Here is a 61141-nt window from a genome sequence, read left to right as displayed (position 1 = left end):
CTACTTACATACGATTCTTTCAAAATAGTCTCTCTTTAGATGATCCTTAAAAATCTTATGTCAATAGAAGTTTAACATGTAATATCTATTAATTTTCTTATTTATTTGCGGAGGGAAATACGACCATGCTTCCCTTTTAACAATGTAATACAGTAAAAGATGATCAGGTTTATAAAATGTATACTGTAAGCCGATATATTTGAGTTTTTGTTTCTTTTGAATTCAAGATAATTTTTTTATTTCATAACTTGTGGCGAAAAGTTCTGTTGAAACTTGCAGATGATAGAGGCGATCAGTGAGACCATATGACATATACATATGTATTCACAGTTTATAAACCCCCCACCTACCCCTTCAACGGGTCTACGTATTTAGTAAGTGCAGATATGCATATGGTTGTTTTGAAACGTTCAACAGTTTGACACAAAAGTGGGTGACTTTATAGATGTCTGTATAAATTTTAATTCAGTTTATTTGAGTAGAGATTGTTTCAACTTAGAGTTGTTCCAATGGGAAATTAAATTAACTATTTCAAATAATAATATCCAGCTTGGAACTTAACGTGAAAGTACATTAAAGCCTTTTTTTTTGCTGGTTTCTTCGTAGAGGAACAAAGGAGTTATAGGTTGACTTAAGGTGGGAATACATAAAGCGCCTATCTGGCAGGCTTAAGTCATCGGCTGGCTTCTTCGGACATAAACAAAGAAGCCTAGGGCCAAAATCGAACTAAGTAAACCTAAAAATCTTTTGTTTATCTACGAAGAAGCCATCAGTTGACTTAAGCCAGCCAAATACGAGCTTTATGTATTTCTATCTTTAGTTCGATTTACGCCCTACGCTTCTTTCTTCGTTTCCGAAGAAGCCAGCCGATGACTTAAGCCTAAAATATCGTTTTATGTATTCTCACTTTAAATCCTCATATAAAAGGCTAAAAAAGCTCTAATGTAAACATACTATAAGTTGGAAGTTTTTAAACTTAATTGTATTTTTTTCACTTTTGTTCTGCACTGTATGTGGCCTGTGTTTCATTATTTTTAGATACACGACAAAGACGACATTTAATTCGAACTTGAATTTACTTAAAACACAGTCAACGTACGAAAATAATCGCATAAAATTTGTTGAAAACAAAATACACACACGCGCACACAGTCAAACAAAATTAAACAAAAAAGCGGGAAATCAACCGGCAGCCAAGCAGGCATATAATATTTGACCGGCATATGATAACTGGTGGCGGTAGCGGCCAAACAATCCGAGCAAAATGTTGCCGAGAAACATTGAAATTCACAAAACTTCAACAACTTATTTTAGTCACTGACAGTTGCCGTTCGATTTCAGTGGCACTCGGACGACATTCGTTCATCAGAAGTTAAGTTTCGGCATTGCGCGAGCAAATAAAGTGCAGGCTTATCAATTTTAAGCGGAATAATTGGAGTGTTGGCAAAATTTAAACGGAAGCCATCATAAAGTGTTGTGTGGTTTTTGAGAATTTTGGATTTAAATAAAGGTGATTTTCTTTAAAAGAAGTTATATTTTGAGTTCGATAAAAGTGTCATTAATAAAAGTGTCAAACAGAAATTTGGCAATTATAACTGAAGAAGATGACAATTCATTGGAGGGAAATGTGGAAATTTCCATTTCGAATAATGGAAATTCCCTTAAAAGTTTTATTTCTTCAAAGAAGAGAAGTGTTTCGAAATATACTTTATTAATTTTATTTTAAAGGTGAGGATACCTAAAACGTTTTTTGACTGGTTTAAGTCATCGACTGACTTCTTCGTAGAGGAACGAAAGAGTTTTAGGTTGACTTAGTTCGATTTTGGCCCTAGGCTTCTTTGTTCATTTCCAAAGAAGGCAGTCATAAAAGCGTTTTATGTATTCTCACCTTAAGTTTTTAAAAGTGCAGTGATTGGGAAAATATGGTATTATTTGATTTATCAAATGATCTGAGAAACACGAGTGATATACAGGGTGAGATAAAAAAAACTGCAACAAAATCAAACAACATAATTTTTACATTTTTTTTTAAATTTTATTGAATGAAAACAAAAAATGTCGGAAATAGCATCAAATTTTAGAATAAGTTTAGATTTGTTCGAATTGGTCACTTTTGGCACGAATTATGGCCTTCAAATGGCCAATAAAACCGCCACACGCTGCCCGAATGTTGCTCTGCGGTATTTTGACCTCTCTCTCTTCTTTTGAGCTCTTTTGAGTCTATTTTCTTTCTGTTGCGGTGTAAGTTCTTGCACTTTTTGGAATTTCAATGGCTTTACCCCGAGTTCATTTTTCACTTCTTGCCGAATGGAATATGAAGATATGATTAGCTCACGAGCCATTTTTCGGCCACTGCGATGCGGGTTTCGAACAGGCCGCTCCTTTATTTTTTGAACCATTTCTGCTAATGTTGCTGTTGGGCTAAGCTACCAGTATCACGGTACAGGCAATGATACGAGACACAAACGATTTATTCACATTTAAATGCAGGAGGGCTCTAACGATAGCCTGTGGATTTCCAGCCAAATGCTTTTGTACGCTTGTAAATAAAATAATGAGCTATCACTGGAATAATTTTAACAGCTGTCGGACGAGTGGCTTGGAAATGACAGCAGTCTGAATTTGGTTGCAGTTTTTTCATCTCAACCTGAAAGAAGACTTCCATGGTATGTACTTTACTTATGCATTTCACAGCTGAAATGTCGTTCATGTATCACACGATGTGGGCAACTTCTACATATGGAAAATTTGACATTACATATGTAAAAATCTATTTTTTCTCTTAAAGCCTCTACAGTAGTAATAAAAGAGAGCGCCATGCCGTGTGTGTGTTCTTTTCCTTTGGCCTGCAATTTTAACTACTGTTTCGAGAATCTTCCGAGGCCTTTCCGTTATACTTTTATTAGCAACTTCCCTTTCTCTCTCTCACTTTTCGTAGGAGTAGCTTCCTGATTGACCATTTTATTATATGCCCAACATGAGGTAAATTGAGGAACTTAAGGCGGGAACACATAAAACGCTTTTTTGACTGCCTTAATTTATAGGCCGGCTTCTTCGAAAAAAAAAAAAACAAAAGAGCGTAGGGACAAAATCGAACTACGTCAACCTAAAAGTCCTTTGCTCCTCTACAAAGAAGCCAGCCGATGACTTAAGCCAGTCAAAAAAGTCTTTTTTGTATTCTCACCTTTACCCTCAAATCACCTCCTCCGATTGCTTCTCGCTTCTTAAGGTGGGAATACATAAAGCGCTTATCTGGCTGGCTTAAGTCGTCGGCTGGCTTCTTCGGAAATGAACAAAGGAGCCTAGGGCCAAAATCGAACTAAGTCAACCTAAAACTCCTTTGTTCATCTACGAAGAAGCCAGCCGACGACTCAAGCCAGCCAAATATGCGCTTTATGTATTTCCGCCCTTAGATAGAAATTGAGTACTGAGCCTTCCTACCAACATCCGCTTATTGTTTTTTTACTTTTTATTAAAAAAAACTTAAAACAATCTTGTGGTAAGGTCGTGTCACAAACATTTTTGACACTTTCTGTCATGCATTTGTTTTGTGGATAATTTAACAGATTAGAGTTTTACTCCTAATCCTGTCTGGTAAATTCCCAATCAAAAACAAAACTTTTGTTTCTCTGAAAATTAAGATAAACACAAGTCTATAAAGCTCAGATTATTTCGCTCTGTTTGTGATTCATTGCTCTGTGGATATTTTGTTTGTTTCATGTGTTTCTCTTTTTGATAGTGGTTTCGATTGCAAATGTGTGATTCGAATAATAATGATCTTAATTAGTAAGAACAAAAATAATAACACTAAACACATATTTATCCATACAAATGTATGGAGCACACATGGTGTGATAGGTGTTTCCTCCTCCACCTACATCAACATTACATCAATGTCAAATAATATGACAGGAATCACAAGTTGATGTGGTGTAAAGCAAGGGCCATGGTAGAAGAATATAGGTAGACGCATCGACGCAGCTGCTGGGACAATGAACTGTTAAACCAATTTTGGAATTTAAAATGCTGAATAAAAAATTATTTAAATTTGTAAAAATTGTTGAAAAATGCATATTAAAATAACCTCAGAATAACGTCGTATAAGAAAACATATAAAAATCTACTTATATTATAAAAGAAATTTAATTATTTTTGACATATCAATGCTCCCAAGCGTTTATGCATCTACCTGTATTTTTCTACCATGGCAAGGGCTATCAATCAGCCAAGGTTGATACTTTTAACCAGAAAACAGCTTCTATTGTAGTATTCATGGTAAAATTAAGAAGGTAGAGTCATTCAAATAAACATATCCATCTCTGCATTTTCTGTAATTAACCTTGTCAAATTTCAATGCAAAGAAAACATGTTCCCATCTCTGATGTGTGTGTATACAATAAATTTGTAAATATAAATATTTACAATGAGATGTCAAACGGAAAATTTTGAAAAAAATTTTAAAAAATATAATTGCATGACTTCCTTCTTAATTCTACCATGGTAATATGATTACATATACAAATTGGCTCTTGTACATGTATTATTAATGTACCCTGCTTGCCGATCTACTGAAGTTGGTAAAGATGATCACATTTGACACTTGACGAAATGTCAAAAATTTTAAGTCGTTCTTGTGCTTGAAAAATATTTGACAGTGACAAAGTGATATGCAATTCTGATTCCAATTTGTTTTGTCTAAACGCAATTAATACCAAAGTAGCAGACCTAAAGGTGAGAATATACAAAACGCTTTTTTGACAGGCTTAAGTCATCGACTGACTTCTTAAAATAAGAAAGGAGCTTTAGGTAGACTTAAGGTGCAAGTACATAAAAAGATTGAAGTCATGGCCAGGCATATTATTGTCAATCATTATAATGGAAAACGACGGCAAGATTTTAGTGCGGCTCTGTAATCCTTTTATGAAATGTCACAAAATATGCCTAGCCATAACTTTAAGCTTCTTATGTGCTTAAGGTGAGAGTACATAAGCAACATGGCATCATGGGTAGGTATATAAATGTCAAATTGTAAAGGGAAACGACGGCAGAATTTGAATACGCCTCTGGCATTCCTTTATGATATGTCACAGAATATGCCTTGCGAAGACTTCAAGCTGTTTATGTACTTACACCTTTAGATAAATTTCGACCCGCAATCTATACTTCCTCATATATATGGGAGCTATATCCAAATCTTATTTGCGAGCTCTATAAGATATCTGGTACCAAATATCATTTTTGTGGAGTGCATATTACGAATCTGAGGCACTGAAAGCCCCCAATCGGATGGAATCTAAAGCTATATCTGAACCGTTTTTCACCAAATTTGATGTACCTGCTTCTAGACTGCATTCGGTCGGTTGTGCTAAGATTCAGGTCGTTTGAACTGATATTGGTCATTTGGTGAATAATTAACCCGAAATCGGTTGAAGATATATATTGGAGCTATATCCAGAAAACACAAGAATACATGGACAGACAGACAGATTGACTGACATGCACAAATTGATGATTCTATGAATATCCTCAAAAGTACCTATGGGTCTATCTCGCTTTCTTCTCTATGTTACGAACAAATGCACAATGACATAATACCCTTACCATTATTTGGTGGAGGGTATAAAATGCCTAATATATGTAAAATTAAAAAAGTCTGTTTGACACAACAAGACTTGAGTACAGATTTCATAGAAATTGCCAACGTTAATTACACACATGATTATGTGACGTGTGAACATGGTAATACAATGTTCAGCATGAAGTAAGAAGATGTAGGGTTGCCATCGCCAACAAGTGAGGGAATTCAACTACAGAGTTGTCATGGCAAGATATGATCGCGGTGAATGTGTAATTTGTCTACCATTTGCATATCATAATAAACTCCGATTGGCGTCGTATAAGAAAACATATTAAAATCTTCTTATTTTTTGAGAAAAAAATTAAAACTTAAGCATTGATGCATCTACCTGTATTATTCTACCATGGTGTATATGTTTGTAAATTCCAAACAAAATATTTTAAAAATCAATGATTGAAAAAAAACGTACATTGCGGGCGTGCATTAAAGCTTTTATCCAGTGTTACCATGGAATTGAAAGATTGAACAGTTCCGATTATATGTTTTAGAAAGCGCAATATAACTCATTTTAAATCTGAGAACCAATATCAAATAAATTAAGTCAGCGGCTGGCTTCTTCGTAGAGGAACAAAGGAGTTTTAGGTTGACTTAGTTCGATTTTGGCCCTAGGATCGTTTGTTCATTTTCGAAGAAGCCGGCCAAATAAGCGTTTTATGTATTCCCACCTTAACTTTGAATACTTTTGACAGGAAGCTGGTATGGCCGCAGGGCTTTATTTCTGTAGTTTTTCTTTTCCTACCTCTTTATTGTGCTATGCCTTCATGTACCCTTCGTTATTTTATTTGTATTACTTACCGTTTACTTTCACTAATTGATAGGATATATGCATGCAAGTGCATTATTCCCCAAATCCGCAAGCTTTGTATATCCGTTTATTAACAAGACAGCAATAATTATTTGATAAATTTTCCCTTCGTTTCAATTTTCTCAGAAAACTGTAATTGAGTAAATGTTGAACATGTCATAAGAAACAGTTGCAAATGTTAGCCACAACATTCGAAAACCTGCAATAAAAACACCCGCTGGTTAACCACATTACTTTGAAAAAAAATGAAAAATAGAAAAATTATATTTTTTATCTAATTTTGTTCTTAATTCTTTTCACAGCAGCTCATCTTAAATGCCTACCTAGATAACCGGATTGGAATATTAACCCATAAACATGCCGCTTAAAATCGCATTGTTAATTGTATTATTCACACAATTATTGGGGCTGTCAAGCTGTCTTCTCTCCAAAGATTATATCGGTAAGTTGATTGACTTTTTGCTTTAAATGTTACGGGGCAATTACACTCGAGGAAAAAATAGCAATTGCAGTTTCTTAAATAATACTATCACTGGGGGCATATCATGGTTTTAGAAAAGGGAAATAAGACTAAGTTTACGTTTTAGTTGGCAATATTAACCTGTTTTTTTTTCTTTAAATTCCTTTCTTTATTCTTTCTTATTATTAATTGTTTGTTACTTGTTACTAGTTAATATAGTATTTAAAATATGTATATTTTCCATACATAAAAATTGCACACATCGTGTAATACATGGACGACATTTCAGCTGTGAAATACATTATTAAAGTACATATGTACTTTTTCGATAGTAGCTAGCCCTATTTTCATTGAAGAAATATAACTTAATCAAAAGTGTTATTTGTGGTGTGAAAATCTATAAAATAAAATTTGCGGCAAAAATTCTTCCATAAATCATTATGAAGTCTTAGAAAATACAATATAAGCACAATATAACCAAAGGAAATAAAAAATACATATGTATGTGTGTGATAGCAAGAATTATGAGTTTTATGTAAAATATACATTTTGACATACACGTAGAAATACACATGTATAATAAAAGTGACAGCTCATACAGGATGAGATGAAAAAACTGCAACCAACTTCAGACTGCTGTTATTTCTAAGCCACTCGTCTGACAGCCGTTAAAATTATTCCAGTGACAGCTCATTATATTTTTTACAAGCGTACAAAAAAGTTATTCGTGATGGGATTCAAGCGCGTTAGTTTGATTTCTTTATATATGGCTGGAAAACCACAAGTGGCTGTCGTTAAAGCACTCCAGCATTTAAATGTGAATAAATCTTTTGGGTGTCGTACCATCACACGTTACCGTGGACGGAAGAAAACAGCAACTTCAGCAGAAATGGTTCGAAAAGTAAAGAAGCGACTTGATCGAAACCCGCGTTGCAGTGACCGAAAAGTGGCTCGTGAGATGACCATATCGCAATATTCCATTCGGCAAATATTGAAAAATAAGCTCGGTGTAAAGCCATTGAAATTCCAAAAAGTGCAAGAACTTAGGCTGGAAATACATAAAGAGCATATTTGGATGGCTTAAGTCATCAGCTGGCTTCTTCGTAGATGAACAAAGGAGGTTTAGGTTGACTTAGTTCGATTTTGGCCCTAGGCTCCTTTGTTCATTTCCGAAGAAGCCAGCCGATGACTTAAGCCAGCCAAATATGCTCTTTATGTATTTCCAGCCTTACACCCGCAACAGAAAGAAAATCGACTCAAAAGAGCTAAACAGTTTCTTCGTTTGTCCAGCAGTTCGTAAACAAACAAAATGATCGTGTTTATTTGCCAAAGAGGTCAACTGAAACTGTGCACCTTCGGTTGGCCACCAGAACTCAAGCGCCAGCCATGGTGATGGTGTGGGCCGCCATAACAGCCGATGGTCGCTCTCCGCTCGTATTAATCGACCGTGGCATCAGAATAAATGCCGAATGTTATCGCGAAAATATTCTGGAGGGCGTATTAATGTCAGGAAAACAATTGGCACCATGTGTTATCAATTCCAAATGAATGATATGTTAACTATCATAATGTAAACATTGTTTAAAAATATATATGCATGGTAGAAGAATACAGGTAGTCCCATCGACCAAGCTGCTGGAACAATGAACTGTCAAATTAATTTTGTAATTAAAAATTTTTAATGAAAAATTATTCATTTTTTTTAAATTGTTTAAAATTGCATATCATTACAGCCTCCGATTGGTGTCGTATAAGAAAACTTGTAATAATCTACTTATTTTTGAAAAAAAAAAAACATTTTAAAATTTTTGACATATCAATATTCCCAATTGTTGATGCATCAACCTGTATTTTTTTTACCATTGGTAAGACTTAACGGTAATTGGTAAGACTTAATGGTAGAGGGGTAAAATTAAGAAGGTAAAGTCTATTCACATATCTTTGCATTTTCTGTAATAACATTTCACTGCATGGAAAGCATGTCCCCATCTCTGATTTGTGTATGTACAATGGATTTATAAATAATTAAAAAAAAAAACTGAAAATATGATTACATGACTTTACCTTCTCAATTATACCATGTTTTGATCGTTAGCCGTAAAGCATTTAATTTTACCGATTTTTGTCGGTAAATAAAAAAATGAATTAGAGAATCGAGCTACTGGTCGTTTTAAATTTTATTGAATTTCATTTCATGTCAGAACTTGCAGATATATTTTTTAAGGTCCATTACTGGCCACATATAATTCTTGTTTGAAGATATCAAAACCATGATAGAATTAGAAAGAAAAAGTCATGCAATCCTATGTTTACAATTTTTTCAAAATTAGTCATTGTCAAAATTTATATTTACAAATTCTCACACAACACAAATCAGAGATGGGAACCTGTTTTCTATGCAGAGAAATCTAATAATGTAAGTTACAGATAATGCAAAGATGGGCATGCTTATTTGAAAAGACTTTACCTTGTTAATTTTACCATGATCAAAATCTTACAGACAATTTTCTTTGAGTGTACATTAAAAATTAATGTTATTAATATCCCATCTCAGTCAATTATAAAACAAAAAAACAATAGAATGACATTAAATGAACCAAAGATGATATTATTTTCTGTTGTTTTTTTATTAACTGCATTGTATAACTGTTTTGTTAATTATACTCTCTACGCTCTAACTCTCTTCTCCCAAAAAAAAACAATACTTTGTCATTAGATTTACTTGACTTGGCGGACAACGACGAATTCTATTGGGGACGGCAAGAGAACAATGCCGCTGCAGTTCGTGCATTACACACACATAGTGAACAATCTGAAAATGTAACTGATGCCAGTATACGTCATCATTATAGGAAACGACGTCAGGCTAATAATGATTTAATACAGGTAAGTTGGTGATAAGAAAGTGATGCTTTTATAAAGACGTACGGCTGAGTCGTAAATGGAAGTAACACGGTGTTTACACATGGTGGTAAACTTTGTGTCAGTGTGCATTTAAAAACATAAATTGGGCATTTTATGATAATTCCTCATCTATTTGACTATGAGGAAAGAAATTGACCGTCAAAACAACATGTTTCATAAAAACATGTTAGGTGTAAATAAAGTTGACTCTTTTGGTAGAAGAATACAGGTACTCATAGATGCATAAACGCTTGTGAACTTTGATATGTCAAAACTTTTAAAATGTTTTGACAAAAATAAGTAGATTTTTATACGACACAAATCAGGAGGCTGCTATATTATGCATTTTTCAACAATTTTTACAAATGTTAATAATTTTTTATTCAAAATCTTCAATTTCAAAATTGGTTTGACAGTTCATTGTCCCAGCATCTTTATCGATGCGACTAGAAGAATTCTTCTACCATACATTAAGGCGAGAATACATAAAACGTCTTTTGACTGACTTAAGTCATCGGCTGGCTGCTTCGTAGAGGAACAAAGGAGATTTAGGTTGACTTAGTTTGGTTTTTGACCAAAGCTACTTTGTTTTTTTTCGATGAAGCCAGCCAATGACCTATGCCAGTCAAAAAAGCCTTTTATGTATTCTCATACTATTCTCACCTTTACTCTTAAGCATTCGTTTGCCATTATGAATTAAATGTTTTTCTTGGTTTTTAGGAAAATCGTTCATTTGGATCTTGCCGTACTCCGTCGGGAGAAGAAGGCACCTGCCGTCATATTATCTACTGTCGCATGCCAGAATTGAAAGATGATGTTTGGCGTTTGGTATCACATTTATGTGTTATTCAGGGAAGGTAAGAATAAAAAGGGTAGGCCCATGGCAGAATGAAGAAGGTAAAGTCATGCAATCCTCTGTTGACAATTTTTTTTTTCACAATTATTCAAATGTCAAAATAAATGCTTGAAAATACATTAAGGTGTGAATACATAAAACGCCTTTTGACTGACTTAAGTCATTGGCTGGCTTCTTTGGAACGTGGGCCCAAAACCGAACTAAGTCAACCTAAAACTCCTTTTTTCCTCTAGGAAGAAGCCAGCCGAAGCGTTTTATCCATTCTCACCTTTATAAATACACAAATCAGAGATGGGAGATGTTTTTATGCAGTGAAATTTGAACAAGAAAAATTACAGAAAAAACGGAGATGGACATGTTTATTTGAAATGATTTTACCTTCCTAATTCAACCATGGGTAGGTCCTTAAGAGATGTTTTTAAGATAGACTACCTTTAAAAAAGTTTCCATAAAAATTTAAGTTTTAAAAAAAGCTTCTACAGGAGATCAATCCTTGTTCTATAAAAATGTTAATATGAAATGGAACATGTCCAATGCAAAATTCTATAAAGAAATTATTTTTGAATTTCAAGAAGATTTGTAGAGCTCCTTTCAATACTACCACTTAAAGGGGTATTCCTTGATTTTCTATTGGTCTTCCATAAATTGAGAATTAAGGTGAAAAGGCTTTTTGTACTGGCTTAAGTCTTCGGCTGGCTTCTTCGTCTAGGAACAAAGAGTTTTAGGTTGTTTTAGATCGATTTTGGCCCTAAGCTCCGAAAAATCCAGCCGATGACTGAAGCCAGTAAAAAAGTTTTTTTTTTGTATTCTCACCTTTATGCTTGAGTTCATCGAATTTAATTACCGTTTTAATGTTTCTCTTCTCCCTCCAGCACCATTGGCATGTGTTGTCCTATGCGTATTATTAATCGCTTGGGACCTCAAATACTAACGGATGAGGATGTGACCGAACCACGTGTTGTTAACAACCATCCAGAGCAGAGGGGTTGTGGTGTTACAACGAAACAATTCCCTCGTGTCTCACGTGGTCGACCCGCCGAACCCGACGAATGGCCATGGATGGCGGCTTTGCTTAGACCTGGTCTTCCGCATGTTTGGTGTGGTGGTGTTTTGGTAACAGATCGTCATGTCCTTACCGCCGCTCATTGTGTACATAAAATTCGAAAGGAAGAAATATTTGTACGCCTTGGTGAATATAATACCCTGTTGATGAATGAAACACGGGCACGTGATTTCCGCATCGCCAATATGGTCATCCATATCGATTATGATCCGCTGACCTATGAGAATGATATCGCTTTGATACGTATCGATAGGCCAACGATATTTAATACCTACATTTGGCCGGTGTGTATGCCACCGATTGGCGAGGATTGGAGCGGTAATATGGGTATTGTTACCGGTTGGGGTACACAGACATTTGGTGGACCACATTCGGATATTTTGATGGAGGTGAGTGAATGATATTCAGTCATGTTTTTAGAAGAACGATATAAATTAAAATAAAAAATTATGAATGAAAATTCTGAATTAAAGCTGTGCGTATATAAGCAGCATGAAGTCCTCGTATGGCATATTTTGTGCCATATTATAAGGGATTCCAGTGCCGAACTTGAATTCTTATGGTGGGAATACATATAGCGCTTATCTGGCTGGCTTCTTCGAAAATGAACAAAGAAGCCTAGGGCCAAAATCGAACTAAGTCAACCTAAAACTCCGTTCATTTACGAATAAGCCAACCTATGACTTAAGCCAACCAAATATGCGCTTTATGTATTTTCACCCTTAAGGTGCAAGTACATACAAAGCTTGAAGTCATGGCTAGGCATATTAATGTCAAATTATAATGGAAAACGACAACAGGATTTTAGTGCGTCTCTGTAATCCCTTTATGAAATATCACAAAATAAGCCTTAAAGTGGGAATATATAAAGCGCTTATTTGGCTGGCTTAAGTCATCGGCTGGCTTCTTCGGAAATGAACAAAGGAGCCTAGGGCCAAAATCAAACTAAGTCAACCTAAAACTCCTTTGTTCCTCTACGAAGAAGCCAGCCGATGACTTAAGCCAGCCAAATATGCTCTTTATATATTTCCAGCCTTACACCTTTATAATTTGGCATTAATATGCCTAGCCATGATGCCAAGCTGCTTATGTACCCTCACCTTAAGGTTGGCAGCACTGTTGCTTTCGGTAGTTGCTAACTTGCCACAAAATGTCTTTAATTATTGAAATTACATGGTATAATTATGCAAGGTAATCTCATGTTAACATATGATATACAATTTTTTTTTTCAAAATATTTCAAAGACGACATCCAACTTTCAAAATTAGTAATGAAAAATTCTCCCTTCGAGAATAGTATGGATTATAGAAAATTAAAAGATTGCTCTTACCGATAAAGTGATCCGATCAGATTTAAAACATCCAAAAATTGTTCCATTCAATCCATGGTAGAAGAATATCGGTAGACGCGTCGACACAGCTGCTGGGACAATGAACTGTCAAAGCAATTTTGGAATTGAAAATGTTTAATGAAAAATTATTTAAATTTGTAAAAATTGTTGAAAAACGCGAATTATAATAGCCCCCGAATGACGTAGTATAAGAAAACGTATAAAAATCTACTTATATTTGAAAAAATATTTAAATTTTTTTGACATATCAATGCTCCCAAGAGTTGATGCATCTACCTGTATTCTTCTGCCATGATTCAATCAAAACATCAGAAGGCATTATTATCTAATTTTACAAAAAAAGAAAAAAAAATAATATAAAATGCCACTCGTCTTACGTAAATATTTATGGAATAAAATATAAACCATAAATGAGTTCCAATCATGGTAGAAGAATACACATATTCTCAATGTTCAAATGCGTTGATATGCATGTCCAAATTTTTAAAATGTTTTGTCAAAAAACAAGTAGATGTTTATATGTTTTCTTATACGGCGCCAATCGAAGGTATTCATAATATGTATTTTTTCAACAATTTTTACAAATTTTAATAATTTTTCCTTCAAAATTTTCAATTCCTAAATTGGTTTGACAGTTTATTGTCCCAGCAGCTGCGTCGATGCGACTACCTTTATTCTTCTACCATGGTTCCAACATAAAAAAGGGTTGCCATTACCCAATTTGGCAAATGAGATTATCTCTTTCATTTTGCAATGCCGAAACTAATATTATTTTACCGATTTTTGCCGGTAAGGGGGGAGAGTACATAAAGGGCTTTTTGACTTACTTAAATCATCGGCTGGCTTCTTCGTAGAGGATCAAAGGAGTTTTAGGTTGACTTAGTTCGATTTTGGTCCTAGGCTTCTTTGTTCTTTCCGAAGAAGCCAGCCGATGACTAAAGCCAGTCAAAAAAGCGTTTTATGTACTCTCACCTTAACTCAAAAAATTAGTTAGATAATTCCACCACTGACTGAATATCATAGGATTTAATCTGATCACTTTTATCATTTTTTTACATTTAGGCTTCCTTACCCATTTGGAAAATACAAGATTGCCGTGATGCCATTGTGGAACGTGTACCCGATACTATGCTCTGTGCTGGTTACCCTGAAGGTGGTCAAGATTCGTGCCAAGGTGACAGTGGCGGTCCGCTGCTGGTTCAATTACCCAATAGACGTTGGGTAACCGTTGGTGTAGTTTCCTGGGGTATTCGTTGTGGTGAACCCAATCGTCCGGGCATGTATACCCGAGTCGATAAATATTTACATTGGATTATTGAAAATTCTGATGTATAAGTTGTGTAACAGTAAAGTGATATGCCGTATTTTATTATTGTCATATATATACATTAAAGAAATTAGATTAAGTTGCATAATTTGATTTAGAATAAGTACGATTTTGAATAAATAACAAAACTGTTATGACAAATATCCTTTATTGCGGTTCTAACATAACGTTTACACAAGACAAACTATCTTCAATGAGTGTGGCATTTAACTATCACAGGCACAGGTTTGGTTATTTTCGATACTATCAAATTCTAAACTTTTTTGGAGCCACGAACATATAGAAAAGAAGAAAAAATGAATATTGCTAGAAAACAATAGAACAAGGATGATAAAATTAAGAAGGGAAAGTTATTTCTGATAAGCATATCCATCTCTGCATTTTACTATAATTTACCTTGCCAGATTTCAATGCCTAGAAAACAGGTTGGCATCTATGATTTGTGTATGTACCATGGCAGAAAAATACAGGTAGATGCATCAACGCTTGGGAGCATTGATATGTGAAAATAATTTAAATGTTTTTTCAAATATAAGTAGATTTTTAAATGTTTTCTTATAAGATGTCATTCGGATGCTATTATAATTCGCGTTTTTCAACAATTTTTACAAATTTAAATAATTTTTCATTCAACATTTTCAATTAAAAAATTGATTTGACAGTTCATTGTCACAGCAGCTGTGTCGATGCGTCTACCTATATTCTTCTACCATGGTATGTACCAAGCATGGTAAAAGAATACAGGTAGATGCAACAACGCTTGGGAACATTGAAATGTCAAAAATTTTAAAATTTTTCCAAATTTCAATAAATTATCATTCAATATATTCAATTCCAAAATTCCAGTTTCACAGTTCATTGTCCAAGCAGCTGTGTTGATGCGACTACTTGTATTCTTCATCCATGAGATGGACTTACTTGCCGACCTTCAGGGTTACCGTTGTGCGACTAAAATTGCAATTTGTGACCTTTTTGACACCCTGTGTTTTTGTGTAAAACTTTTTAAAAGATTTTGTGACTTTTTGAAATTTGTGCGACTTCTCTCCCCTATTTTTATGTTTTTCATTTTTTGTAAAGGTTATAAGCAGAATATGTTTGACACGAGCTTATAAGGTTCAAGTCGATAGAAGGCTTTTTGCAGAGGTGAGAGTACAAGTCATCGGCTGGCTTCTTCGATTTGCTTCGTAGAAGAATGGAAATATACTTATTTTTGACTAAAAGTTTAAAAAATTTTGACATATTAATCAATGTTCCCAAGCGTTGACAAGTCAAAAATTTAAAAATATTTTTTTAAAAATAAGTAGATTTTTAAGTTTTCTTATAAGACACCAATCGGAGGGTGTTATGATGATATGCATCTTTCAACAACTTTAACGAATTTGAATAATTTTTCATTCAAAATTTTCTATTTCAAAATTGGTTTGACAGTTCATTGTCCCAGTATCTGCGTCGATGCGACTCCTAAATGACGAATATAGGAGACAAACTAGAGCTCGATAGTGTCCACATTTCACCTGTAAATCGCATCAGATATAGCCACCAGCCCATAATTGAACATATACTAAAGGAAGATTAAGAAGACAACCTGTGTAGCAGATGAAGTAAGCTCTACCATACAAATTAACTAACATTTATTTATGGGAAGAAAAACTATTCGTTTTGGGCTACATTGTCCTCTAATGTTCTAAGATTCTAAATAGATCTTCCATAAATGGAATAAATACTAATATCATTTTTTGAAGTATTAGATTTTTAGAATATTCCGTATTTATCAAGATGACTTCTTGAAGCCTTCTACAGTTATCACCCGACCCCAGGGTAGACTAAAAAAAGGTTCACATTAATTTCCACTGTGGCCACATGTGTTCTATATTTTTATTTATTATTATATAACTATTATTACCTTCGTATTTTTATATTATTAACAACATATACTCACTATAGTAAAGATTTGTTTTTTTTGGGGATTTCATTTTTTTTACAAGAAAATTGTAAAAAAATAAATGTAATAAAAACAGTTAAAGTATAACAGTTTCTTACAATATAATACAATTAAATAATGGTCGTGTCTGAGAAAGAAAGCAAAGTCAATAGAAAACGAAACAAAATCAAATTAAGTGTTTTTTTTTTTCATTTAAAAATATAAACTCGTATAATGCTTAGCATTAATAACGCAATGTATTCGTATTTAGTCTAATATTATTGTTGCTGCTGTTGTTGTTGCTGTTTCTGATCCTCTGCATGGCCAAAAGCAATTCGATAGACATCATCATAGACAGAGGCAAAATGAACTTCAAGACCATCTGTTATAAAGGCGGGTAGTTCATCGTAATCTTTGCGATTTTCTTCGGGTAGAATGATGCATGTGACGCCACTACGTTTAGCCTGAGATAGAGAGAGAGGAAAAGAAGGAGAATTAGTTGTGACAAACAAGGAATAGACGATGTATTGGGAATACTTACTGCAATTGTCTTCTCCTTAATGCCACCCACAGGTAATACTCTGCCTTTCAGTGAAACTTCACCAGTCATGGCAATATTTTGCCTTACCGGTTTATTCAAAGCCAAGGACATAAGGGCCGTAACTATGGTCACACCTGCACTGGGTCCATCTTTGGGTGTGGCACCTTCAGGAACGTGTAAATGAACATTGCTGAAAAAATTAATAAAATTCACAGCGGATAATAGCTTTGATTTCAAAATTAAATAAAGAGGAGATGTTTAAAGCCCTTTTTAGGCTATCAAGGACCATTCTATTCTTAGGCATAAAAACAGAGGGCTTCGAAACATTTTTAAAAAGGCTTCTATTTCAGATTGAAGATAGTTAAAGGAAGAGAAGACAGATGAAAGGCTACTGGAAGACCTTAAATTTTCAACCATAGATCGGTAAAGGACTTTTCCAATAACACCCCCGAAAAGCCGTTCCAGAGTTTGTATTTTCAATAGCAGACATTTTCAAAAGGAAGCCGTCCAAGAGCTTCTATTTTCCATAGTAGGCTGTTCAATGACTCATATTTTTAACAGAAACGGGCTATTTTCAAAGAAATGCCATTAAATGGCTCCTATTTTCTGAAGACCGCAGGTAATATGCATCTATTTTTAATAGAAGACCTTTGAAGGGCTTCTGCTTTAAATAGAAAACCGAAAGACGGGTTTTATTTTTTATGAAAGACCATCAAAGGGCTTCTACTTTTAATATAAGATCGATAAAAGGGCTTCCATTTTTTAAAATAGGGCCGATGAAGGTACTATTTCGTTCACAGATACCATTAAAGGTCTTATATTTCAAATAAAACGTCATAAAGGGACTTCTATACCCATTTAAGGACCTGCATATTTTAGAGAAGTGCTTAAGGACCTTCTTAAAAAATGTTTAAAAAATGATCTTTTTCCTTAAAAGATGACTATGAGAAATCGTCCTTATAAACCATGATTATAGCCATTAAAGTCCTTTTTCAAAAAATATCCCATAGCTAACATCTTCATACTTACGTGGTATCTAGGAAATTATTGCTGGCATCCACAGTGCTCATATAATTTCTGGCCACGGTTAAAGCTATTTGTGCTGACTCCTTCATGACATCACCCAAATTGCCGGTGACATTCACACTACCACTTGCACCTTCCGATTTCGAGGATTTGGCCAATGATCTCGGGGCCGTTTCAATATACAATGCTGAACCACCCATTGCTGTCCATGCCAAACCCATAACAACACCGGGTGGAGTTTGTTCATACATACGATCGGATGAGAAGACATGTTTACCCAAGAATGTGGTCAAATTGCTGGCATTCACTTCGAAATGTTCACCTTCTTTTTGTACCAATTTGAAGGCAACTTTTCGCACCACCTTCTCAACCTGTTTCTGGAGATTACGAACACCGGATTCACGGCAATAACTGCGAATTAGAGTATTCAAAGCATCATCGGTAATGGTGAGTTGTTTTTCATCTACACCACAATCACGCATGGCTTGTGGGATGAGATATTGTCGGGCAATGGCAACCTTTTCCTCAGCCACATAACCGGACATTTCAATTAGTTCCATACGATCACGCAACGGTTCGGGTATGGTGTGAATAACATTGGCGGTACAAATGAACAGAACACGAGACAAATCCACGGGAACATCGAGATAATGATCTAAGAAATTGGCATTTTGCTCAGGATCTAAAAGTTCCAACAAGGCTGAACTAGGATCTCCCTGGTAGCCCCTGAAAATGAAATTGAAATATAATTTATAAATTATTATTTAGTAAAGTGTGGGTAGCTCACCGTCCAATCTTATCCACCTCATCGATAAGTACCAAAGGATTTTCAGTCTTGGTCTTCTTCATGCATTGGATTACCTTGCCAGGCATGGCACCCACATAAGTACGGCGATGACCCTTGATTTCGGCCACATCGGTCATGCCGCCCACACTGAAACGGAAATATTCTCGGTTCAGGGCACGGGCAATGGAACGAGCTGTAATAACCCATAACGTTTAAATACTTTTTCTAAAGGAGTTCAAATGTATTTCCGCTTACCAATACTGGTTTTACCCACACCCGGTGGTCCATGGAAGCACAAAATTTTACCCTGTGTCGTGCCCTTTAGCTGTGACACGGCAATAAATTCCAAAATTCTCTTCTTAATATCATCCATGCCGTAGTGGTCATGATCCAGAATTTCTGTGGCTTGTTCCAGACTAAGATTTTCTTCGCTAGAAACACCCCATGGCAGGGTTGTCAACCAATCCAAATAGTTACGGGTAACATTAAATTCTGAACTATGTGATTCCAAGAAATTCAGCTTATTCAGTTCCTCATCGATGACGGCCATAACATTTTCGGGTACATTTTTATCTTTGAGTTTCTCACGATATTTTTCACCAATGGCATCTTTATCATCCTTTTCAATGCCCAATTCCTTTTTGATGGCTCGCAATTGTTCGTGTAGAATATATTTACGATGTTGCTGCTTGACTTTTTCTTCTACTTCGCGTCCAATTTTCTGTTGCAGTTTCGAGAGTTCCAATTCCTTTTTCAAAATGGCCAAAGCCAGATGGAGACGTTTGGTGATCTATGGGTAGGGGTAAAAAAAGAGGAAAGGGAATTAGAATGAAGAATCAATGAATGTGGTTCTGAAATATTCAAAAGAAGGTCTTTGTACGGCCTATAAGTTATTATATGGGCAAGAGAAAGGGGCAATTAAAAATCTGTCATGAACAGGTCTGGTCTTCAAAATGCTCCAATGTTTGATAGGAGAACTTAAAGAGGATGTAATTTTCCACAAGAGATCTATAAATTGATGTTATGTTCAACTGAAAACATATTTGAGAGACTGTTCTGCTTAATGGGAGACCATCAAGAGGGTGGTATGTTCAATAGGAAACATTCGAAGGATTCATGTTTTTTAATGAGAGACCTTTAAAGACCTAAAGGACTGAGAGACCTTTGAAGGAGTCCTTTAAAGTTATTTCATGGATAGGACGTCATTAAAAGGCAACTACGTCCACCAGATGACCTATTTGTGATGTTCCATGTGTTACTATTCCACAGGAGATATGCAGTTTTCAATTGGAGATTTTTAAAGGGACTTTTATTTCCTGCTGGAGATTTCATGAGTCCTACTGGCTTTTAAGGACAATATCAGGACTTTATAAACTTTTTTATAAATTTTATAACACCTTTCGGAGTCTTCTACAAACCCAAAGTATTTTAATGTTCTTCTTAAGGTAAGCATTTTAAAATCTATGTAAATTGTTCATACTTACATCCATTTCTTCCATAACTTTTTGCAGCTCTTCGGGATCAGCAGCCGACAAAGAGGCACCCAAATCGCAAAGATACACGGGGTTGTCAACCACACGTTGATTTTGGTGCAACATTTGTTGTAAACTCTCTCTGCAAAAGAAGGAAAAAATATTAACTCCAAAATACATATATTCCTTTTTTAAACATGCTTACCTATACAAAGGATTCATAATGACAATATCCCGTATGGTCTTTATGACCTCCTGAGTCAGGGCCTTAATCTCTTCGGTTTGTTTGAAATTATCATGTTTAACATTGACAACTTCAACCATTAAGACCGGCAGAGGATCTGAGGGGGTTTCAGCTTCAGTTTCAGTTGTGGTAGTCGTTGATTCAGCGGCCTCCTTTTCCTTGGGAGCAACATTTTCGGTGGAGCCTGCTTTAGCATCTTCTGGCGTTGTTGGTGTTTTCACAACATTGGCATCATACAATGTCTCCGTGGTTGAGGTAGTTTCTGGTGGAACTTCACGTTTCTGTAAACGACCTGTTCTGGCCTTTCGTGCCATTTTACGACGTTCAAGATCTGCGGATGATTTACTGCTGCCACTACCAGTCTGAGCTGTTTCATCAGCTGGTATTTGCATTTTAATATTAAATAGTGGATAATGTATTGTTGTTGTTTTTTCTGAATAAAAGAAATTCGTAGTAAGGAGACAGTAGAGATACATAAAATGTGTACTCCGATTATGGGGGGAGAATACATGGTGTGAGGTGATGGGGGGAAAGACAGATAATAAAGAGGAAAAAGGATTTTTAATAGACCTGTTATGGTTAATAGATGACATATGGCCAATAGAAAGACTTCAAAGAGTTTGTAAAATTAAGGGAAGGCACTGTTTATACAAGTCTTTTCTTGGACAATTGGAGGTCTTTAAAAGCTTCTATGGCCAAAGGAACATCTTGGAAGGGTTTATCCAGTCTCGATTAAATGTCTTCTAAGAGCGTATGTGATTTATAAGATTATAAGGACAAGAGAAAGCAATCAACTAACAATTAAAAATATTTAAATGACTTCCACATTTTTGTGGAAGACCTTAAATGTCTTCAATTTACTTCTATGCCTACGTTACCTGTAAAGCCTTTAAGGGGTTCTGTGGTCAATAGAAGGCATATGGTACATCGAAAATATCGAAAGGAATTATATTGTACCGTGAAGATGTTCAAATAACTTCATTGGGCTGTCGAGGCACTTTAATGGGATTCTATGTCCAATTGGCTTGCAAAGGGCTTTTCAGGAAAAAATATCTTAACAGGCTTCTGCATTCAAAAGAATATTTTTAAAAGAGTTCTATTGCCGCCAAGAGACTTCCTTCATAGAGCATCTATAATAAATAGGTGTTAGGGTGTAATGTCAATCTTCAAAAGAATTCCATAGGGAATAAAAAGTACTAACATTTCTTCTGCGATCAAAATAGGAGCTGAAGGCTTCTGGGTAAGTAGAGGTCCTTCAATGGAATTCTCTTTTCATTATGTCTCCAAAAGGGTTTCAAGGGGAGTACACAATTTTTAGGGAAATTCAACGGTTTAGAGTAGTCCTCTAAAGGATCTTCATTGCAAAGTAAAGAGATGCCAAGGACGTCTATGGTGAAATGGATTCTATAATCCACTAAAAGGACTGATATGATTAGAGGACCTTCTACAGATCTGCTATGAGGGAAACATTTTCCCCAGGTTTCAATTTGTCATTTATAATAAATTTTGGCAACCCTAGACAAAAAGAGTAATTTTGGTCGCTCTTTGCCGCCGATTTCTCTTAGAAATCTCCAAATGACAGCTGAGTTTTGAATGTTTTGGGGAAATATGAGAAGAACATGAATTATGATACGAAATGACTCGAGGAGTTACATCTAATTTGTCTTGTTTTGTTCTTTACCTTGTGGCAATAATTCTTCCAAAATTTGCCCTGTTATCTTTATCCGCCTGTGGGCCACCACAACCATTCTTAATTTATCGCCAAGATCTTGCAATTCCTGGATCTGGGCAAAGGTTCCCACCTTATAGACATCATCCAACTTTTGTACAACTTCCGCTTCATTTGTGCTATCTTTTTTGAGGAACACACCAACATACGGTTGATTTAAGGTCACTTTACGTCTAATTAAATCAATTAATTGGGGATTTGTGATCTAAATGAAACCAAAATAAACATGTTTAAACACCCCTCCCAAATTTTACATAAGCGATGGCAATACTCACTTCCATGATTTTCATGAAACGAGGAAAGACCGGATTACGATGTGTTGCCAGCAGTGGAACATGTGGCCATACCTCGGGCACTGCCACAGTGGCCGGCAACTTTTGATCTTTGTTGACAATGAAATCTTGTGAATCCAAAAGATCTTCATCTTCGCCCTGTTTATTATTGCTACTGCAATATGTTCTCGAACATACGGCCCCTATTGCCGTCCTCCATGGTTGTTGTTGTTGCTGCTGCCGTTGTAGATGAACATTGAATGGCCTTCTTGCTATCAGTGCCGTGTTACTCGGAGAAGCTACTCTGTATGCTGCCGCCGACGTCAACTGGCCAAAGTTGCGTACATGGAATAGCTGCCGCTGTTTTGTGACCAAACGAGCCAACATTTCACTGGAACTTTTAATTGATAAACACTCCGAGAAAGAATCAAAATGAAATCAATCAAGTTGCTGATGCAATGTTCTTGCTTTCTGGACAAAATTGCCGCCGCTTTTGCTTGAGACTTCTTAACACCGCTAATTTCTCTTACAATCTGAAAAATTTCCGATGATTATGTGATTGCCGAGGCAAGCAGTGTTGCCGTTAGAAATTTTTATTTCAGCCCAAATTTTTTATAAAAACCGCCCAAAATCGACCATATCCGCCCAAACTATAAAAAGTTGAAAAATTTTACAATATACATAAAGAAGGTACTCAAGTTTTATTACATTCAATGTATTAAATACATTAGAGAAAATAAAAATTTAGTATATATATATATATATATATATATATATATATATATATATATATATATATATATATATATATAAACTTGAAGTAAAACAACAATCAAATTATTATTTTCTCAATGTCGCAATTAATGTCCGATCTTCACGAAATTGGGGGGGGGGGGGGGGGGGGGCTCGGGTCAGAATAACCCTTATTTCTTTTGGAGATGATTGCATAATATTTAGGGGTTGAAATGGACCAAAAACTGAAAAAATTACTGATTTTGCAGTTGATCTACAGGTGGCAATTAAAGACCAATCGACACGAAAGTTAGCATGGGGCTAGAGCTTAGGGCTGGACAGAAGCCTTCCAATTTAGATGGTCATCGGGTAATATTTAGTGGTTGAAATAGGCCACAACATTTGTGTTAAATAAAAGTCAAATTTTTCATTAAACCGCGAAAATTTTTAATCCCGGCGAAATCACAACTAGACGAACAGATCAACTCTGACCGTTACGTAGATGCCGATAGTAAATATATCGGATGTTTATAGCGAAATATATACAATGTATATATAAGAGGGAGGGGGATGTTAGCTAGAATGCTTATATCTCAAGATTGTACCGATTTCGTCAAATTTTGTCAATTCAGAATGCCCTCTTATATTTTTTTTTTTCATATTTTTATCGCATGCGATTTTTTCAATTTGACTTATACTACTGAAAAGATAGGTAAGCACAGGGAAGAATTCTGGCATTTTGGATGACCATTGGAATATATTTAGCCGTAAAGTGGACCACAAAAACTTACAGCACGACGGAGTGCATAAATATTGGGAAAATGTCCCTGGTCAAAATGCTGGGTTGCCCATATTCGACGGACCCATGACTCTTTGGGCCCATTCCAATCGACGAGTCTTGTCCGCAGGCAACATTCTTTGTGTCAATTGAATTTTGTACGGGAACAAATGCAAATCAATGCGAATAATCCGTTGTAAAGTGGACCGAACCATGCCCAACTGCTGAGAAGGGCGTTTTTGGGATGTTTTTGGGGACCTCTCAATACTGGCTCGTACGGCAGCGATATTCTCGGCCGATCGCCTTGGTCGACTTTTATATGGCCTCTTCGGATTAGAAAGAGCCTTACCAGTCGAAAATGTTTCGTATAAACGCCTAATGGTGCTCTTAGAAGGCGCACTTCTCACATTTTTTAATGTTTTAAATGCACGTTGAGTTTTCATAATTGACTTCTTCTGTTAAATGTAAATTTCAACTATTTCGCGTGGCGTGTATTGGTTCATGGTAAAAATCTGCTTGGACTGACGCTTCAAACGCAGTATGTCATTAAGCGATGTGACATCTTTGTCAAAAGTTATGGCGTTGCCAGATGGGTCCGTCGAATATGGACAACTCTGTATGTTGGAGTGCTCCGTGACATAATTTCAAAAGCGAAATCTTTCAAAATGGATTTGGACATGAGGGGGCTTCTAACATATTGTAGTGTTGTAGGGTATCACATGGTCGGCCCCGCACGACTATAGCCTAATGTATTATATATATATATATATATATATTATTAAAAAACTTAACAAAAATCTATAAAATAAATAACGATTCATCTCAATAAAAAAAATATAAAATTCAGTTAGTAATAAAAAAAATTAAATTACATAAAAATAAACAATGAAAAATAAATTTGTACCCAATATGGAAAAAATCCGCCCAAAATCCGCCCAAACCACAAAATTTATCTTTTTTCCGCCCAAATTTGGACGGAAACGCCCAAAACGGCAACACTGGAGGCAAGTGTCAAAATATTAAGAGAGAAAATGTCCAGGGGGGTTGCCATATTGGCGAGTGAGATGTGTTCTTGTTGCCATATGATATTAGTGTGAGTAAGTTATCGTTATCGGTTATCGGATGATATTTTGACTGTTATTTTGAAAGGGATTTTCTCTCTGGCTGAAGAAATCAGAGCATATTGCGCCCATGATGGAATTTTTCAAGCAAATACACGCATAAACATATCGTGCATATGTTTTGACAGAATAGGGCCACCAAAAGAAAAAGTCGTGCTTACCTGAAAGTTTTATTCTGACTTATGTTATTGTAGCGTGGTTCCTAAGAAATAAATACAGATACAATTTTTGATGAAAACACTTTTGGGCTATTCCAGGACTGCAAGAATGTAAAAGATTTTAGTACGATAACCCATTTTCCATTCATCATATGAGAAACAAATTGCAAAACTAGTAGAATATTGCAGGATCATGGCTAGAGAGCGTATACTATATCATATGATACGGCCAAAACGTGCCTCATAGAAATAAGACCATAGGTCTCTTTGGACCAAATCCGTTTCAGGACATTTGGAGTCGATCTAGCGATGTCCGTCCGTCTGGCTGGCTGGCTTGTACGCACAATAACTCTCGAAAGGAGTATCCGATTTAGTCCAAACATGGTACATCGTAATATTATTATCAAACTTAGATCAAGTTCGGAGATGGGCAATATCGGTCCACTTCTTCTGGTACCTCCCCCACAAAATGTCAACATTTTCAAAGAAAATATTTTTTTTTGCACAGAAAGAGTATCCTTTCTCTGATTTTGCTCCAACTTTGGAAATCCTAATATTTGCATCAGTGCTATGTCAAAGGCGAAAATGGATAATATCGGTCCACTTCATCAAGTACCTCCCTCACGAAGGGTCAAAATTTTGAATAATTACAACTCTTATAAAATAGGATATAAGAGTCCGATTGTCTTGAAATTTCACAAATCACAATATTTCCATTCCTTCCGGTGCCTTCTCCACAAAGGGTCCAAGTTTTGAATAACAAAAATGAACATAAAATCCGAAATAAGCATCCGATTCTCTTAATATTTCACACATCCCATTATTTCCGCTAACACAATATCTGCTGTGAAGATGGGATATATCGGTCCACTATTCCTGGTACCTCCCCCACAAAGTGTCAACATTTTGAATATTCACGAAGCTCATAAAACACGAAATTAACATCCGATACCATTCAGACTTGGCATGTCTCAATATTTTCATCAACACAAGATCTGTTATAAAGATGGTGGTACCTAAATATCTACGAAGCTCATAAAACGCGAAATTAACATCCGATTCCATTCAGATTTGGTACATCGCAATATTTCGATTAACACAAGAGCTGTTATAATGATGTTAGAGATCGGGTTTAAGATTTTGTAAAACAAAACGCTCAAAGAAAACGAAATAATCATCCAATTCTCTTCAATTTTCACAAATTTGCTAACACAAGATCTGTTGTGAAGATAATATGCATCTGTCAACCCCTTCTGGTACCTCACCCACAAAGGGTCACAATTTTCAATACTTTTATCTGCCATAACTTGCTAAACAAGTCGGCGATTCTTTACAATTTGCTATATTTAAATGGTTCCCTTAACCAGAAATATAATTTATCCGAATTTATGATTTCACATAAAAATGGATATTAATTTTCGATTTCCTTTAAATTTTGGACATACCAATATATTTATCGATAACAGATGACGTATGAAAATGGTATTCATCGATCCGCTACATCTGTTACCTCATGCATATTTCCACATTTTCCAAAATTTGCGCATATCTCATTTATCTGGCACGTTGTAATATTTATACCAGTCTTAAGGTGGGAATACATAAAGCGCTTATTTGGCTGGCTTCTTCGATTTTGACCCTAGGCTCCTTTGTTCATTTCCGAAGACGCCAGCCAACGACTTAAGCCAGCCAAATAAGCGCTTTATGTATTCCCGCCCTTAGGTCAGATATGAATTGATCAATATTGGCCAACTGCTTCGGAACCTCCTTGAGAAAGTGTCTACAGTTTGAATAATCATAACTCAAGTCTTAGAGTATACATCTGTCGGAAAAACTGACTGATACTATTTTGCTCGTTACAAATTACATTCCTAATTTATCAAGTTCACTCCTTTGGTATGCTTATACTATGCGCCTAAAAGTATGCTTTGCAGAAATGCCATAAACAAAGATTTTCGGTGTTTCGATGGCAAACGACAACGTTTAAAACAAATAAACGTTTCTACTGAATTGTTAGGTCATATTTATGGGTAATTGAGTTCCTAAAAATATTTGAAATCGAAAAAGAAGTTCTCTGATTTTTGTTTCTCATCAAATCCGGCTTTATTCTGATTTCGCTTCTTTTAATTTTCTTATTATTAAAAAGGTAAATGCTGGACTTATAGCGAAAATTTAGTAGAAAATAAATATTTTTTTTTTTCATGTAAAGTTTATTGATTGTAGTATGCAAGCAAAAATATAGAATAATCCTATATTTTCACAAAAAAAAAAAAAAATGGCGTATGTTTTATGTACAAGTCTTTGGAAACCTAAATGAATGGTCTGATAACATTTCTCCTATAAAGATCTGTTATGGGAATGAAAGAAAATATGTACCTTTTACAAATGAGCAATGATGGAAGTCTATGTAAATGAACTAAATCGGAACTAATGATCGGAAATGTTCATGATTCGGACCATTTTTGTACGTTTCTTATGGAAAAGATCAGTTTTTGCTATTCTGACCCCTCGGGGTGCTTTCAAAATGGGTTTCTGGATACATCGCTGGATGTATTGAATTGTCCGTATAGAAGATCTGTAGAGGTTGTGTGTCGCAGGCGAACTGTAAAAAGAGCTTTCTATAAACTAGATATGAAGGTAGTCATGTGTCGTAAAGATAGTCTTCTACAGTCCAGTCTCCTTCAGTCCTGAAAATTTTTTCATTACGAAAAAATTTCTGCTAATTTTTTTTTCATTTCGAAAAATGTATGATACCAGAGATGGGGATTTACCATTTCAGATCAGCAGGCTAGTCGAGAATTGTAAAAGAAAAACAGTAGGGAAACCATCTCAAGCATTGAAGTATTAATACAGACACCATGAAACTTAAATCCTTTTCGACTGCGACAATAAAATCTCAGACACTTTCAATGTCGTATTGGTGACTGATGAGAAAAGGTGGTCTGAGATGATTCTCCGATCATGCAAGAATGACGAGTTTGTACCATTAATAAAATCGAAAGACGTTAGTCGCATCAGAATTCCGAAATATCGAAAAGCCATGTCCTGAGAATAAAATCGGAAGATCCCAAAGATTTGGTTTATATCCTATGAATTGTTTATTTACTCCTTTTGATAATTCCACCACACCTCCAGAGGAATGGCGTCAAGTCTTATAGTTTAGGACATATACATATCTTAGAATTTAACCTCCATTAAAATTAACCGCCACATCGTCATTATTAAAAGGATTACAAAGATGATAATGCGACTGAAGCTGCACGTACCTGAGAAGAATACTTTGTCCACTAATTAACCCAAAATTCTGTGGGAATCACATTTGACTTTTTCTGAGCCTGGGATTACTTTCTGATCCATAAAGGTTCAGCTCGTCTGAGAAAATACATTTTTAGAGCGGCGGTTCGTCCAGCACTTCTACGAATGGTAATGGCCTTTTCTATCCCTCCCTTTTCAAATCACGTGATTATTGCCTAACAATTTCCTTGTTTATTATTTTTGAATTTCTTTTTCATTTTATTGAACCCGAGAATTTCGTGATTTGTCCGGCTATTGGCAACAGATTAATTTAATTAATCTAAATTAATGAGAAGGCTATCAAAAGGTGAGAAGGCAAAAGGGTGAGAAGGCTATTAAAAGGTGTTAAGGGTTAAGTAGCTGCAATCAGTAAATAATCGCAATTTAATAGACGAGTGTTTTTTTACTCTGGCAAAAAAAAAAATCTCTTAGAGATGTGACTCTTGTCTGTCCTCTTATCAAACAATGGGGTTATGTTTTTTTTTTGATTTATGTCTACATAACTGCATACATATGGACATATGTATGTGAATCTGTGCAATTCATTAATTAATAGATTAAATTAATAGCTCTAGACAGCTGAAGCAAAAAAAAAAAAAAGAAAAACGACCATCACATGCTCTAATTAAAATTCTGTTAATCTAGCCGGCAGATTAAATGTGAAGTTGGATTGATTTGTTGGAAATCATATGCAAGTGCATATGTTAATCAGCACATACAATATAAGTCAATATGTTCATGTATAGGTTAGTTAGGATCGTTACCCTACAAGAGGTCTTTCTGGAATTATTTTTTCATTTAAAAAAGAAAAACATATATTTTCCTTCACGTTGGGCGCCATTCACAACTTTCTCGGGAAAAAAATTGAATTTCAAACCAAACAAAACAAATATGTTTCCACACGTTGGGCGCCATTTAGAACTTTCTCTTGAAAAAAAAAAAAAAAAAAAAAACTAAATTAAGCAAAATACATATTTTCCCCACGTTGGGCGCCATTCAGAACTTTCTCTGAAAAATTTTCATTTTAAATTAAACAAAACATATATTTTTCACACGTTGGGCGCCATTTATAACTTTCTCTAGAAAAAAATTTAATTAAGCAAAACATTTATTTTTAGCAACGTTGGGCGCCATTTAGAATTTTCTCCATAAAATTACATATTATCACATAACTTTTATAAGGATTTACATAACTCTTATGAGGACAGCCAGCTAGTCTATAAAACATGAATCTATGGCCTATTACAAAGACCTCAACCTACAGTAGATTATAACAACTACCTTCTCTGGTAACTTTTACATACAGCCATATCTGCTAGACTGGCCATTTAAGGTAGACTGGCTTCACTAAGGTCCAGCAAAAAAAAGTAACTCCCATCTCTGATCACATTTTATATATTCCATCCCGGAAGTCGCATACTTCAGATATTATCCTTTATCCCATAAAGGTATGCATCACTGGTTGTATATAAAAAACTCCCATCGCTGACACTTTATACAGACTTACATCTCTGGTGGTGTATAAAGATTGCCTTCAATCAATCCTTTACGAACTACATCAAATGTCGGTAAGGCTATGCTGCAAAGGTTCTCTATAAATAAACTTGATAAAAACTCCAATTTCTGGTATTTTATTCAGAATCAAATCTCTAAAAATTCTATAAGGACAGCCAGCTGTAGTAATCTATGAAGACATCAATCTATGGTCTGTTACAAAGTCTCCCACTTTTAGTAGACTCCCATTTCTGTCAATATGTTCATCTGTAGGTAGTTAGGATCAATGACCTAAAATAGGACTTTCTTAAAAAAATATTTTAAATTAAGCAACATCTATATTTTCCCTACGTTGGGCGCCATTCAGAACTTTCTCTTGACAAAAAAATTTAATTTTAAATTTAACAAACCATATCTTTTCCCCCCACGTTGGGCGCCATTCAGAACTTTCTCTGGGAAAAAATTAATTAAATAGTCTTAAGCAAAATATATATTTTTTCCCACGTTGGGCGCCATTCAGAAATTTCTTAAAAAAACTATATTTTATCAGCGAAAAATAAACCTGTTGCCCTTCTCAAATCAACCAACAATATTTCGAACATCTACACACAAAAAGACCTAACTGATTCCAGTCAAAGTTAAGTTCCTCCGAATTCAGAATCAAATCTCTAAAAATTCTATAAGGACAGCCAGCTGTAGTAATCTATAAAGACATCAATCTATGGTCTGTTACAAAGTCTCCCACTTTTAGTAATTTAGAAAGACTCCCATCTCTGTCAATATGTTCATCTGTAGGTAGTAAGGATCAATGAGCTAAAATAGGATTTTCTATAAAAATATATATTAAATTAAGCAAAACCTATATTTTCCCCACGTTGGGCGCCATTCAAAACTTTATCTCTCTAAAAAAAATTTATTTTAAATTAAACAAAGCTTATCTTTCTCCCACGTTGGGCGCCATTCAGAACTTTCTCTGGGAGAAAATTAATTTTAAATTAAGCAAAATAATATTTTTTCCCACGTTGGGCGCCATTCAGGATTTTCTTCAAAAAAACTACATTTTACCAGCGAAAAATAAACTTGTTGTCTTACTCAAATCCACCAACAATATTTTGAACACCTACGCTCCACAAGACCTAACTGATTCCAGTCAAAGTTAAGTTCCTCACTTTTTATACCTTACCTAAAATTTGCAAAACCAAAATGATCTTTCATCATAATTTCTATAATTTAAATTTTTATGTATTTGTCTTATATTTTTAGAAACAATGAGCTATTAAGTCAGCGTGAGCAAAAATGTGATCGAACCTGAAATGGTGGCAGACCAATTAAACGTTATCATGTTTGACGAGACCATTGAATTGGTAAACATATGTATGATACAAACATGCATTTGGAAAACGGGCAATCTTAAACAGAAGGAACAGTCAATAAACCAGGAGGTGTATGACTCCTCTTTTTGGAAACCTGAACTCTACTTGACTTCAAAAAAAAAAAAAAAAAAAAAACTCGAGAATCTAAGGAACTTTGAACGGCTGCCACCCCAAACGTGAATGTAATTTATTTTCATAATTTCTTTTTTTTTTTCGTTATTTCAATTCCCGATTATGTCAGCCCAAAAAAAAAAAAAAACATTGCTTTCAATGCATCCCAAAAATCCTTATCAGCAATCAAATTTGACAGTGAAATTCTGTGACTTTGACTTTTGTTTGCTGAGTAGCAAAAAAAAAAAAAAAAAAATACATTCATAATGACAAATTAATGTGCGGACATATTTTATTTTAGAAGAAGCGCCAAAAAAATCTTTTGAAAAATGTAGCATTTGTTCGAAATACGATAAGCAAAGGTCAATTCGGTTTGGTTTCCAAAAAAAAAAAAAAAAAAAAAAAAAAAAAATGTGCCCCGTCTAATTTGTTAATTTTTTTTGATATGTTATCACATTATGTTGGGAATGAATGAACAGATATGTTTTAGAAATTCTACAAGGCACATGTTTCAAATTTACGGTGATGTAGATTTCCATCTCTGGTGGGCCATAAAGGCGTTCCTCCTTGGGGATCCAAAAAGTCAACATTTCTGTGGTTCATTTTGAGTGTCTGTCTTCAAAAAACACCACCATTCCAGAAATTTTGAAGTAACTCCCATCCCTGATAGTATTCGGTATCTCCCGTCCTTGGCAATCTACAAAAGGTAGGCATTACTGGCAGTCAATCAAAATGTCCAAATTTGGTATTTTATATAGACTGGTAGCTTAAAAAATGTGCCATCTGTGGTAATCACAAAAAGTTAAGGCACGCATCAACGGCCTATAAAGACTCCCATCTCTGGATTTTTATTGAAATTCCGAGCTATAACACTACACCTAGTCTGCTATGTATGGTAGTCTATAAAACATCAATCTGTAATCTTTTAAAATTGTTTCTACTTATAGTACTTTTGAAACTCCCATCTCTGGAAGGTTTTACAGACATTCATAACTTGTAGTCTGGCTTATATTATTTTACTATAACTCAGTCTTTTTTAATAAAACAAAATAATTTGATGGTTTTAATAAACCAGGTCTAATAACTCCCATCCCTGATCTTAAAAAAACGCCCGGTAGTCTCATGCCAGTGATAAAACGCCCATACTCACATAAATATGAATAAATGCATGCATTACTAAATTTCCAGATAAACTTCCATCCGTGGTACTTTATACGGACTTCCGTCTCTGGAAGTGTATAAAAATTGCCTTCTACAAAAATTGCCGACTGCCACAAATGTTAGTAACGACAAGCATTACTAGCCGTATAAAAATACTTCCATCTCTGGAACTTTATTCAGATTTACATCTCCAAATATCTTATCTCCTATAAGGACAACCAGCTGTAGTAGCCTATAAATACATCAATCTATGGTATATTACAAAGACTTCTACGTATAGTACTTTATAAAAATTCCCATCTCTGAAATGCCTTACAAACCTTCATACCTAATAGTCTGGTCTAATTTTTTGTATTTTCTTTTATCGTTTCATCCAAATAAAATGCTATGGTAACTCCCATCCCTGATCATTTAAAAAAAGCCCATCCCGAATAGTCCCATACCAGTGATAAAATGCCTTAAAGGCATTTGATATTGGTTGTCTATAAAGACCCCCATCTCTGGTGCTTTATGGCGATTTCCATCACTGGTAATGTATGAAGATTGCCTTATACGGTAGTCTGCAGACACATAAATCCTTTATTGACAACCACAAATATTAGTAAAGCTATGAATTACAGGCCGTATATAAATACTCCCATCTCTGGAACTCCTCTCAGATTCACATCTCTAAATATCCTATAAGGCCAGCCAGCAGTAGTAGTCTATAAAGACATCATTCTATGGTCTTTTACAAAGACTTCCACTTTTAGCAATTTAGAAATACTTCCATCTCTGGCAAAGGCTTTACAAATGCTTCATAACTTGTAGTTTGGTCTACATTTCTGTATTGTATTTTCATTGTTGGGCTTTAATAAATTCGACCAAAAAAATGCTATGCTCTCATCCCTGTTTATTTAAAAAAACGTCCATCCCGAATAGTCTCATACCAGTGTTAAAATGCCTTAACTGATACGAATATCGATGAAGGCATGTATAAATGGTTGTCTATCCCCATCTCTCATCTCTGGTGCTTTATACAGACTTCCATCTCTGTTAATGTATAAAGATGGTCTGCTACTGTGGTCTGCAGAAACATAAATCCTTTATTGACAACCACAAATGTCAGTAAAGCTATGAATTACAGGCCATATATAAATACTCCCATCTCTGGAACTCCACTCAGATTCACATTTCTAAATATCCTATAACGACAGCCAGCTGTGGTAGACTATAAAGACATAAATTTACGGTCTAGACTCCTACTTATAGTGTATTGAAAAGATTCCCATCTCTGGCAATTTTTACAAAGCTTCAAACATTGTAGTTTGGTCTACGTTCCTGTAAATTATTTTCATCGTTTGGCTCTAGTAAAGTCAACCAGAAAAAAAAAAACTATAGAAACTCCCATACCTGATAATCTTAATAACTTCCATCCCTGGTTGTCTCATGCCAGTGCTCTGTGCCATTACTGAAAATCGCATATATCAATAAAGGCGCTCATCACTGGTTGTCAAAAAAGACTCCCATCTCTGGTGCTTTATACAGACTTCCATCATGATTTGGTACTTTTGGTGACAGTTCTTATGGGAGAACAGAGAAGACAGTTTTGAAAGACGATTGGAGATAGAAATAGTAATGGACTCCCATGCCTGGTAGGCTATAGGTCGTATTTCGATCTCGTAGGTGGTGGAAAATTAAGACAAAAATATCATATCGGGCAATATAAAGTGGTAGTGGTTACGTAATTTTAGTTAGAGTTCTTATATGATAACAAGGATGACAGTTTAGAAAGACCCATCTCTGGTAACATATGCACTATCCCAAACCTAGTATTCTATTAGGACATAAAAACTTCCATCTCTGTGTAAATTATATAAAAATATATATCCGTAGGTGATTATAAGTAGTTTCATCTATAGTTCTTTATAAAAACTCCCATCTCTGGTGGGCTTCAAACGCTTCCATACCTGGTGGTCTTTTTTGGTAGTTCTGGTAGGAGTTGTTATAAGCGTATAAAGATGACAGTTTTAGAATACTATTAGAGGTGGAAGAATTCATGGACTCCCATCTCTGGTAGGATATACAGACCCCAAATCTGTTAATAAATTAAGACATAAAATACCATTTTTGGTTCTATATATAAAGACATCAATCTATGGCCGATAGAAATGAAACCTGTCTATAGTAGGAATCATGTCTTTGCTACCAGAGATGGGAGTCAGTAACACTTCCATATCCTACCGATTTTAAAAATCTATATTTTCATATAAATACTCCATCCAGAACTACCAAACCAGTGTGCAAATCTTGAAAAGCCAACTAGAGATGGGATTCTTTATAAAGAAAGTGTTACGTACTCCCATCTCTGGTAGCAAAGACAAGATTCCTACTATAGGCAGGATTCCTTTCAATCGACCATAGATTGATGTCTTTATATATATATATGTAGCCTCAAAGACGACAATTCATATGTCTTACTTGATTATCAGGTTCGGGTGTCCACATAGGCTACCAGAGATGGGAGTGCATAATCATGTCCATCTGCAGTAGTATTTTAAAGCAGGATTTTTTCTCTCAACTCTAACTCGAACTATCAAATAATATAACCAGGTATGGCAGCGTTTGAAGCCCGTCAGAGATGGAAGTGTTTTTAAAGACAAATATAACTTTCACCCCTGGAGGAACAACTGCCATATCTGGCAATATAAAAAGATATCCATTTTGGAGTATACAATTAAGTCTTCTATCCATAGCACTATATAAAAATTCCTATCTCTGTTAGCATTTATAGATTTCCATGTCTGGTAGACAGATTTGTTAGTCCTGGTTGGAGTGGTGTTTATATGAGAACAGAGGCATAAGTTTTTTTTAATACGATTGGATAAGAAAGTCAAAATAGGATCCCACAATCCATTTTCAACCATCCTTAAAAATTGCCATCCCTGTTCAAAACTTGCCAAGATCTGATTTTACTCATTTCGAGTCCTAAATTATATGGACTTTAAAAATCTCTCTCTTTAGATATAAAAACTCCATCAAGGACTACCAAATCTAAGTGTGGAAATCTTTAAAGCTAAGCAGAGGTCTTTGTAAAATAAATGTTACACACTCCCATCTCTGGTAGCAAATATAACTTCCACACCTGGTAGACTATTATTGTCATATCTGGTATTACAAGAATTTATCCATCTGGGTTATAGTATTAAGTATTCTATCCACAGTACTATATAAAAACTCCCATCTCTGTTAGCATTATGGAAGTCTATGCCTGAAAATCGGAATTGGTAGTTTGGATAAGGAAGTTCAAAAAGTATCCCTAAATCCATTTCCGATCGTTCTTAAAAATTGCCATCACTGTTTGCCAAGCTCCCATTTCGAGTCCTAAGTTAGTCTATATAGACTCCTATCTCTGGCGGATTTAAAAGACTTTTTGCTCGCGTTCGAGCTGCTCTGTGGAAAAATTGACTATCTGCCCCACATTTCAGGTTCTCTGTGAAAATATAGAGTCTCCGAGTTCCAACTCGTCTTTGGAATAAAGACTCTATGAACCCACTCCAGCACGTTGGTCGAAATATAGACGCTCTTGCATGTACTCTAGCTTGCCTCTTGAAATATAGACTCTCTGGCCAGCGTTCCAGCCACGTCTATGGAAATATGGACTCTTTGACACGCGTCTCTGACAATATAGACTCTCTAACCCGCGTTCCGGGTTGTCTCTTAAAATATAGATTCTCTGGCCCACGTTCTCGCTCGTCTGTGGAAATAAGGAAACTCTCTGGCCGCGTTCCCGGTTATCTCTTGAAATATAGATTTTCTGGCCCGCGTTCTAGCTCTTCTATGGAAATATGGGCTCTCTCGCCCGCATCTGTGGCAATATAGACTATCTGGCCCGCTTTCTAGCTTGTCTATGAAAATAAATACTCTCTGGCCCGCGTCTGTGACAACATAGACACTCTGGTCCGCGTTCCCGGTTATCTCTTGAAATATAGATTCTCTGGCCCGCGTTCTAGCTCGTCTATGGAAATATGGACTCTCTGGCCCGCGTATGTGGCAATATCGACTCTCTGGTCCGCGTTCCGTGTTATCTCTTGAAATATAGACTCTATGTGGCAATATAGACTATATGGCCCGCGTTCTAGCTCGTCTATGGAAATATGGGCTCTCTCGCCCGCGTCTGTGGCAATATAGACTCCCTGGTCCGCGTTCTCGCTTGTCTCTGGAAATATGGACTCTCTGTCCCGCGTCTGTGACAATATAGATTCTCTGGCCCGCGTTTGTGACAATATAGACTCTCTGGTCCTCGTTCCGGGTTATCTCTTGAGATAAGACTCTCTGGGCTGCGTTCTAGCTTGTCTATGCAAATATGGACTCTCTGGGCCGCGTCTGTGACAATATTATCTCTTGAGATATAGACTCTCTGATCCGCGTTCCGGGTTATCTCTTGAGATATAGACTATCTGTCCGCGTTCTAGCTCGTCTATGGAAATATCGACTCTCTGGCCCGCGTCTGTGATAATATAGACTCTCTGGTCCCCGTTCCTGGTCATCTCTTGAAACTTTCCGGCCCTTTGGAAACTTATGTTCTTTGCTCCATTTCTGAAACATATGATCTCTAGTCTTCCAGCTCAACTATGTAAATCCCTACTTTTCCAGTTCATCAGTTGAGTTCAGGGGCCGCCAAATCCCTTGTGGTCTAATTGTCCTCACTTTGTCTCATTTTAGCCCACTGTGCCCTGAGGTAAACAAGTGAAATAATTTGTGGTTTTCTTTTGGATTTTGTCTCCAATGAAAGTAAACTGCTACTCTTCGTTCTTCTTTGCTGTTGTTGTTGGTGTTGGTCTAACCAGAATACGCCGCTTGAATATTCAACATAACGATGGTGTGTAGTGAATGAGCGAGTGGGGAGCGTGTACGGTGCCATAAATGCTGGCTAGCACTTGCCAAACAATATTTGTTGTTTTTGGAATTGTACAATGCAAAATGATAATGACTCGGGTGGGGAATGTGGTCGGTTGGTTCGTCTGTTCTGTATTCACTTAGCAATCTGCAATCAATTGTAGGCGAGAGCGAGGCCCTTTGATATTTCGAGCAATGAGCTCAACAGCACCAGCAACGAGCATAGTAGTGATAATACACGGAAAACATAGCTTTGGTAAAAGTTCCAAGCATTCTGAGATGTCATAACGTTCGCGTACCTTGAATCAGGCGGTTGTTTTTGCGATTTGAAATAATTTTAAATGAAATTTTGAAACAGAAAAAAAGAAAAGAAAAAGAATTCGCAAAGTAAAAGAAAACAAGTGATAAAAGCTACTCATTATGTTGTCGTGCAATGCTACCTCGAATTCCGGCAATAGCCTCAGAATGTCGTCGTCGACGACCACTAACAGTGCCACAATTAACCCATCAAAAAATACCACAGCCGGCCAACAGCAGCAAACAACGCCCAAAGAGGTGTCAGAGATACGTCTCAATTTGGCCAACGATTGGAAAGTTTTAAGTTCCATCCATCAAATGTTGGTGGATGAGAAGGCATTCTGTGCCGATCCCCAGGAATGGCATGAGAAAATTGTGGACTTTGTGCAGCCGGACGAATTGAAGGTAGGTGTTTGCACTGGACTGAAGAACAATGAAAGTTGAATGGAGTAATGAAAGTGTGGAGATGCTTTTGTTTCTGAAAATTGGTGAGGGCTTGAAATTGGATTGAATGGAGCAATGAAAGTTGGGGGTGCTGGAGGGTTACATTTTGATGTAGGCGTCGCGCAATAAAAATATGATTTGTGTTTTATGGGGTTGCTATCCTCCACCATACATAGTATGGAGGGAACATTAGGTTCGTCATTCCGTTTGTAACTCATGGAAATAATAATTTCGGACCCAACAAAGTATATATATTCTTGATCGGCGTAAAGTTCTAAAACGACTTAGCCCTGTCCGTCCGTCCGTCTGTTATAATCACGCTAGAGTCAAAAAAATGAAGATAGGAAGCTAAAATTTTGCACAGATCTGTCTTTTGTCTGCAGGCAGGTCAAGTTCGAAGATGGGCTATATCGGTCCACGATATCGTATGGACCCCATATAACACTACCCTCCGATATTCGGTATTTTGATTATTGTAGCCAAATTTTTCATTTACATTGTCTGAAAATCCACAAAAAAAGTTCTCGGCAAGTACTTTACCCCCTGAAAGAAAACTTTATATATAGGTCCAATATATCGCCCCCATATAACGGCACCTCCCGATTTTCCGTATTTCGATGATTTTAGCCACATTTTCAATGCAATTGTCTGAAAATCCACACAAGGAGTTCTTTGTAAGTACTTTACCCCCTGAAAGAGAATTGTCTATATAGGTCCACGATATCGTATAGCCCCCATATAACGGTACCCCTCACCTATATTCGGTATTTTGATGATTTTAGCCACAGTTTTCGATGGAATTGTCTGAAATTCTACACAAGGAGTTCTTTATAAATACTTTACCTCCTTAAAGAGAATTATTTATATAGGTCTACGATATCCTATATCCCCCATATAACCGTACCCCTCACCTATATTCGGTATTTTGTCTGAGAAGTACTTTATTCCCTAGAAGAGGACGACGTCTTCTTATAGCACCCAAATAACGGTTTTCATTTGAGAGATATTTTCCGACCGAATTTTTTGGAAATTTTCCAATTTTTTTCCAAATGGTGTAGGGTACAAAAAGTTCAGCCCGGCCGAACTTAGCTTTTTCCATTAGGATTGTTTTGACGTCTTCCACCTGTGAAAATGGATTAGACAGTCCTATCTGTCCAAGTAGTAAAGAATCGCTGACTTATTTAGCAAGTTATGGCTGATAAAAGTATTGAAATTTGTGACCCTTTGTGGGTGAGGTATCAGAGGGGTTCGCAGATGATATATATCTCCACAACATATCTTATGTTAGAAAGAAATGTTTGTATGTGTGACATTTGAAGAGAATCGGATACTTTTTTTTGCTTTCTTTGTGCGTTTTGTTTTTCAAAATCTTGAAGCCTATGTGGGAGAGATACCAGAAGAAATGGTCCGATCTATAACATCTTTATAACAGATCTTGTGTTGATGGAAATATTGGGATGTGCCAAGTCTGAATGAAATCGGATGTTAATTTCGCGTTTTATGAGCTTCATGGATATTAAAAATTTTGAGTGGGGGAGGTACCAGAAGTAGTGGACCGATATATCCCATCTTTATAGCAGATCTTGTGTCAGTAAAAAAATTATGGGATGTGTGTAATTTGAAGAGAACGTGATGCTTATTTCGGTTTTTATGATCGTTTTGGCTACTCAAAACTTTGACCCTTTGTGGGGGAGGTACCAGAAGGAATGGTCCGATCTGTACCATCTTTATAACAGATCTTTTGTTCATAGAAGTATTGGAATGTGCCAAGTCTGAATGGAATCGAATGTTAATTTCGCATTTTATGAGCTTCATGGGTATTCAAAATGTTGACCCTTTGTGGAGAAGTTACCAGAAGGAGTGGACCTATGTACCCGCATTTGACACCAGTGCTTGGGTTAATAAAAATATTGTGATGCGTGTAATTTGAAGACAATCGGATACTTACATCACATTTTATAAGAGTTATAGTTATTGAAAATATCGAACCTTTGTGGGGGAGGTATTTAATGGAGTGGACCGATATTGTCTATTTTCGTATCTGACCTAGCACTGATGAAATTGTTAGGATTCACAGAGTTGGAGCAAAATGGGATGATCCTTTCTCTTTCTGTGCAGTAAATTATTTTCTTTGAAAATGTTGATATTTTGTGGGGGAGGTACCAGAAGGAGTGAACTGATACTGCCCATCTCTGAACCCGGTGTAAGCTTAATAATAATATTACGATGTAGAAAGTTTGGAACAAATCGGATATTCCCTTCGAGAGTTATCGTGCGCACCAGCCAGACAGATAGACAAACAAACGGACGGACATCGCTAGATCGACTCCAATTGTCCTGAAACGGATTTGACCCAAAGAGACCTAGGATCTAAAACCGTTATTTGGACTGGGCACTTTTTGGTCGTATTAAATGATATATACCCTCTGAAGCCATATGACTGGGGGTATAATAAAGAATAAAAGAATCTATCACTACTGACCTGATATACTCTTCCTCCTACATTACAATTGATTTTCCTTATCACAGAACGCCTTACTCTTTATTGAGGAAGTTTTTTGCCTCTTTCATTCTGTAGATGTTTAATCAATTTTTATTTATTTGGCCTAGTAAATGTCGATTTAATTCTTATAATATTATGGTTGTAGGCTTGAGAGCGAAAGATAAGAACAGCAATGGAAAATTTCTTTCATAATGGAAAATTGAGTATGGTAATGTTTAAGCGTATTATGAATCCTAAAAGAAGGTATTTTCTTTTGGTTAATTTTAAATGAAGAAGGCCGCACTTCGGGAAACTATTCCCATATTTTCAGATTGGGCGCCATTCAATAATCAGACCACATTTATGAGTGCCGTAGTCGTGCCTATAAAATATCTTACTTTGGCTGGTGATGAATAAAAAGTTTCTAAAAATCATAGCTTGTACGTTGGGCGCCATTTGTAATTGGTAAAGGCCAATCTTCGGGGAACTATGGAAAATTGAGTATGGTAATGTTTAATTATTAATTTTAGGTTGTACGATTAGTGTTAATATAGGTAAACTACAATATAAACCGTTTTATTTTTTTTGCACCGTAGGGGTCCGAAATCAGATTTCTTCAAGATAATTTAGTCATTGATAAGTAAGCAAATAAACATTTCTCTCAAATAGTGAGATAGGTTTAACAAATTAATTGTTTTGTTTTTGAATAGCGTAAATATCTAATCTATAGAACCCTTATAAATCTAAATACCCCCATATCTTATCTTGGCGTAATTAGAGACGCCTATCTTATCTAGTGACACCTATTAAAATATAACAAAAAAATAAGAAGTAAGTTCGGCCGGGCCAAATTTTGAATACCCTCCATCATTTGGAACGAATTTGGCAATTCTCAAAAACAAAAAAAAAATCCGTTAAAAATTCTGGTAAAATCTTAAAAATGCCGAATGTAGCTATTATATTAGGGTCTATACGATGACATGAACCTGCGTATTTAACATTTGTCAAAATCCATTACAATATTCAAATGCTAAACTTAAAAATCGTACCGTTATATGGGGGACGTGGACCTGTACAGACAATTTTCTGTCGTAGGCTGTAGTATCCATTACGAACCTCAAATATCAAATTTGAAACAATTATGGTGAGAAATGTCCCTAAAATCATTAAAATACCGAATATCGAGAGGTACCGTTATATGGGGGGCTTTACAAAGAGGTGGACCTGCACAGAGAATTTTCTGTCTTAGGCTATAGTATCCATTACGAACTTTAAATACCAAATTTGAAACAATTCCGGCGAATAAATTCGCTAAAATCGTCAAAATACCGAATATCGGGAGGTACCGTTATATGGGGGCTATACCAAAACGTGGACCTATATGGCCCATTTTCAATACCAAAAGTCCTGCAGATAACATAACAACATGATATAACATACATTAGAGCAAAATATTATCAATCTACTTAAATACGTTCGGAAGCTAGAGTGATTTCCACAGACGGATAGACGGATGGACATCGATAAATCGACATAGAATTTTATGCTGATCAAGAATATATATATACTTTGTGGGGTCTAAAATGTGTATTTTGAGGTATTACAAACGGAATGACAAACTTTATATACCCTCCATACTATGGTGGAGGGTATAAAAGGAGAGATGTGTAGTTCCTTTGCAAAAAATGTTCCAACATTTGTTAGCACACTCTCCCTCCCTATCTCTTTCTTTCACTCTTTATAAAATTGGAGAGTCACTTTAAAATAGCTCTCTCTATTCATTTGCCCGAATCTATACTCTAGAATGATCTGAGTTCTCAACGACCTAGGATTGTCTTCAGCTCAGAATTCCTAGCATCCTTAGGAAACCTTTCTCGTATTTCACGTTGGGCGCCTAAATCCTTAATGAGAGCTGCAGTGATAACTGTAAAATATTTACCTTTACTTAAAAAATTGAATTAAAAGGTTTCAAATATGTGATTCTTTTAACTTCTTCACTTCGGGGAAGGACGTCCAGTTTTCAGTTTGGGATTCATTAAAATAATTATCCTACCATCATTATGAGTGCCATAAAATATTTTACCTTGACTGACGTTCAATAAAAAGTTTCCAAGCCCAACACAAACTTCCCTATGATCTTTAGAGAATTGTTCTCTTGTTTCACCTTGGGCTACATTTAAGAGTATAAATAATCCTAAAAGATTGTAAAATACCTTCTTTTGATTGATTTTCAATGAAGAGGTTTCTAAAATGAGTTTGTGATAGATTTTACGTTGGGCGCCATTTCTAACTTGTAAAGTCTTCGGGAACTTCTCCCATTTTTCAGGTTGGATGCCATTAAATAATCACATTCATGAGTGCCGTAGTTGTGCCTTTGAAATATCTAACTTGGGCTGATGCCGAACAAAAACTTTCCAAAATTCATAGCTTCTACGTTGGGCGCCATATAGCTCTAGTTTTCAGTTTGGGAGTCATTAAAATAATTATCCTACCATCTTTATGAGTGCCATAAAATATTTTACCTTGACTGACGTTGAATAAAATGTTTCCAAACCCAACTCAAACTTCCCTATGATCTTTAGAGAATTTTTCTCTTGTTTCACCTTGGGCGCCATTTAAGAGTATAAATAATCCTAAATGTTTGTAGATTTCCTTCTTTTGGTTGATTTTGAATGATGAGGTTTCAAAAATGAGTTTGTGATAGGTTTTACATTGGGCGCCAATTCCAACTTGTAAAGACTTCGATAACTACTCCCATTTTCAGGTTGGGTGCCATTATAGAATCGTACCACATTCATGAGTGCCTTAGTCGTGCCTATAAAATATCTTACTTTGTCTGATGTTGAATAAAAAGTTTCCAAAAAATCACAGCTTCTACGTTGGGCCCCATTCGTAATTAATTGAAGCTCTGAAAATATGTGTTTATGAGAAGCAAAGTCCAGTTGCCCAAAGCTATGCCCTGTACTATCTGTCGTAAACTCAACGTTCTTTGGTTTTTTATCTAAGTTGGGCGCCATGTCAGCATATAAACGCCTATGTAGGTGTTGAAGTCATGACTGCAGATTATCTGTCTTTGGTTGATATTCAACGAATAGGCTTTTGTTTTAGCTGGTACGTTTGGCGCCATTCGTAATCAGTTCAAACTTCATAGAAGTGTGCACAATGCCATATTTGTCTCAATTTTACTTATATAAACCAGCACGGATCTATGCTCCTTTTACGTCCTAGGAGTGTCGTCAACTCAGCATACCAAGGATCTTTTGGAGAAGCTTTTTTATACGCTCCAGCATTCTAGCGTTTGTAACTCCTCGAAATACTCATGTCAGACCCAAGGAAGTACATATATTCTTGATCAGCTTAAAATTCGAAGTCGATTTAGCGATGTCCGTCTCTCTGTGCATCTGTCTGTCCGTCTCTCTGTCTTAATCATGCTATCTTTCGAAGGAACTGAGATAGAACGCTAAAATTTTGCACACATGTGTATTTTGCCAGTGGGTAAATTAAGTTCGTCAATGTGCCACGTAGGTCCACGTTTTTGTCTAGACACCACCCCCCCACACACAATATAACGGTACCTCCCAATAGTCGGTATTTTGATGATTTTTGCAATATTTTTTATCCGAATTATTTTAAATTTCGTATTTAAGGTTGGTAATGGCTACTAAGACTTATAACAAAAAATTGCGTATGCAGGCTCTCGTCTTCCACCCGCTATATCGATACCTCCCCATATTCCATATTTTGATGATTTTAGCGTAATTATTCACCAGAATTGTAAATGAAGTTCCTAATGGGTTCTACAGCCTATGACAAAGAATTACTTATGAAGGAAAACGTCTTCATATAGCCTTCAATTAATGAGTTTCATTTGAGAGGTAATGTTTTTTATGGATTTTATTTTTAATTTTTTTTTTTTCAAAAAATGGTGGAGGTTATTAAAATAAGTGTCCGGTCGAACTTAGGGGCTTTTTAAAAATATCTGATTGGGTGCCTCTGGGCTAATTGCTGCTGTAGTGCCTCTAAAAAATTTTCTTTGTTGGATGTTGAATAGAAATGTTTCAAAAATGTGTATCTTGTAGTTTTTACGTTGGGCGCCATTTGTAATAAATTGCAATTACATAACACTATTTTGCTAGCATGGTCATATTTGCATAATTTTTCACTAATTGGAACATAGCTCCAATTGTGATTTCTGGTTAAGAGAAATATTTAAGTATAGCAAGTTGTATAGAATTGCCGATTTGTTTCGCAAAGTTATGACAGATATAAGTTTTGACAATTGTGACCCTTTGTGGGTTAGGTATCAGAAGGGGTTCGCACATATATATCATCTTCACAACAGATCCTGCGTTTGCAAAAATATTTAGATGTGTGAAATTTGAAGAGAGTCGAATGCTTATTTCGCTTTCTTTAAGCATTTTGGTTATTCTGACCCTTAGTGGTGGAGTTACCAGAAGGAATGGTCTGATCTCTATCATCTTTATAATAGATCTTGTGTTGATAGAAATATTGAGATGTGCCAAGTCAGAATGGAATCGGATGTTAATTTCGCGTTTTATGAGCTTCATACATATTCAAAATTTTGACCTCTCGTGGGGGAGGTACCAGAAGAAATGGTCCGATCTCTACCATCTTTTTAAAAGATCTTGTGATGATGGAAATATTGAAATGTACCAAATCTGAATGGCATCGGATTTTAATTTCGCATTTTAGGAGCTTCATAAATATTCAAAATTTTGACCCTTTTTGGGAGAGGTACCAGAATTAGTGGACCGATATATTCCATTTTCACACCAGACCTTGGGTTAATAAAAATATTGTGATGTGTGTAATTTGAAGACAATCGGACTCTTACATCACATTTTCTAAGAGTTATAATTATTCAAAATTTTGACCCTTTATGGGGGAGGTTCTAGACGGAGTGGACAGGTATTTTCCATTTTCGCACCTGTCCTAACACTGATGCAAATATTAGAATCTGCAAAGTTGGAGCAAAATAGGACTATCCTTTCTTTCTCTGTGCAGTAAAATATTTTCTTTGAAAATTTCGACTATTTGTGGGGGAGATACCTGAAATGGTGGACCGATATTGCCCCTTTCCGATCGGGATCTAAGTTTTATAATAATATTACGATGTACCAAGTTTGGATCAAATCGGATACTTCCTTCGAGAGTTATCGTGCGCACCAGCCAGACAGACATACAGACGGATGAATGGACATCGCTAGATCGACTCCAAGTGTCCTGAAACGGAATTGGTCCAAAGAGACCTAGGGCCTAAAACCGTTATTTCGATGAGGTTATAACTAACCATATGGCTGAGGGTATAACTAGCCATATAGCTGAGGGCATAATAATTCTTGATTTATTCTGTGCGGATCTTTAAGAAAATATATTTTGCTTTTCATTTTTTAGGGACCTATTGAAGTCTGGGGCTTATTTTCTCTTTCATTTTGCTTTACAACATTTCAGAAATAATCTGGCATTAGGTGATGACAACACTGATCTTCAATGGCAGTGAGGCCATGTGCCTACCACCTACCTCCACAGATAGGAGAGTGAAATATCACACAAAACCATAAATGCCTTTCATTTCAATGGCTGACTGGCTGGCTGGCTAGTTGAGAGTTTAACTTTTGAATGTTAGGCGGCTAAGCGTGCGCTTAAAGCCATGTTTTGGCGCTTGAAGTTGTTTTCGTTGGTGTAACTTGTCATGGATTTGCAATTAGAAATGTGTGTCAAGTTTGGCTTTGCTTTGTGGAAAAATCGGTTTTCTTCTTTGCGGGCGTTTTCACTTGAAAATATTTGTGTGTGTGTGTGAGAGTGTATGTGCGAGAATGTGATCATAAAGTTGCCCGCCTTAGTCCGAGGCCGTGTGACCAATCATCTGCGGCAATGTTTTGTCAACATGTCAGTTACAAGCAACAGGCCACCACTGCACCGCTCACTGGCCATAGTCGGAGTTCGAGCAAGCGTTTGTTGGCAGTTGCCATTGTTTGTTCGCCAGTAGTCCAAGTAGCTGTGGATTCATGTTGAGTGTCAACCGTTTTGGGTTATGTTTTGCCCATTTTTTTTCTTCTTCTTCTTTTAGTTAGTTTGTCATCACATTTTCCGAGGCGATCATCATCACCATGGGCATTGTCGGCATTGTAGTGAACTTTGCGGAGTTTTTTTTGGCCAAACTATGGACTGAATCTCCCCATAACAACAATTGAGACTGCACCTCTATTTTCTTTGCCTTTTTTTTTCATCTTCGAACTGTTGGCATGTCATCTGGACAGGTGCCTTGGTGTATTTTTTTTTTGGTCTCTCCATTTTCAGTTTCCATTGCTTGTGAACTTGGAAATGTCATAATTTTCTTGTTGCTGAGAGAAAACTCTTTGTGCAAAAAAAATGGTCCCATAGTTGTTGGCGGGGGGTATTTAAAGTAAAACAACAACAAAACACTTTCAAGCAATTTATCATTTGTTTGTCAACGCAAATGGCAACGGCACAACAAACGCTTATCAGATTCACAGGCCATAAATACTGAATCGCAAGTCTAAATATAACGCCTGCCATAAATCACAATTGCTTGATTAGTTCGGACATGATTTAGAGTGATGCCAGCAAAACTTTCTACAGAGTTCGTTTGGGTTTTCTTTTGGGATATGTGATGATGTTTACATGGCGACCTAACCAAGTCTTGTCTACTACTACTTGGAGCCTCACTCCCAAAAATGATTAATTTGAAATATTTAAAAAAAATTAATGTTGGGCGCCATTTTTAGAAGGAATTCATTGTAGCAATTATTAAAATTTCCTCTGCTTCATTGACTTTAGTAAAAGGTGATCTTAGGCTTAGCTTTCTCTGCGGATGAAACTTTCAATCTGAACAGCAACAACTCATTAAAGTTTTGTTAAAAAAGATATCTAGAAAAAAATTTTTCTGCTTAACGTTGGGCGCCATTTTCAGAATGAACCTATTGCTTTCTTTTTATACCCTCCACCATAGTATGGAGGGTATATTAAGTTTGTCATACCGTTTGTAGCACCTCGAAATAAACATTTTGGACACCACAAAGTATATACATATATTCTTGATTAGCATAAAATTCTAAGTCGATTTAGCGATTTCCGTCCGTCTATCCGTCTGTGGAAATCACTCTAGCTTCCGAACGAATTGAAGTAGATTGATAAAATTTTGCTCAAATGTATGTCATGTCTGCAGGACTTTTGGTATTGAAAATGGGCGATGTAGATCCACGTTTTTGTATAGCCCCCATATAACGGTACCTCCCGATATTCGGTATTTTAATGATTTTATGGACATTATTCACGGGAATTGTTTTAAATTTGGTATTTGAAGTTCGTAATGGATACTACAGCCTAAGAAAATTGTCTCTGCAGGCCCACTTCTCCGTATAACCCCCATATAACGGTACCTCCCGATATTTGGTATTTTAATGATTTTATGGACATTATTCACGGGAATTGTTTTAAATTTGGTATTTGAAATTCGTAATGGACACTATAGCCTATGACAGAAAATTGTCAAACAGAAATTGTCTATGCAGATGCAGGTCTTCGTATAGCACCCATATAACGGTACCGCCCGATATTCGGTATTTTGATGATTTTAGCGAATTTATTCACCTGAATTGTTTCAAATTTGGTATTTAAATTGATACTACAGCCTAAGGCAGAAAATTGTCTGTGTAGGTCCACGTCTTCGTAGAGCCTCCCGATATTCGGTATTTTGATTTTATCGACATTATAACCGATTTTTTTAAGTTTCGCAATTTTTTCATTTTCGAATATTGTAATGGCTTATGACAAAAGTTACCTAAGCAGGTTCATGTCGTCGATTAGACCCTAATGTTTCAGCTACATTCGGTATTTTTAAGATTTTAACAGAATTTTTAAAGGATTTTATTGTTTTTGAGAATTTCCAAATTCATTCCAAATGGTGGAGGGTATTCAAAGTTCGACCCGGCCGAACTTACAGCTTTTTTACTTGTTTTCCCTTTTTTCGTTACCATCTGAGAAAAATATTACACTAGTCATTAAAAATCTCTCTTTTATAGGCTGTGGAAATTATTTAAAGAAGATCTCCAAGCATCCTTTAAAATTTCATTTCAATTTTTTTTTCAGGCTTTGGATAGATCTGAGAAAAGTTTCCGAGTAGCTCTTAAAATTTTTAACTTCGGCAGTCAAATTTGATTGGCCTTTAAAATACAAGCTTTCGGGGCAGATTCTAAGGAAGACTCCCAGTATGCTTTAAAAAATCACGTCTTGTAGACTGTAGACTTAGGATCTTGAGGAGAGTTTCCACGCGATTTTGGTTATCTTGAGGTGATAAAACGGCACCCTCACCAAATATTCTATAACTTGATGCCAAGCGGATTATGCATTATCACCTTTTAATGTTTATTTCCGAAAATGTAGATTTTTTAGTTGGGCGCCATTTTGTATTTGGCATTTTTTAAAAAATTAATTTTACACAAATTGCCACAAACCTAAGAATATTGAAATCGATAAAAATTAAATAAAAAATACACAAGAAATTAGGAAGCTGGTCTTTTAAACCCCCTATTTTTAGGCTTTGATTTAGATTTTTTTGTTGGGCGCCATTTTGTAATTAGAGGGTTCTCCTTGGGATGGAAGTATTGTTCATTGGGCACCAATTCAGATTTAACAGTCTTTTTGTTGCATAAAAAACACATTTTTTGATTGGTCGATCTGAGGAAGATCTCCCAGCATCCTTTAAAAGTTCAGTTTGAAAAATACTAATTTTCCAGGCTTTGGATGGATCTGAGAAAAGTTTCCCAGTAGCTCTTAAAATTTCACACTTTTGGGGAGATACGAGTTAGGCCTTTATAATCCATGACTTTTAAAGTTTTAGGCAGATATTAAGAAAGATTTCCAGTATCCTTAAGAAAATCACGTCTTGTAGCCTTTTTTCAGAATCTTGAGGAGATTTTGGTTAAGGTGGTGGTACATAAGCAGCTTGTCATGATTTCAGAATTAAGATGGAAAAAATCGGCAGGGTTAGAGTGTGATTCTGACATCCTATATGATATGTCATCAATTATGTCATGACTTGATGCCTAGCAATTAATAAAAGTTGTTATATTTTTCACCTATCATTTAATTATTTTACGTCGGGCGCCATTTTCAATGGAAAGTTCCAATTATTTCTGTATTTATAGGATTTTATTTGGGAATCGCAGATATTTTCCTGCTTTTTTTTGGGAACAGGGGAATGTCTTCAAGCTAACAATTCAAACTTTGTGCGCTTTGAGAGGGACGATCTGAGAAAGGCTTACAAGTAGACTTTAAAAATCCACGTTTGTAGGACTAGTTTTGAGAATGATCTAAGGAATGTTTTTCACTGGCCTTAAAATAACCAGTATTTATAGGTTTTGGGAAGAACTGCGGAAGATCTCTATGTAGACTATAAGCATGTACGTTTTTTGGATCAAGATCTGAAAAATGTTTCCCGGTAGCCTTTGTGCTGTAGTAAAGATTCTAGAAATTAATGTTTTGTGTCTTTTGAGGATTGCTGGACTTTATCCTTTCAAAAGTGCAAAAATTTTACGTTGGGCGCCATTTATGTCATCATCATTTAAATGTTTGCAAAAGGCATTCCCGGGCTTACCAGACCACCCTTATAACTATACCCCTTTATATAACTCCTTTCTTCCCTTTCTCATTTCCTGTTCCCAACAACTTAATTCTTCCTAGGATAAACACAAGGGACCAAAGGTCTCCGAGTGAAGCAGTTGCCGAAACCCATGTAGCTGCGCATCCTTAAAAACAAAACTACGGCCCCCTGAAGACTTTAGAAAATCCCATGTTTGTCAGCTCAAGAAGGTATGCCCCTAAAATCCACTTTTTGTTGCCATGGAGAAAATTTGGAAAGAGTATCCCTGGAGCTTTGAAAACCTTCACGTTTTGTGGGCGTTTGACATGAACGGAGAGAAGTCTCTTAAAGCCTTTAAAAACACGAGTTTTGTGAGCCTTATAAAAAATCTAAATGAGGTCTCTGGAGGTCTCTCAAAAAACGTTTCGCAGACTTTGGGGACGATTCTAAAACCTTTAAAAATTCAGAATTGGTGGGCATTTGAGAAGATCTGAAGGAAGTTTCTCTAATGTCACCAAAAATCCACTTTTTGTGGATCTTGGAGAATATTTTCGGGAGCTACCTCTGCAGTCTTTACAAATCCACATTTTGTAAGGCGACTTGCACATGAAAAGTCTCTCGGAAGCTTTTAAAAACTCAAGCTTTGTAAGCCTTAGAAAAAATCTAAGGAATGTCTTCCTGAGGTTTCGAAAAATCTACGTTTTATAGAATTTGCGGAAGATTCTAAAGTTTTTAAAAATTTAGGTTTGGTGGGCATTGGAGAAGATCGGAAGAAAGTTTCTCTAATGGCACCAAAAATCCACTTTTTGTGGATCTTGGAGAATATTTTCGGGAGCTACCTCTGCAGTCTTTACAAATCCACATTTTGTTTTGCGATTTGCGCATGAAAAGATCAAAGTCTCTCGGAAGCCTTTAAAAACACAAGCTTTGTGAGTCTTAGAAAAAATCTAAGGAATGTCTTCCCGAGGTCTCTAAAAATCTACGTTTTCTAGGCTTTGGGGGCGATTCTGAAGCCTTAAGAAATTTAGCTTTGGTGGGCATTGAAGAAGATCTGAATAAAGTTTCGCTAATGTCACCAAAAATCCACTTTTTGTGGATCTTGAAGAATATCTTCGGGAGATACCTCTGAAGTGTTTACAAATCTACATTTCGTAAGCCCTGAAGAAGATATGTAGTAGGCCTTCCCGAAGCCTTTAAAACCACGCTTTGTAGGGAAAAAATCCTTTAAAAAATGTAGGATTGGTGGGTATTGGGGTAGATTTGAATAAAGTTTATCTAATATCTCCAAAAATCCACGTCTTGGAGAACATTGTCGGTAGGTTCCTCTGAAGTCTTTACAAACCCACATTTTCTAAGCCCTGGAGAAGATTTGTAGGAGGCCTTCTAGAAGCCTTTAAAATTCACGCTTTCATGTTTTGATTACTGGGTATATTTACCCCTTATTTCCAAAAAATGTCAATTTTTAGATTGGGCGCCAGTTTTAAAGTTGTTGAAGTTTCAAGCTGGGCGCATGTTTTACATTGCGCAGAGGCTATTGATTCTGAAGAATACAAAATTTAGCTAACTATAATTAATAGTACAGAATTAATTTCTAATTTTTTTATTTTTTGCTTGGGCGCCACTTGTTAGTAAGCTCTCTGGAGGTTGGTGATGCATTTATATTTGTACCTGGAGCTTAGTTACACATATATTCTTTTTAATGCAGTCTCATTTGTATTAAGCAGCCTTGTTGATCAGATCGAAGCTATTTATTTGGGAGATATTGATATATTCGTTGGGCGCCATTTTTTGAAATACAACTTCTTAGTTCAATTTATGTCGATGGATTCTCTGCCCAATTTCTTGTGAATTGTCTGAAATGATTTTTCCTTGGGCGCCATTTTAGAAATTAAAAATCGGCAATAAAGTACCTCATGAATTTTCTGAATTGTTTTCAATGCATATTTTTATTTCTTTTATATTTGCAGAAATTAATTGACCTGAAAATTGAGGAGAATCAAAATTACACCCTGGAAGAAATTCAAAAAATTTGCCAGCAGGTAATTCGCTACTCGGTGAAAACGAGTCATGGACGTTTTCACAATCAATTGTTTGGACAAATGGATCCGTATGGCCTGGCTGGCAGTTGGATAACAGAGGCCCTCAACACAAGTGCGTAAGTTCGAAAAAAAGAAAGAAAGACAATGAAAAAATGTCCTGTGGAGAGGATTCTAATTGCGAAGATGTTGTGCGGCACACCTTGTTCGGTGTTCCCAGCTTATTTTGTTGCCAAGCTTTTCAATGTCATTTGTTTTTCTGTCTCTTTCTCTCCCCGCCAATAGGTATACATTTGAAGTGGCGCCGGTCTTTAGTTTGATCGAAACTGAAATTGTGCGCAAGGTATGCGAGCTGTGCGGTTACGGTCAAGGTGATGGTATCTTCTCGCCCGGCGGATCAATATCAAATATGTGAGTATGTGGCGCTTTGTAGCCAATTCAACAAGGCAATTTCGACATTTGCAAACACACTTCGGCTAAGGCTGAGAGAATTCCATTGAAGTGGTATTATTTGACCTGAGGCCATAAATCATAATAACGAGGAGTGGGGTGTGAGTGAGTGTGTGTGCGGCTTTGTGTTGCGCCGCACTTGATGTCCATTCAGTCATAATGGACACTTGACACTTGAGCCACAAACAAAAATATGTATTCAATATTCACAAAATTGTCAAAAAACAAATATGCAAAAGTTCCGACCATGGTCAAAATTAATTAACTGTTGTTATTGTTTTGTTTGTTGTTTGTTTTATGTGACCTTTTTGCTACAACAAATGTATTTATTTGCCTAATTTCTGTTACAGGTATGGCGTTGTTTTGGCCCGCTACAGACAATTCCCTGAAATCAAATCGAAGGGCATGTTTGGTATACCTCCTTTGGTCATTTTCACCTCGGAGGAGTCGCATTACAGTTTTAAGAAAGCTGCCCATTGGTTGGGCTTTGGTGTGGACAATTGTGTTATGGTCAAGACCAATGACCGGGGTCAAATGTTGCCCGAAGATTTGGAGCTAAAAATCTTGGAAGCTAAGGCCCATGGCAAGGTGCCACTTTTTGTCAACGCCACAGCGGGCACGACGGTGCTGGGAGCGTTTGATGATTTCAATCGGATAGCTGATGTCTGCCAGAGGCATGAACTGTGGATGCATGTTGATGTAAGGAATCGTAGATATTTAAAGGATATTTTAGATAAAATTTTTACAAGGACCAAAAAGCCTGGATTTTAGGGGATAACATTTTTCAAGAACCGTCAGAGAAATGAAGGACGATTTTTGAAGCATATTTTGTAAGGATCATCGAATCAAAAAAAAAAAAAAAATCGGGTATTTTGTCAAGGACCCAGATACCAATTTTTATTAGATTTATTTTAAGGGCCATTAGACCAATAAACAAGCCTTTTTTTATTTTCTCGCGTGAAGGATTATAAGTCAAATAAACGTTGATTTTTTGGGATATTTTTCAAGGACATTCAGACCAATAAACGTGAATTTTAAAAGGATATTTTTCTAAGGACATTCAGAGTAATAAATATGGATTTATTTAAGGATATTTTTTCGAGAACCTTCGCTGCAAAAAGATTGGATTTTAAAAGGATATTTTCTAAAGGACATTCATCCCAATAAATGTGGATTTTTTAAAGGATATTTTTTCTAGCATCCTCATGGCAATAAATGTAGATTTTTTAAAGGATATTTTTTTCAAGACCATCGCCGCAATGAATTTGGATTTTTAAAGGATATTTTTTTGAAGACCATCGCAGCAAATCGACGCATATTTTTAAAGGAATTTTTTCTAGGACCATCATAGCAATAAACGCGGATTTTAAAGGATATTTTTCCAAGGATCATCAAATCAATAAACATGGCTTTTTAAAGGATATTTTGTGGAAAGGATGTTCTCGAGAACCATCGCAGCAATAAACGTGGAAATTTAAAGGATATTTTTTCGAAAGGATATTTTCGAGGACCATCGCAGCAATAAATGTGGATATTAAAAGGATATCTTTTCGAGGAGCAATAGACGTGGCAGCAATAGAAGTGGATTTTTAAAGCATATTTATCCAAGGATATTGATCCCAATAAATGTGGATTTTTAAAGGATATTTTTCCAAGGACATTCATCCCAATAAATGTGGATTTTTAAAGGCTATTTTTTCGAGGACCATCATAGCAATAAACGTGTATTTTAAAGGATATTTTGTCAAAAGGATATTCTCGAGAACCATCGCAGCAATAAACGTGGATTTTAAAGGATATTTTGTAACGCAGCAATAAACGTGGATTTTTAAGGGATATTTTTACGAGGATCATCGCAGCAATGAACGTGGATTTTTAAAGGATATTTTGTAACACAGCAATAAACGTGGATTTTTAAAGGATATTTTGTAACGCAGCAATAAACGTGGATTTTTAAAGGATATTTTTACGAGGACCATCGCAGCAATAAACGTGGATTTTTAAAGCCTATTTTTTCGAGAACCATAAGATTCAGGTGTGAAGTTTAAGACTTCTTTTATCAGGTGTGGATTTTTAAGGGTCACCAGATTTTTTAATCATCTTTTTTTTTTCTAGGATCATCAGATATATTTTTAAGGATTTTTTTAAAGACTCTCCTAATAGAATCACCAGATATTTAGACGTGGATTTTTAAGGATTTTTTTTCAAGGACTATTCTACTAGGATAACCAGATATTTAGAAGTAGACTTTAAGGATTTTTTTAAGGACTATCCCACTAGGATAACCAGATATTTAGGCGTGGATTTTTAAGGATTTTTTCAGGGACTCTCCTACTGGGATCACCAGATATTTAAGCGTGGATTTTTAAGCATTTTTTTCAAGGACTCTCCTACTGGGATCACCAGATATTTAAGCGTGGTTTTTAAGCATTTTTTTCAAGGACTTTTCAAGGTATACCAGATATAACCAGGATAACCAGATATTTAGTCGTGGATTTTTAAGGATTTTTTAAAGGACTATCCCACTAGGACAACCATATATTTAGGCGTGGATTTTTAAGGATTTTTATCAAGAATTCTCCTACCAGGATCACCAGATATTAAGGCGTGGATTTTTAAGGATTTTTTCTAGGACTCTCCTACTAGGATCACTAGATATTTAGGCGTGGATTTTTAAGGATTTTTTCTAGGACTCTCCTACTAGGATCACTAGATATTTAGGCGTGGATTTTTAAGGATTTTTTCTAGGACTCTCCTACTAGGATCACCAGATATTTAAGCGTGGATTTTTAAGGATTTTTTCAAGGACTCTCTAACTGGGATCAGCAGATATTTGGGAGTGGCTTTTTAAGGATTTTTTCAAGGACTCTCCAACTAGGATCACCAGATATTTAGGCGTTGATTTTAAGAATCTTTTTATACTAGGACCATCCGATATTCAGGCTTGAATATTTTAAGGATCTTTTTATACAAGGACGTGGCGTAGATATTATTATTATATTATATTTTTTTGAGCACTAAAGCTGTAAATGTTGATTTGAAAAAGATATTTTTTTTTTCGAGAAATAGACGTGGATTTTTAAAGGATATTTTCAAGTATACCCAGACCAATAAATGTACATTTTCAAAAGGATATTTTCTCGTGGACCAACACAGCATTAAATATGATATTTTCAGAAATAAACATGGATCCAGCAATAAACGTGGATTTTTAAAGGATATTTTTTCTAGGACCCTCAAAGGATATTTTTCCGAGACCATCACAGCAATAGACGTGTATTTTTTTTTAAGAATATTGTTTTGAAGACCATCACCGCAAAGGATCTGGATTTTTAAAGGATATTTTTTGAAGACCATTGCAGCAAATAAACGTATATTTTTTAAAGGATATTTTTTTAGGGCCATCGTAGCAATAAAAACGGATTTTAAAGGATATTTTTTAAAGGACATTTAGACCAATAAACGTGGATTTTTAAAGGATAGTTTTTCAACGACGATCAGGCCAATTAATTTAGATTTTTATGGGATTTTTTTAAAGACATTCAGACTGTAAATGTGAATTTATTAAAGGATATTTTTCAAGGATGATCAGACAAATAAACGTGGATTCCTCATAAACGTGGCAGGTCCATCAGATATTCAAAAGATAATTTTTAAGGACTTTTTACCAGGACCAGCAGGCATTTAGATATTGGATTTTTAATAGCTTTTCCTGAGACAATCTGATGTTTAGGTGTAGATTTTTAAGGACCTCTTTTTTACTGGGACTATCAGATATTCAGGCGTCGATTTTATGAACCTCTTTTTTACTAGGACCATTAGATATTCAGCCGTGAATTTTAAGAAATCTTTTACAAGGTCTGATATTTAGTTGTGGATTTTTAAGGACCTTTTTTTATTGGGACCACCAGATATATAGTCATGGATTTTTTAATTATCTTTTTTTACTTGTATCGTCAGGTTTTCAGGCGTCGTTTTTTAAACATTTTTTTAAGGACTCTCCTACTAGGATCTCTTGGTATTTAGGGGAGCATTGTTAAGGATTTTTTTCAAGGCCTCTCCTACTAGGATCACCAGATATTTAGACGTGCATTTTAAAGTATTTTTTCAAGGACTCTCCAATTGGAATTTTAAGAATTTATTATAAGGACCATCGAATATTCTGGCGTGGATTTTTCAGAATTTTTTTTAGGACACTTTAATGTTCAGGCCTGGTTTTTAATGACTCTTCTACTAGGACCCTTATTCAGTCCTGAATTTTTAAGGAATTTTTTCTAGGACCCTTACATAATCAGGAGAGGATTTTTAAGGAATTTTTTCTTGGACCCTTAGATATTTAGGAATGAATTTTTAAGGACTTCTTACTAAGGCCTGGATTTTTAAGGACTTATTATTAGGACCGTCAAATATTCAGGCGTGAATTTTAAAGGACTTTTCTAACAGGATCATCAGATGATCTTGCGTGGATTTTAAAGGATTCTTCTGCTAGGAACATCAGTTAATTAGGGGTGGATTTTTACGGAAATGTTTCTAGGACCCTTAGATATTCAGTCGTGAGTTTTAAGGACTTCTTATTAGGACTATCAACTATTCCGACCTCGATTTTTAAGGATTTATTATAACCATCAAATATTCAGATTTTAAAGGACGTTTCTGCTAGGACCACCAGATTTTCAGGGTGGATATTCAACAGTGGATTTTCAATTTTGTTTTTAGATTAAAACCAGACGTGGGTTTCTAAGGACATTTTTACCAGGATTAAACCAGGCGTGGGTTTCTAAGGACAGTTTTTCTAGGACTTATAACAGGCTTGGATTTTTAAGGACATTTTTACTAGGACTTATAACAGGCGTAGATTTTAAAGGACATTTTTACTAGGACTTATAACAGGCGTGGATTTTAAGGACATATTTACCAGGACTTATAGCAGGCGTGGATTTTTAAGGACATATTTACCAGGACTTGTACCAGGCGTGGATTTTTAAGGACATATTTACCAGGACTTATACCAGGCGTGGATTTTTAAGAACATATTTACCAGGACTTATACCAGGCGTGGATTTTTAAGGACATATTTACCAGGACTTATACCAGGACTTTAAGGACATTTTTAATAGGCGGTAATTTTTTCAAGGCGTGGATGAAGGACATTTTACTAGTCGGTGATTTTTTAAGGACATTTTTTCAAGGCGTGGATTTTTTAGGACATTTTTAGTAGACGTTAATCTTTTAAGGACATTTTTTCAAGGCCGGGATTTTTTAAGGATTTATCTTCGAGGTTTGAACGTTTTTTACTTTTGGTTGGGAATTTTAAAAACTCTTTTACTGGGCGTAGATTTTCAAAGATTTTTTACAGACCTGAAATTATTTGAGAATATTTTAATTATTTATTTTAGGCCTGCTTGGGTGGCTCCGCCTTGCTGTCCTACAAAAATCGCCACCTCCTTAAGGGTCTGGAAAAATCCGACTCCTTCTCATGGAATCCACACAAATCTCTTGGAGCTCCATTGCAATGTGCCCTCTTCCTGACACGTCACGCTGAGCTATTGCCCCAGGCGAATAGTACCGCCGTTCATTATCTTTTCCAACAGGATAAGTTCTATGATGTCTCCTATGATACGGGCAACAAGAGTATTCAATGTGGTCGTAAAATTGATGCCTTCAAATTTTGGATTATGCTCAAGGCTCGAGGTTATGGTAGCTTTGGTCGCCTCGTCGATCATGCTTTGGATATGTCGAAATTATTTATGGAAAAAATGAAGAGACGTCAGGGGTATCGTTTGGTCATGGAGGATTATCAATATACCAATGTGTGTTTCTGGTATGTGCCGAGGAGTATGCGCAATCAAAAGGAGGATGAGAAATGGTGGCAGAAGTTATATGAGGTAAGGATGAGAAGAATGAAATTTGTTAATTGTCTCATGTTTGGTTTGGATTTTCCAGGTGGCGCCCAAGGTAAAAGAGCTCATGATACGCCAAGGCACCCTTATGATGGGCTATTCCCCGCTGCAGTATCGCAATATTGGCAACTTTTTCCGCATGGTCTTCACCTGTTTCCCGGTGATGCAGCAGGCGGAATTGGATTTCATTTTGGATGAAATTGAGCGATTGGCCGATAGCTGCTAGTTCTTAAGGGCAGGGGATTTCAAAAAAGTGAAGTGAAAATTTCAAATATTATCTGCCAAATGTTCGTAGTTCGTAGGCTAGTCATAGGTTTAGTTGTGTAGGCAAATGACATGTATTATTTTTTTTTCGGTCAATATAAAATATTTCTAATCGGTAGGCGGTTGATTTTGGACACCAAATTTTGTGGGGCGTTCCTGCATTGAAGGTAAGTACCCATCATGTCTAAATTTGTCAATTTGCGAGGTTCATTACCGATTTTTCGTTTTTTGTGATTTCAATTGCCTAATGTCGTGTCATGCGCGATTCGTTCAACAAAAGACCATCGGATCATTTGCAGTTGATGAGGTTGTGTGCCTCATCAACATTGTCGCCTCAAAACACATCGCATCACATCCATTCGTGATCCATTGGTGATAATGATGCTGGTAAGACGTTATAATGGATGGTGATGATGCAGAAGGTGGTGTTGGTGCTGGTACTCTCTGGCAATGACATCTCAAAAAAAAAAAAAAAAAAAAAAAAAAAAAAATACGAACTACAATGTCTTCGATTGCACATGGGCCATGGTAGATGTTTAAAATCATATTCGAGTTGTTTCAGATCTTTTTTTCGAAATTATTTTTTTTTTGGATTAAAAAAAGCTCAGACTCCAACGCATTTAAAAGGACTGCATTTGACACACATGTGTTGCGGTAAGTTTTGTATTGCGCAGTAGGAAAAAATGGAATGGTATTATTTGAGCAAGGGGTTCGGTATCATTCATCCCGGGATTTTGATGATTTTTTCAAAGGACGAATAGACCTTCAAGGATGGATTTTTAAGGATTTTTTACAATCGACTTTTAAGGGTTGACATTCAACGATTTTTTACGAATTTTTTTGACTTTCAAAAGTGGACTTTTAAAGATGGATTTTTTAAGGTTTTATTTGCAAGGACACAATAGAACTTTAAATGGGGATTTTTTAAAAATATTTTTACACGGACCAACAGTTCTTCCAGGAGTAGATTTTTGTGAAATATTTTAGAAGGATCAATAGTTCTTCCTGAAGTGAATTTCTATGAATTTTTTAAAAGACCAAATAGAGTTTGGATTTTTAAAAATATATTTTAACTATTTTAGCCTTCCAGGAGTACGGTGTTAATGTTATCAACAGGACTTTGTAATTGAATATTTATTGATTTTTATAAAAAGGACCAATAGACCTTCAAGGATGGAGTTTTCACAATGGCCAATAGACTTTTAAGGGTTGACATTCAATGATTTTTTTACGAATATTTTGACTTTCAAAGGTGGACTTTTTAAGGTTTTTTTTTGCAAGGACAATAGAACTTTAAATGAGGATCTTTTAAACATATTTATACACGGACCAACAGTTCTTCCAGAAGTAGATTTTTGTAAAATATTTTAAAAGGATCAATAGTTTTTCATGACGTGGATTTTTATGAATTTTTTAAAAGGCCCAATAGAGTTTGGATTTTTAAAAATATATTTTAGCCTTCCAGGAGTGGATTGTTACAGTGATAAATAGGTCTTATTTATTGACTATATAATGATTATTATAACATGTAAGCGTAGATTTTCAAAGATTTTTTACAAAAACCAAAAACCTTACTGTCCTGGATTTTCTGAGAATTTTTACAAGGACCAATAGACTTTCAATAAGTATTTTTTTAAGGGTTTTTTTACAAGGACCAATAGAATGTAAAATGCGGATTTTTATACCCTACACCACAAGGTGGTCAGGGTATTATGTCTTTGTGTATTTGTTTGTAACAGGCAAAAAGAAACGAGATAGACCCATAGTACCTTTTGATGATCTGCATAGAATCACATTCTGAGTCGATTTATGCATGTCCGTCCGTCTATCTGTCCGTCTGCCCATGTAAATTTGTAAACAAAGTACAGTTCGCATTTATTTCCCGATTCAGATGAAATTTTGCACAAATCATTTGTTTGGCCCAAGGACGAACCCTATTGAAATTGGAGACAATCGGTCAATATTTAGATGTAGCTCCCATACATATCTTCGTCCGATTTGCCTTCTATTGTGCACCAAACGTGTAATATCAGCCCGAATAGTATGGAATTTTGCACATGCAACCAAATTAGGTCTGAAAATAAGTATGCCAAATTTGATCGAAATCGGTTCAGATATAGCTATAGCTCCCATATATATTGTTCAT

General features: G+C 35.8%; 3 protein-coding genes across 5 annotated transcripts; 2 read left to right on the top strand and 1 right to left on the bottom strand.

Moving 5' to 3' along the window:
• The first annotated feature begins 1246 nt into the window (after nt 1-1246).
• Nucleotides 1247-14592, top strand: LOC131805679 (venom protease-like). Of its 2 annotated transcripts, none has more exons than XM_059129193.1 (6): nt 1247-1510; nt 6749-6885; nt 9620-9789; nt 10528-10664; nt 11536-12115; nt 14141-14592. In XM_059129193.1, the coding sequence occupies exons 2-6, from the start codon at nt 6801-6803 to the stop codon at nt 14411-14413; spliced, it is 1245 nt and encodes a 414-aa protein (XP_058985176.1). In that variant the 5' UTR covers nt 1247-1510; nt 6749-6800; the 3' UTR covers nt 14414-14592. The 2 variants fall into 2 exon arrangements, with proteins under 2 accessions (XP_058985176.1, XP_058985175.1); XM_059129192.1 differs by having other exon boundaries at nt 6746-6885.
• A 1657-nt stretch (nt 14593-16249) lies between these two features.
• Nucleotides 16250-22933, bottom strand: LOC101901482 (lon protease homolog, mitochondrial). 2 transcript variants are annotated; one of them, XM_011295767.3, is made up of 9 exons: nt 22401-22933; nt 22078-22330; nt 20358-20829; nt 20165-20294; nt 18936-19470; nt 18681-18873; nt 17897-18619; nt 16868-17057; nt 16250-16790 (listed from the first exon to the last, which is right to left on the bottom strand). In XM_011295767.3, the coding sequence occupies exons 1-9, from the start codon at nt 22782-22784 to the stop codon at nt 16605-16607; spliced, it is 3066 nt and encodes a 1021-aa protein (XP_011294069.2). In that variant the 5' UTR covers nt 22785-22933; the 3' UTR covers nt 16250-16604. The 2 variants fall into 2 exon arrangements, with proteins under 2 accessions (XP_011294069.2, XP_005187271.2); XM_005187214.4 differs by having other exon boundaries at nt 20358-20775.
• Nucleotides 22934-37684: 14751 nt separating this feature from the next.
• LOC101901644 (cysteine sulfinic acid decarboxylase-like) lies at nt 37685-59111 on the top strand. Its single transcript, XM_059129246.1, has 6 exons — nt 37685-38199; nt 52313-52500; nt 52667-52792; nt 53182-53530; nt 58228-58716; nt 58775-59111. The coding sequence occupies exons 1-6, from the start codon at nt 37918-37920 to the stop codon at nt 58955-58957; spliced, it is 1617 nt and encodes a 538-aa protein (XP_058985229.1). The 5' UTR covers nt 37685-37917; the 3' UTR covers nt 58958-59111.
• Nucleotides 59112-61141: the final 2030 nt, after the last annotated feature.

The sequence above is a fragment of the Musca domestica genome, unplaced genomic scaffold, assembly GCF_030504385.1.
Source record: "Musca domestica strain aabys unplaced genomic scaffold, Musca_domestica.polishedcontigs.V.1.1 6, whole genome shotgun sequence".
Classification (NCBI taxonomy): domain Eukaryota; kingdom Metazoa; phylum Arthropoda; class Insecta; order Diptera; family Muscidae; genus Musca; species Musca domestica.
Note: the sequence above shows the minus strand (reverse complement) of the source record. Positions and strands in the feature narration are given on the sequence as shown.

What these genes read in the sequence shown, in the direction of transcription:
- LOC131805679 (XM_059129193.1), top strand. Translation starts at nt 6,801, where the DNA reads ATGCCGCTTAAAATCGCATTGTTAATTGTATTATTCACACAATTATTG. An exon ending in TCTCTCCAAAGATTATATCG is followed by an intron (nt 6,886 to 9,619) that starts GTAAGTTGATTG and finishes CTTTGTCATTAG; the next exon opens with ATTTACTTGACTTGGCGGAC. An exon ending in CTAATAATGATTTAATACAG is followed by an intron (nt 9,790 to 10,527) that starts GTAAGTTGGTGA and finishes CTTGGTTTTTAG; the next exon opens with GAAAATCGTTCATTTGGATC.
- LOC101901482 (XM_011295767.3), bottom strand. Translation starts at nt 22,784, where the DNA reads ATGTTGGCTCGTTTGGTCACAAAACAGCGGCAGCTATTCCATGTACGC. An exon ending in TGTGGGTAAAACCAGTATTG is followed by an intron (nt 18,874 to 18,935) that starts GTAAGCGGAAAT and finishes GGGTTATTACAG; the next exon opens with CTCGTTCCATTGCCCGTGCC. An exon ending in GAGGTGGATAAGATTGGACG is followed by an intron (nt 18,620 to 18,680) that starts GTGAGCTACCCA and finishes TTTCATTTTCAG; the next exon opens with GGGCTACCAGGGAGATCCTA.
- LOC101901644 (XM_059129246.1), top strand. Translation starts at nt 37,918, where the DNA reads ATGTTGTCGTGCAATGCTACCTCGAATTCCGGCAATAGCCTCAGAATG. An exon ending in TGCAGCCGGACGAATTGAAG is followed by an intron (nt 38,200 to 52,312) that starts GTAGGTGTTTGC and finishes TTATATTTGCAG; the next exon opens with AAATTAATTGACCTGAAAAT. An exon ending in GGCGGATCAATATCAAATAT is followed by an intron (nt 52,793 to 53,181) that starts GTGAGTATGTGG and finishes TTTCTGTTACAG; the next exon opens with GTATGGCGTTGTTTTGGCCC.